Source organism: Nipponia nippon, unplaced genomic scaffold, assembly GCF_047370975.1.
Source record: "Nipponia nippon isolate SJK-2023a ecotype South Korea unplaced genomic scaffold, ASM4737097v1 scaffold_3, whole genome shotgun sequence".
In the NCBI taxonomy this organism is placed as follows: Eukaryota; Metazoa; Chordata; class Aves; order Pelecaniformes; family Threskiornithidae; genus Nipponia; species Nipponia nippon.
In genome coordinates, this window is record NW_028262347.1 from 17,946,795 (window position 1) to 18,007,742 (window position 60,948).

General features: G+C 39.1%; 1 protein-coding gene across 6 annotated transcripts; it reads right to left on the reverse strand.

The window, feature by feature from the left end:
- Positions 1-8,903: 8,903 nt before the first annotated feature.
- Positions 8,904-52,471, reverse strand: CERK (ceramide kinase). 6 transcript variants are annotated; one of them, XM_087765195.1, is made up of 14 exons: positions 52,181-52,311; positions 50,706-50,843; positions 41,947-42,060; positions 40,647-40,769; positions 38,514-38,639; positions 37,912-37,975; positions 34,142-34,287; positions 25,192-25,266; positions 23,288-23,440; positions 22,224-22,329; positions 19,487-19,557; positions 15,015-15,253; positions 12,565-12,773; positions 8,904-11,647 (listed from the first exon to the last, which is right to left on the reverse strand). In XM_087765195.1, exons 2-14 carry the CDS (start codon positions 50,719-50,721, stop codon positions 11,548-11,550), a joined length of 1,542 nt encoding a protein of 513 aa, XP_087621321.1. In that variant the 5' UTR covers positions 50,722-50,843; positions 52,181-52,311; the 3' UTR covers positions 8,904-11,547. The 6 variants fall into 6 exon arrangements, with proteins under 6 accessions (XP_087621321.1, XP_087621322.1, XP_087621324.1 ...); XM_087765196.1 differs by lacking the exon at positions 52,181-52,311 and adding an exon at positions 51,425-52,110; XM_087765198.1 differs by lacking the exon at positions 52,181-52,311 and adding an exon at positions 51,421-52,110.
- Positions 52,472-60,948: the final 8,477 nt, after the last annotated feature.

Here is a 60,948-nt window from a genome sequence, read left to right on the forward strand (position 1 = left end):
ACTCACAAGTGCTGCTACAGCCATAAAAGGAGCAAATGGGGCTGAGAAGAGCCAGGAACTGGCAGGGAGAGGAAAAGCAACACCAGATCTAGTCAGGTTTGCCCAGCCTCCCATATGCCATGTGGCACTGACTGAAAATGATACGTGATATGGTCTGTCCTTGCAGGCTATCAGCTGAACAGATATGGAAGGTTTTTTTCCTTATTTATGACATTTTTCCTTAGGGCAGAGCACAGTGAAGTCTTGCTCACTGAGAACTAGAACTACCTGAGACCTGGTGGAAACAAATATTTAAGCCACCTTTACTAGTGTGCCCAACACACTTGCAGCACAGGCAAAATCTCCTGAGCTGAGAAAGTTGGTACCTGAACAAGAATCTGAGGGTCCCAAACACTAAAATTTACAATTATACTTTTCTCCTATTTGACCTATGTTTCCATCCTTTTTTAATGAAGACATTGTTCAAATCGTTCAGTTGTTTGGGACAAAAAACAACTGTGCAGCATCTATCACTGTTTGATCACAGTGAATCCTGTAAATAAAATCAAAAGTAGAAATTACCAGTGTGAAGTAACACATAACGTGAACTGAAGCATGTTACTGCAGATCTCATCAGTAGGGAACCATAGGAAATGGACTTGCCAGACTACCTTAAAAATGAATGCTGTATTCTGAAATGCAGAGTTATTTTCAAGAGAAAGAATTTTCAGTAGAGGGAGCTGCAGGACCAAGTCAGACTTAAAAGAGAGAATAGCAATTACTGCAGTAAGACAGATAAAAAAGTATTTAGATTAACATGCAGAATTATTAAACAGTGTACCAGAGAGTTTATTATCGTAAAATGATTTAAACTTTAGAACTCTCCACTGCAGCTTAGGGTGTGGAGAAAACAAGTGACACGTATATAACTGCATGTAAAAGCATTGTTTGATGTTTTATGGAAAAATAATCTTCTTTTTCCTGGATTATCGGCACTGATTTGTGATACAAAGACTCCAAAACCAAAACAAAGCTATATTTCTCTCCTTATTGAAAGTTAGTGGCAATATTTCCAATATGGTAACTGTAGACTGCAGGTTGAGAAATTCAATCAACGTGCACATCAGAGAGCAATAGGCAGAGTTATCTGTGCTGTCTCCATCCTGTTGTATTTGTATGCAAAATAATCTGCTTCTACCCAAAGGCAAATCTTGTGCGTGTGCAATTTTCTCTAGATGTGTCATTTTCAAGCATTGTGCTTTAGAGTCAACAGGCACTGAGCCTTTTTTCTCTCTGAATGCTGCCCTACCAATGTAGGCCAGTTAGCAACATTTGAAACACTGTGTCATTTACAGATGTTTAGCATGGCTCGGTGTTAGCGAGCCTTCTCTGTACTGACACCACTGTGTCGGCAGTGTCAGCCAAGACTGAAAAACAAGACCTTGACAGGTGCCTGAACAGAGGAAAATGAGGTTACAATAAAGTATCTGATGTTATTTACAGGTCTCAGACTACGTCCAAGAATGTGCCTGAGATTTTTATTTAGAGTTGAGCATCTCTTCCAGCGGACCCGCATGAAGAGGCCCTGAAAATACACCTTTGTCACAATTATTTTGCCATGTCAAATTGCTCCCAAATACTGACGGTTACAAATATGCTGTAACACTGGGGCAGCAGCAGTAGGGCTGTTCTTCACTCACTCCTGATGGCTGCTTCACAGCAGTGGGCCCCTCCATGACACATCCATGCCACCTGGCACGTGGCACAAACCCAAAGGACAAGACCCTGCTCCGCCATCCGAACTCTTCTGCACCACATAGACCCTGCTGCCCTGTATAAAAGGTCCCGATGCAGTAACCTCTCACTGTTGATATTCTTCCTGCTCATTAGCAGGTTGTAACAGGCTGGTACTCATATGAGGAGAGAAGGGCAAAAGAGCAAACAGGAGGCTGGAGAGAGCTTTAGGTAGGAGAGCCACCACACTAAGTGCCCCAGTGCATCTCAGGAGTCATGCTGCCTTAGCTGTTATTCAAACAAGGGAGCATGGCTAAGCTGCTGGAGGCGTCATGAGATCAGGCTCGCTATGTCTTAGAGATCTGGGACTTGCATCAGGACCTTTCAACCTTCCTGGCGCAACGTAACCACCTAGAAGTGGTTAATTTTTAGATCTTTGGCCAAGAGCTGCCTTAAGTGCCAGTGCACTTGTTTCCAGGCCCTCACCCTCAGTTAAGTGAGTGGGCATTGCCTTCAGTGAGCTGGCTGTGCTCAGCCCCTGCAACTGTCGCACAGTAGTTCACAGTCAGCAAGACCATTATAGACACCATTAACACGATCTCTGTCATGTCCTCTGTTTTGTATAACTTGTTTTGTCTGCTCCCTCTTGGTTGTTGCTCCCAGTGCCACTTCTGCATTCTGCAGGCAGGGCGTGACTTGTGTCAGAGCCATCAACAAGATGCACATCCTAACCTAAGGTCCCTTGTGAGGCATACTCCACATCAGTGCCTCTGATGACTACAGGCCACTCCTGCTCAACGGTATTGGCCATACAGCCATGGAGGATACCCACAGCTTTCTCCTGGTGCATAGCAGGGTTTCCCAGCACACATTTCGACATGTATGAGAGACAACAACTGCACGGTCATCAACAACATCTCCTCTTCTGCTAAAATGTGTGTGGCCTTAGCTCAAAGATAATGGCAACCTCATTTCCTGATGGATGTCTTCTGATCGCACCTTCGCATGGCCCACAGCCTGTTGGTACTGTCTAAGGCATCAGTCAATGTCAGCAGAAAGGGCACTGCAGGTGTTGTTGTGACCTGATGTGTGTTTCCCAGTCTTTGTGAAGACAGCAGAGATGCATTCCCACCCCAGTGGCTTCAGGAGAAACATTAAAACCACAGTAACTGTAGTTCCTTTCACCACTGACTTGCACTAAGAGCGTAGGGAGGCATTTTCCACTCCACAGGAAGCTGTGGCTGTCACCACTGAGGGAGGTATGTTGTGTCCTGGGACTGAAGGGAATCCAAATACAGCTATTTGTGCTTTTGAATGCATCTAGCATTCATTTCCTTAGCCCCCACCCATGCCAAGTGGAGAAAGAAGTTGTGGTATCTCAGTAGCCTTTGTTGGAAGGTAGAAATCAGAAACCCTAGTAGAAATCAATACAAGCAGCAGTAGCCTCCCACTCCCCTTGCACGTGTAATATAAGATGGACTGAGTTAGGTTCCTTCAGTAAGGGACAGGGTGAATCAAAAACCCTTTCATCACCTCCTTTTTCTTCTCTTTTAGCTCCAGTGAAAAAACTGAACACAGTCTACTTTGCTAATAAATTCCTGCTGTGCTTTTTCACAGCAGTGTTACAGGACAGATTTATCCCAGACCAGTGAAATTACCTCCAACAAATGAAGGCAGGGCAGACAGCAATGGCCTTCAGTCCCAAAACCCCAGCAATTTACACAGGTGCAGTGCAACATTTTCTTGACTGGGAGGGTGAGTTTGGACCGCTGAGTCTGTACAGCCACAAATCTTTTGATATTCCTGCTCACCTCATCCCTCTTCTGCACTAGTCCATCCAGAAGAAGCATTACTGCCTGCTGTTCCCACCATAACAGCCTCAGGATGGAATCCTCTGAGCACAGATGGCGGCAGGCCTGTGCTTCCTCCCCGCCTCACCTTCCTCCACTGAGTCTGTACACTCTTTTATGCAGGAAAAAAAATACAAATTCTTCCATTAGCTCAAAGCTTTGCTTACACACAGAAGAGAACAAACAACACAATATGCTGTTCTGGTGAGAGAATACCCTACGTTTACTCGTTCCTGATCCTGCTACCAATGTGTTGCGGATTTTCTGAAAGGCTTTACTAGGAAATTGCAACCACAGCAATACTCGGGTGTTCAGGTTTTGCCTGTTTTCCCTAGAAAATTCCAGCATTATGAGACAAAATGGAAATGGGAGGGTCCAACCACCTGAGAGCTACTTATTTTATTGCGTTGATTCTTCTTGGGCTAGGGGCAGGGCAGCATCTACCAGCAGTGTAACCCTCAGAGTACTTCTTTATCTGATAGGTATTGCTGAGGGGAGATATCTACTCTAAATGCATTCGTCAGAGCTTCAGACAGCATTCTGTGAAAACATGGTATCTAGGAACTAACAGTTTCTAATTTGATTGAAGACTTTATGCAGATACTCATTCCTTTTTCAGAGCAACCCTGTCAATACCAGCTCTTTTTTTGTAGAGTACCTTCTTTGGTGGTAAACAGAAATCAGCTTCAAGCAGTTTTTCTTGATATCGATATGTGCTTGAATATTGTGGGTTTTTCCTTCTCTGTCTGAATATTAATACTGTTCAGGCAAAGAACAGAAGACTGAGAGGGAACACAATAGCATAGGTAGGGAATTTCCCCAAAGGCAACGAGCTGTTCTCTGTGCCCACCAAGGACAGAGCAAGCATGCTTAAATACAGCAAGGGAGATTCAGTTAATTGAGTAATCAGATTTCTCTAACTATAAAAATCTTTAAGCAATCCGTTCTGACGGCTAAACTCTTCTGCAGAATATACATCACTGAAAGCTCAGAAGAATCAGTTACACAAACACCTACCAGGAACAGCATAGGTATTTCTATATGCAATCATTTTCTGCGGGAACTTTCCCTGATGTTACAAGGTCCATGGGGCAGACCCACAGCTGCTGTGAGTTGCTATCCCACCATCTTAACCTCAGCAGCATTGAAGTACTAACCTAGCATTTCTTCTTGCTGCCCAAGCTCCTCTTTCCTAAAATACAACTGCTAAATATTAACATGAAGAATAAATATTTGGCAGGTTAAAATGAACAGTCATTTCAGAATGCGGCACATTGCTACAGCAAGCTGCTTTTACAATTCTCCTTTAACACCTCTTCTAGCGATGCTGTTATTTTGGTAAAATTTGTGAGTGGAGATACAGAGCATGACCCAACATTTTTTTAGAAATATGTCTTCACAACAGTGATAAAGCTTTTATTCTATATACCGGTTGTAAACAGTCAAACTTCTAAAAATCTGCTCAAACATTTAGTGCTAGCTTTACTGTGCAGTTAAAGTACACACACCTGGGCAATGCTTTCCAGCAAAATAGATTTAAAAAGAAAAATCTGTATTTTGTTTTCCTATTTCTTCTTTTATTTTTCTTCTTTTTAAAATTTGTTTTGCAGTTGCTCTCATTCATGCTTTCCAGAATTTGGTCTCCATGGATTTTTTAATTTGAGTCACTTCTGTTATTCTTTCAGTATTTTTCCTTTATGAATAATTATTTTCCCCCTTCTATTTTTTTCTTTTCTACACTACTGAAGTCTTCTCTGCATGCAAAAAAGAGGAAAAAACCCTATTCATTTTATTTATGGCTGGAGGATTGCTATGAAATAAGGCACAAAACTGCACTTCAGGTGAAATAGCTACCAACAAGAGCAAGTCACCCTTTCAGACATGTAAGAGTCTTAAAGGAGCAAACATCTTTTGAAGGCAACCTCTTGTTGTCAGTTTTGGTAGGTACATATTAAGAATCATTTCTAAACAGTGGGAAGTGGAATAAAAAAAAATGCTAATCCTCTGATTGCAGAGGATTTGAAGGGCATGACTGATTGCAGAATGGATGCCCCACCCCCTTCTAATCAATGGGACTAGTGACACATTAATTAAGAACACGCATAAGCCTTTGCAAGATGTACATCATGTGCATGTCAGTGCGGGAGACTGTTGCTTCATTGCGGACAGAATTCATTTACTGCAACTTAAACACCAGTTAGAATCTATTAAATGTACTTAACTATCCTGTTGAAAATTTGAAATAAGAGCAATGTGACTAATGAGAATAAAAATTATGAATTCCTATTACTCATTTACTTCATAGGAAGGAGTTCTAGGGAAATAATATTTGAATTGCAAGGCAGAGGTGTTCAGAAAAACTTCCGATTTACATACCATCTTCCCGTTCATGCCGTAAGACATGCCTGCAAACATTGCCTTGTTGCATAACAGCTTGTGGTGGGTTGACCTTGGCTGCCAGCCGGGTGCCCACCCAGCCGCTCTGTCCCTCTCCCTCCTCAGCAGGACACACAGAGAAAACATGATGAAAAGCTCATGGGTCAAGATAAGGACAGGGAGATCACTCAGCAATTGCAGTCAGGGGCAAAACAGACTTGACTTGGGGAAGATTAACTTAATTTATTGCCAATTAATAACAGAGTAAGATAGTCAGAAATAGAAACAAAACCAAAACCACCTTCTCCCCTCCTCCCTCCCCGCCTTCTTCCCAGGCCCAACTTCACTCCTGACTCTTCTACCTCCTCCCTCCACCTTGAGCAGTGCAGGGGGGTGGGAAATGGGGGTTGTGGTCAGTTTGTAACACTTCATCTCTCCCACTCCTTCCTCCTTCATGAACTTCTCCCACTTGGGTCCCCCATGGGCCACAGTTCCTGCCAGAAAACCCTGGTGTGGGGTCCTCCACAGTCTACAGGTGGATATCTGCTCCACTGTGGACCCCCATAGGCTGCAGGGGGACAGCCTGCCTCACCATGGTCTCCACAGGCTGCAGGAGAACCTCTGCTCTGGTGCCTGGAGCACCTTCTCCCCCTCCCTCTTCACTGCCCTAGGTGTCTGCAGGGATGTTTATTTTCCCCTCACTCCTTTCTCAGCTGCTCTGCAGCATTTTTTACCCTTTCTTAAATATGCTGTCACAGAAGTGCTACCAACATTGCTAATCAGCTCAGCTTTGGCCAGTGGCAGGTCCATCTTGGAGACAGCTGGAACTGACTCTGTCCAACATGGGGGCAGCTTCTGGTGTCTTTTCACAGAAGCCACCCATGCAGCCCCCCCAGCTACCAAAACCCACACAAACCCTACACACTTCAAAAGCAAAAGTCTCTACAGTGCTGAAAAGCACATTCTTCTCCTGTGCCCACTGTTCATCTACAACGAACATGTTTTACTTCTTAAAATATGTACTGCATCTGTAATAATTATTGCAATGAAATTCTAAAAAACCCCATCTATTTACTATATACTATTTATAGCGTAATACATATTTCATGCTTCTTAGAACGGTAGTTTTCCTTCACTTTCTGTAGTTTAGATTTTTCCATAATAAATAAATACTTGCATTATAACCAAGTTTCTTCTCCCCCCTTCAATCTTTAGTTTACCTTGGTAGAGTTGCTTAGTTTTAGTGTAAGTCCAGATTCACTGGTTGCTTTCATAGAATCATAGAATTGTTAAGATTGGAAAAGACCCTTAAGGTCATCGAGTCCAACCGTTAACCCAGCACTGCCAAGTCCACTACTAAACCATGTCCTCAAGCACCACGTCTACCCTTCTTTTAAATACCTCCAGGGATGGAGACTCAACCACTTCCCTGGGCAGCCTGTTCCAGTGCCTGACTATCCTTTCGGTGAAGAAGTTTTTCCTAATATCCAACCTAAACTTCCCCTGGCGCAGCTCGAGGCCGTTTCCTCTTGTCCTGTTGCTTGCTACCTGGGAGAAGAGACCGACCTCCACCTCGCTACAACCTCCTTGCAGGTAGTTGTAGAGAGCAATAAGGTCTCCCCTCAGCCTCCTCTTCTCTAGACTAAACAACCCCAGTTCCCTCAGCTGCTCCTCATAAGACTTGTGCTCTAGACCCTTCACCAGCTTCATTGCCCTTCTCTGGACATGCTCCAGCATCTCGATGTCCTTCTTGTAGTGAGGAGCCCAAAACTGAACACAGTACTCGAGGTATGGCCTCACCAGTGCTGAGTACAGGGGCACTATCACCTCCCTAGTCCTGCTGCCCACACTATTCCTGATACAAGCCAGGATGCCATTGGCCCTCTTGGCCACCTGAGCACACTGCTGGCTCATGTTCAGGTGGCTGTCAACCAACACCCCCAGGTCCTTTTCAGCCAGGCAGCTCTCCAGCTGCTCCACCCCAAGCCTGTAGCATTGCATGGGGTTCTTGTGACCCAAGTGCAGGACCCAGCACTGAGCCTTGTTGAATCTCATACAGTTGGCCCCAGCCCAACGATCCAGCCTGTCCAGGTCCCTCTGCAGGGCCTTCCTACCCTCCAGCAGATCGACACTTCCACCCAACTTGGTGTCATCTGCAAACTTACTGAGGGTGCACCCAATCCCCTCACCCAGATCATCAATGAAGATATTGAGCAGGACCGGCCCCAACACTGAGCCCTGGGGAACACCACTTGTGACCGGCCGCCAACTGGATTTGTCTCCATTCACCACCACTCTCTGGGCTCGGCCGTCCAGCCAGTTTTTAACCCAATGCAGCAGAGTGCACTTATCCAAGCCATGAGCAGCCAGCTTCTCCAGAAGAATGCTGGGGGAGACAGTGTCAAAGCCTTCCCCTCATCCACTAAGCAGGTCACCTTGTCACAGGAGACCAGGTCAGTGAAACAGGACCTCCCTTTCATAAACCCATGCTGGCTGAGCCTGATCCCCCAGTTGTCCCACATGTGCTGTGTAATGGCACTCAAGATGATATGCTCCATGACCTTTCCCAGCACCGAGGTCAGGCTGACAGGCCTGTAGTTCCTCGGATCCTCCTTTGACCCTTCTTGTAGAGGGGTGTGACATTTTCTATCTTCCAGTCATCTGGGACCTCCTCGGTTGACCAGGACTTCTGATAAATGATGGAGAGTGGCTTGGCAAGCTCCTCTGCCAGCTCTCTCAGTATCCTTGGGTGGATCCCATCTGGCCCCATCGACTTCACTCTTGGTGTTTATCCACACTCACACTTGCTCCGAAGCTGTGGTCAACCCAAATGGAAGCTTATGAATTACTTCTCCACCTGGTTTAATCTGCCCACATTGGTTACACTGAGCACACTACTGCCAGATTTCTGCCAAACGTAGATATTTTTTCAGATCCAGTTGTGAAAAGAAGAAAACCACTGTATTGCTGTACAACGTAGTTTTATTTTTTCAATGAAATGCCCTAGCATCATAGAACACATTTTCTAATCTTGAAGCCAGCAAGATTGGAAAAAAAAAGAAAAAAAAAATCAAACTTAGTTTCCCTACACATAATTTCCATACTGAGACATACATTCAGAGGAAAAAAAAACACCTAGAATTAAAACGTAAGCAGACATTATTTACGCAGCTCTCTTAAAAATAAACTGGACATGTCATACAACTCACATATGGTGCTTTGCTAGTATAATATGCTACAAATAGAATTATTCAAATGCAACTATGCAGCTTTTCTATTACCTAAGACCTTTTCATTTTATTAGGTTGCAACACCTTTATTATTTACTTCACACTTCATTACCATACTACAGAACAATCTTTTCTCCTTTTCTGGCGGCTTGTTTCTCAGAAGGGGGGCCTTCACTGCGGCTTTCTTTGGAAACAGTTTCAGATATTAAAAATATTCAAAGCATTTCAATATACATTCACAACTAGATTAAGCCTCCATTTTTCAAGTAAGGGTCTCATGACTTGCTAGTAAATTAATGGAAAGAGCTGGTTAGTATTTATTCCTGTTTGCATTTATGAGAATGTGACCTGGATAGCTGTAATGCCTAATAAATGCCGTCATCTGTTGGTGAGCTGAGTCTGCACCATCACATCCTGCACAAGAATTACAGTAACTTGAAGTCTGGGTTCTCTTGCAATATTCATGGATAGACCAAAATTACTGTAGAACTTTTTAAACAAATGACACTTCAAAAAAATATTTGCATTTGTATAACTGCATAATCTCATTTTCAATGAGGTTCTTAGGTCAAAAGTACTATTTCACTTATTAAACATGGCTTTAAAAATACAGTATACATAACATCTACGTTACAAATCTCTGAAAAACATTGGATCAATCAGCTTTCCAACTCATTGCATTAATGAGGAAAGTAAACAGTAGTACTTTTGGAAAAGTATTCAAGTATTTCCCTGAAATACTATATAACGAAAAACAGATCCTAAACTTTGTATGACTGTACTTTAAACAAATATCATTTGCAAGTGCTTTTTGTCATATAGAGCAGTATGAATAACACTTTGTAGCAAAGATATAGCACACCATTTTGATATTACACAAAACTGGAATGTAAATAATTTCAACAGAAAAGAAAATATCAGCCATTTATAACAATTTTCAAGTGCTTCAGTAATAAACTGACCAATCACCATGGCTTACACAGAGCAAAGACATGAGAGACATCCAACTAATACAAGCTGAATGACAGAAGTGCCAATAAATATACATGAATAGAGAATCATTAGCTGTTCAGACAAAAAAAAATTCAGATGCAATGAGTTTTAGAGAGAACTACACATTTAAGAAAAGATAGAAGAGAGCAGGGGCTAACTTCTGATCTTCAAACAGGAATAAATATGTACGAGAAAAGCAAAATTTAGCCCCAAGGCTACACACAGAACACACATGTGTCACAATACACAAATCCATACACAACTTAAATAACCACTCCATAGCTATACACGATAGTCTAATGGCTTTTTGCTATAAAAACAAATCAGCACAGTGAATTCGTGATTTATCAGATGCCAGTTTCTTCCCTTGCTTTCACAAAACAAATTATTTTGTTTCATATTTAAACAGATGTTATTTAAAAAAATGTAATCATCAAGTCATATTTTTAAACTTAACATTCCAACATCTTATTTTGAGAAGACATTTTCACATATGTAGCAGAATCTCCACAGAATTGTGTACTGAAGAGGGAAGCTTTTCATATGTTACTTTTAGATATTTTAAAAGATTTAAAACTTGCTGGTGTTTCAGAGATATTTGTATTTTCCTTTGTCTGTGCCTTCCTGGTATTATAAGTATCCCTGCGAGTTGCTTGCAAGACATTTCAGTTGCTGTGTGTGGTATCTGGTATCTTCCAAACAGTCATAAACCCCTTTATAATCCCAAAAAGCATCATGCAAGGAAGCCTTTATAAATAGAATATATAGGATAAAGTATGATCTGTATACAGATGTGCTTTTATTTTTCCAAGTATTTCTAAACTCTTATTGTTATTACTTAAAGCCAGGAATGTGTGTTTGAATTGCATTGATAAGTTGCAAGGTATAGTCAGAATTACAAAATGAAAGATTTTACTAAAAAAAAAAAGATGAGAATGACAACACTATTGTCCAGCATTTAAGCCACATGCAACTACATAACACTCCCAGCAGAAAACGTCTTCTCAGACCCTTCTTGTCTTGATATCTTGGTTTGATGACAATGGAAAGTCCAAGGTTTTATAACATTTTAATATTATTGCAACACAACTGCTAAATTAGCTCTCTAGAAAAGCACAGAGAATTTATCAGTCATCGTGAATACATATATATATGCCAATTGTCTCTTTTCTAACATAACTTAGATTACATTGCTCCAAGATATACTTCAATGACTACAATGTTTTAAAAAAAATGACACAATGCAATAAGATGTCTAAAATTATACTGAAGCCATCAAAAAAAAAATCTAAAATTTTAAAATACTTGTCAATTTGACTAAAATGCATATTTACTCAATTTCCTTGAGCTTTTATTTTTTCTTCTCCTCATTGGAGGAACAATGTCTATAGTAATTGTTCAACACCACTCTGGTTGTAGGCAGCTTCATCTTTACAGTTTTCCTCGATTCCCCTTGCAAACAGTTTCATTAACTGGCAGTGAACCCTGAAAAATATGGAAATCCATTAATAAGAAATAAATTACTACTATACATTTAATTCTAATAATCCATGAATTTCAAGCAGTTGGACAAAATTCCTTGCTCCAGACTACCGAAACTGCGCTCTCATTCTTGATACAATACTCTCCTGCAAAGAAGGCTGCTCCCCTTTTCCATGAAAAAAGTTCTATGGGGCACTTAGATGAGCTCATCTTATACAATATTTATAAAAATCACTTTGGACTGCTAAGTGATTATGTTTTAATGGAACACACTTGCATGTAAATAGTTAGTATTGTGGTTTTGGTTCCCTTTGTTCTAAAAACAACAAACAAAAGTGATCAGCCAAAAAAAAAAAAACCACCCAAACAAAAAAGAAAAAAGCCCTTCAAATTTCACAAACCTCTATTCCCTTCTAATCTGATTATTTGCACAACTGCAAACTTCTTTCTCCATATGCTAAGGCTGGAGATAAGACTCTGCTCTGTGTGTTAAAAAACTACAAAGTATGGGACATATTCAGTATTTCTGCAAGACAAAGATGCTTCTTTAAGCTTAAATTTAACAGGAAAAGCTATTGCTCTGAGTAATGAGGTACTCCGCTCATTTAAAAAAGAATCCTCCCAACACCACCTTTACTTTCAGCACTTCAAGCACGCAATATCACTACCTAAGAAGTAAGTAGGACTTCAAAGGTAGGGCCATCCATTTATCTCAGCCAGAGTGATCATTTACAATATACATGGTTGGACTATTCTCCGGAAAGGACTCAAAAATGTACCAAAAAAATTAAGTTTATTATCAGAAGACTCGAATTTGCTATGCAGAGGCACCTTTTTGGGATGTCTTCATGAGCATCTTTAAAATCAGTGAATAGACTTAATATGTTTTCTGGTACATGGAGAGAAAAATTGATGCTTACCTCACTTCAATTGCGGAACTGTCCAGAGTTTCTCCATCGCAATTCCAGGTGCTATTAGCAATATTACAGCAACAGGCTGGATGATCTCTGCAGAACTGGCCAAAACGTTTCTTTCCTATGTCCGTGACACTGCTTTCGTTGTCTTCTGAAAGCTTCGATGTAAACTGAAAACTCTTCACCCGATAAACATCTACAAATGAGAAGTCAAACTGCAAAGAAAAAAATAAATCAAAACAGGCAATTAAAATTAGTTAAATACATTTGATGTGTAAAGCAACTCTGCATGCAGCATTTTGTATTCGAGAAAGCCTGTCCACTCCAATTTTCTAGAGAAATTTACCTGAGGCATAGAGTATTTTTGTTTTTAAAAAACTGCACAAGTCAGAAACAGTAACGCAATAATGGAACCTTACTTTTCAGCGGTCCTCTTTAAGTAGCTGCAGTACTGCCACTTTATAGATAATCAGGTAACAGGTTCTGAGATTATGAGTACACGGGGTATAAAAACTATTTTAAAAACCCTATAAAAACTATTATAACGTGGAATCAAAGTCAAAAAGGTTTGGATTGGATCTTTGTACCATCCTCAGGACCTGTTCAACTACAGTCCTTAAGATACATGGGCTTTTCTGAAAGCCTTCTGCTTCTGCATTTGGAACAATGCCCTGAAGGTGAGAATTCCACGGCAGCGCAATCAAATCACAGAGCTGGGCGTATATGAAAATAAGAATAGCGGGCAATATTATTACATTCCAAGAAAATAAAAATAATTTGAACTAGTTAATTCAGCTAGAAAAAGTAGGACAATTAAGAGATTGCTCTTATAACAGAGGTTGCATATTTACACTACAATATTGTACAAAAGCTTTAAAACAAGCTTTGGAAATTAAAGGAACAATCAAATTTGAGGGTGCCCCCACCTGCCCTGAAAGCAACTTAACTGATATGGACTTAAACATTTAGCAAGCTGTAATAAATACAGACATGTCATTTAGCAAAGGCAATGGAGCATGTCTGTGTGCATCTATGGGAGGGTGGTGGCAAGGAAAGAAACAGTTTACCCATGAACTAGTCTGTATTAATGTACGGTCACCTTTTTCTTCGTTTTCTTTTCACATTTTCTTAAGTTTTCAAACAGGGTTTCCCACTATTATGGTAGACGCTAACCTGGGATGAGGACATATGTACAACCCTGCATTTAATTTACACTGCAAAATCAACATATCCCAGAGAGAAACAGTGGGGAAGCACTGGGAGGGGAATGACCACAGTGACAATCACAAAAAGCATCAGAGTAGAAGGGACCTCCTAGGTCTTAAGTTCCTTCAGCTTTTAACCATAAACAAACTGTGAAGCTGTCAAACTCCATAGTTGAAGCAGTGGCTCATGGATACAACGAGGCTCACTAAGCAGTGCGCTAGTTCAAACAGCTTAGCTGCAAAAACTGGTATCCAGGGCTGCGCAGAGCCACCCATGAATGCTCTCATGTCTTCAGTCTAAGCAGAATGTAGCCTCTTGATAAATGTCAAAGCCAATTTGAAAGGCAGCCAGGGAAGGCTTCAAATAATCAAAAATATCAGGGGAACAGTGAGAGTGAGTGGGAAGGAGTGAAGGGAAGAGGAGACTGAGAATAGCAGGAAGGAGGAATACAGACAGAAACACAATGTCCCAGGGGATGGTAATGAGGAAACACAGGAGAGAGAATCTATACTAATTCTTCTACAGAGGAAGAATAGCATCATAAACAAGTGAGATTTATTATTGCTTTTATAACTAGATATGACATTAGTCCATTGTTCAGATAATTTCCAGAACAGGTTAATAATACCAGGTTATGACAAATATTAAATGTGTGTATTCACAGCCATAGCTCTGGTTTCAACAGATACTACAATCCAAAGCAGTGATGAATCTTCCCGTGGTTATCCTGACAGCTACAACATATGCAAGGAATAATTCTGAAGCTGAATGCATAAAGCTCATATCCTGGTCACATATACACATTAAAATTCTGCTAAAAGCCTGCAGTTTACAATCAAACTGCAGCTCTAGTAACTTTCTTCTAAACCACATTTTTATACAGTTTACAAAAAGTGATTTATTATTCTTCACTACATCTTCTACCTCACCTACATTATACTGCTGTGAGAAGTTTTTCATGATGAATACAGGGGGGCACAGTTGTGATAAAATCACTTTAAATATTGTCCAAACAGCAAATATATGGAAAATGTTACGAAACAAGTTTTCAATTAGCAAAAGTGGAATTTTGCTAGAATGCTGTGGCCAAAGACTTGACTTAGGTAAAATGATTTTTTTTTAATGGTACATATGCTGAGATTGTCACCCAAAATATAAAAACTTTTTAAAAAACAAAACAAAAAACAAAACTGCTTTGTAGATATTGGTTTTGTCATATAAGAATATCGATATTTACAACTTAGACTGACCCTGGAGAATTCACTGTCAAAGGGAATACACACCTGATCCTCTTGGTTTGTATGTCTGACAAGATACCGTAGAAAATCAAATCTGGAGCATTTACGAACTAGAATGAGGTCAGCTGAACCATCTGCCAAATGGGCTGCTGGTGAAAGACCTTTTGGACTTCGTGGACAGGCACAGCTCATATTTACTGCATTGATGGCTAAAAATTTCCCTTTAATAACCTTCCATTCTTCTTCATCTTCTGAAACACATCAATAAAGGCATAGAGATACGTTATTATTTGATCTACTCACAAGAACACTAAAAAGCAATCATTCTTGGCAACTTAAAAGTTTTTACTGGGTATATTCATGCACTATCAATACACATCTAAAATAAACAGCATTTAAAAAAAAATAATCTATTTTTCATATACTAACAGAGAAAGTTGCTTTCTCCCTTCACAGGCTGTGATTATGTCCTAAAACTGCTCACCATTTCTGACATACACATGTCAAATTCAGGATCAATGCTATTTGGGTAAATCCACAAAGCTTTAGGCAGGGACAAGACAGAGGCAAGTTCCAACCTTTGTAGTGTGAAAATTCAGGGGGATTTTTAACTTTTTAAAAATTTTATTCTTGCTCGTCAACATGTTAACCTTAAATAAACAATAACCCAAAGACAGTGGTTTAGTATTTGGCTTCTAAATCAATATCCCTCTCCTGCCTCAATGCCACAAATTATATTTAAAAAAAAAAAAAAAAAAAAGACAACCAGGGAAGAGATGGCTCAGGGTTCAGCAAGGACCAGCAGGCAGCAGATCAGGAGTCTGTTTCTACCCCACCCCTAAATGTCTGAAGATGAATACTATTAACAAAGTTGAACTCTCCTGTGCATAAATCTTCAGAGATTTCTGGAAAACAGTACAAAAGTCTGTTTTCAAAACATGAAACCATTCTGTTAGAGATTAGACCTAGACTGAGCTTAGATGTATGACGGCATCAATACTACCAAGAGCAGAGGAATTTTCTGGAACAAAGAAACACTGGCAGGCACTGCACAAAGCTGTCATCTAAACTGTATTTTCTTGAATATGGATAAAAATAGATTAAAAATGCCTTTGTATTTTTAATTACACATAATCACCTTCCTCACTACAATAAGAGAAAGCCATAAAGCAGCCATAACACTCCTTTTCTCCTCCCAGTAGAAGTGGACTCATATTTCAAATGAACAACTCCACAGAAGTAATGATTGTAGAATAGTCTATGGAGATACTCATGGTTCTAAGAATGGAGTTCAGGAGTGAAGTGCCACTGTTGATGATGGGGGTAAAATTAAAAAATGAACAAAATACAATAAAGTTTGTTTATATAAGCTTGTTAAAGTTTGATCATCAAATCACAGCAAGGTAGAGCTTTTGAGGCATATTAACTGGTACAGACTTAGAAATCTAACATTCAGTTCCCCACATTTGGGTTAACTTACAGTTATTTTCAAGGTGCTTCTTTGATGGGACTATAGATGACACTTATGCTATAGATTTCATGTCCTGAAATTCTGATATTCTTTACTGTCTTAGTTTTAGGAACCTCACACATACTCTAGATAATCATTATTACAATCGTAATGTTTGGAAAGTATTCTGTAGTTGTTTTTTGCTCTTTGAAATTTTCTTGCTTCCTTGAATTCTTATTCATTGGAACTTCTTACTATCCACTCTTTCGTAACAGAACCAAGAAAAACAGAATTCAAGGAAAAAGAGTAGGATTATAATGTGAGAAAAGACTTAAAGGAAACTAAAAACTTTATTCTTTTTCCATCTAGACTATCCTCTCTATCTCCTGAAAAACAAATCAGTAATAACAAGAAAAAATTCAGCTCTTAAATTCAACATTTTTGCATCATTTGCCAGAGTGGCTTTAGTATTGCTTGCTTTACTGCTCATCTTTTTATATTGCTTTCAAACAGGACATTACAGAAAAAAATAATTTAAATCAGATTCAAAATGCGTATCTTAAGAGAGATGAGAAAGACTTAAATGTCAAACTATACAGAATGACTTTGTTCAGGCTGCAGGCAAATGACGAGGCCCTGCTCTGAGATGAAGGTAACAGAACAGAACATAAGAAACTACTGGAACTAGAAACATCTGTGTCCAGAACTATACAAGTGCTTATTTACAAGAAAACCAGGCATTTTCTGATATACAAACAACAAAATGAAAACAACACCCTTTACTGATAAATGCTTCTGTTGTTTATCTGAGAAGCATTAATAATTTAGTCTATAGTGTGTCTAGATATGCGTTAACTTTTGAACTATGCTCACTGTAATAAATAAGTCTCAAATTACTTAAGGTAGAATGCTTATATATGTAACCGTAATTTTTTCACATGGTGGAAAAGTACCATTCAGTATAAATTTCAGCGTGTTACTCAAAAAAAAGTTTCACTGTTCAAGTAAGAACAAAGTCAGGGTATTTATCACATTTTAAATGACCAACTGTTTTCATAACCATTCTGCAGGGTGCATCACTGTAATAGCACAAATTATTCACCCAAAATATCTTTCACACAGTAGAGCAATCATAAGCAGGGAGAGCATAAATGGCACTCTCTTCAACTGTCTATTGCGTATATATATTCTGTAAGTTGCTGAAATCAGCATAAAGTACCAACACTCAAAGTTTACTCAGCACACACACAGATTTCTGCACAATACAAAGAAATATGTTCAGTGACAGTCAATGCAAGCATCCCTCTAAACTTATCTAACTGTACACAAACCAAGTGGGCACAATGAAGGAGTCAGCCAACACACTCTGCTGAGTAAAAAGCTTATCTGAGGTGGCGATTTAAAATCAAGAGTAGCTGATTGTTATTGTTTGCTTAACAGTGCTGCATGGAGAAGAGACTGGACTGCAAAGAAAGCCAGCTACCAGAAGTAAAATGGATTTAAGTAAACAATATCCTACATCATCAGCTGCTTAATGTCTTGTGCAATGCTGGCTAAAGCAGTCCTGATTGCTCATTAACCTGTAGCTTTCTTCTGCCTTTGCTCCTTTGCTGGATCAAAACTAACAAAATGGCAGATTTAAGAAAATTACCAAACAAAAAACCCCACAAACAAAAGAAAAAAGGGTGACAATATCTAGCTACAGTTATTTCTCAAAAAGATAAATTTTTTTCTTACCAAAAAACCTACTATCAGATTTAGTTTCTACAAAAATATTTTGTAAAGCAATTTCTTTAGCTGAATCTGGGCATAAATTAAAACAACTCAAGAAATACTCCAATCTGGCCATCTGTTGACTATATCAAAGATCTGAAAGCAGTAGTGGGGATGAAAGCACTATATATAAGCACGTGTAACAGGAATTCAAGTTGGCATAGAAATTTATACACAGTCTTTATGCTACCAATGAATCTCTATAGTATGATGATACTCTTTGCTAACAAACGGCTAGAACCTGGCACAGATACTGTGCAAAATAACTGTAATTATAGGATAATCTAGGTCATAAGGACCAATGTTTGTGTCAAGAAAATGATGGTTTTGTGCACTGGGCTCTACAAGGAAAAAAAAAAAAAAAAAGAGTAGAAGCAGAAGGAAGCAGAAGCAAGCACCCACTGGAAGGCTGCCTGCTGTTTAAGAGGGGCTTAACCAAGATGACAAACTGAGACTAGAGGCAAAACTCGGCCAACTGAATCCGCATATCTTACTCCAGCAAGGCCACAAGCGTATCTGTATCAGTGCCTCCCATTAGGATGCAGTATTCAGACATAAAAGAGATACAACTAGGAGGATGACTGCGCAGAATCCAGTATATAACAGCTGTTTTAACAAAAGGAAGGAAAAGTTATGCCCATAAAAAAAATTCATGGAAGTGTGCGCAGGAGTTGGAACGGGGGAGGAATGAGAGAATAAGGATAGCATAACTTGAGAAAGAGGAGAAAAATCTCATTTATCATTTACACTGAGTATTGGTGAGGTGTTGTACAGAAAGACTTAAGTCCACTAGATTGGTTATTAGTTTTCCAAGTTCACTGCCTCGTATTTATTTAATAAACGGCTTTACATGGGTGACTTTTGTGCTAACAAACACAAATTTTTAATCCTGATCTATTCCAGAAGTTATCTTAATGAACTGCTTCCTTCTATACTACCTCACAGTTTATCAGTTAAGTCCTTCTCACAAAAAAGAACGGAGTCCTAGCTCACAGAATGTATCTTTCTTACAGAAAAGAAACCCAACACATTGAAATATACAAGTAATAAGTATAATTTTCTTGGAATTTTCTGAGGTTTGCGTGGAGGAGACACCTTACATATTTTTCACATATTTACATGTATTTTCCTTAAAGAAACAATGGATTATCTAGTAACTCACAATGTTTAAAAAACAAAACACACACACACACTTGAACTGATATATTCTGAAAAATATTTTGTATAATACTACACCATCTTACTTTTTATGACAAATTACCTTTACGTTTTAATCCACATTCCTTGTGCTGTTCTGCCAGCTGTTGCTCACTTTCCTTGCAAATGTAACATCTGAAAACAAAAATACCATTCAGTTCCTTAAAACAAAACTATTATTCAGTTTAACGTCTTTGTTTTACCCAATCATTACAGGACCTTCCCCCACCGCAAGATGCAGCACTGCACCGACAACTCTGATATGGCATGAATCATGATAGCCCTGCAGGTGGTATAGGTACTTAAATACTGTGCTGAAGATTACTGGATGTCAGAAATAACAGCGTTACAGAGCCATAAGATCACATAGGTTGGAAGGGACCTCTGATGTGGTCCAAACCTCTGCTCAAAGCAGGTCTTATAGGATCAGGATGTTCCGTGTCTTGTTCAGTCAAGTTTTGAACATCTGCAAGGGTAGAGTCCACAAGACCTCTGGGCAACCTGTTCCAATATTTAATTGCAGTAACAGTGAAAGACATTGACATACTGGAGCCAGTTCTTCATTTCACTAGCGCTGAGTACAGGGAAAGAATCACTTCTCCTGACCTGTTGGCTTCACTCTTGCTTAGAAAGCCCTACATATAGTTGGCCTCCCTTGCTGCAAGGACACACTGCTGACTCAGGTACAGCTGTTGTCCACCAGGATCCCAAAATTCTTTTTGACAGAGCTGCCTTCCAGCCAGTCAGTGCCCAGTCAGTACTGTTGCATGGGACTATTCCACCCCAGATACACGACATTGGCCTCTCCTGAACTTCAGGAGGTTCCTATCAGCCACTTCTTCAGCCCACCAAGGTCCCTCTGAATAGCAGCCCTGACTTTCAACATGTAAACCACTCCTCCCAATCTGGTATCATCTATAAAACTGCTGAGAGTGCACTCTCTGCCACCTTGCCAGTAGTTAATAAAGATGTTGCACAGTGTTAGCCCCAGTACTGATCCCCGAGGTACACCATTAGTAATTGGCTGCCTATTGGACTTGGTACTCAACCTTTCTAGGTAGTCTAGCCAGTTTTCCATCTATCCACTTATCTAGTCCACACCTCATCAGCTTGGTTTTAAGAATACTACAAGAAACAGTACCAAAGGCCTTGCTAAAGTCAAGGTATGTAACACCCACTGTTTCACCCTCATCCACAGGCTTGGGGACCTATAAGGCTTGGGGCAGACTACATCGGTGAAAACTGGGGCAAAGGATTCATTTTCCAGCCTTCTCCGTAACTTTTTATCAGCCGGTTCCCCATACCACTAAGCAGCAGGCCCACAGTTCCTTTAGCCTTTTTTTTGTGATTGGTATACTTATATAATCCCTTCCTAAGAAGTAACACCCTTCACATCCCTCACTGATTTCAACTCCACCTGAGGTTTGGTTCTTCCAAAGTAACCCATTCCACTTCCACCTTCTCTTTACTTCTCAGATCCTTGCTCATCCATGTTGGTTTTCTATCATGCTTAATCAAGTTTCTGTGTATCAGAATGTGCTTTGAGGAGGTACCAACCAACTCTCACGGGCCTCTTCGTCCTCCATGGCAGTCTCCCATGGAATCTTGCCAAGATTCACGAATAAACCAAAATCTGCTCTCCTAAAGTTCAGGGTTGTAATTCTACTTTTTGTATTGCTTATTTCTCTCAGGATTTTAAACTTTATAATCCCAAAATCACCACTGCCAAGACTGCCCTCAACTGTCACATCCCCCACTTGCTTTTTCTGTAACAAGACCAGCAGAGCATTCCTCCTAGTCAGCCTGTTAATCACCTGCATGATCACTGTCATCACCACACTCCAGGGTTCTCCTGAATTGCTTGTGCCCAGCCCTATTGGCCTTTCAGCAATTATCAGGATGTATAAAATCCGCCGTGAGGCATCAGGCAGTCTTTACTCCCTGACTGAGACCCGGATGACAGCTTTCTCCCTCTGGAGCTTCCCCTGCCCTGATGCATCAGGATAGTTGCTCCAGCTAGTACTAGAGACTGTGATCTGCAGCACTATTATTACTGCACAGTCTCAACAAGTTCCACGTAGTTTCTGGCCAAAGTTTCTGGCTCCTCTGTATCCTACTGTGTTGTTTGCTGCTGTCACAACTACTATATCTCTGGTAGCTACATTCATATATGAAGAAGAATGATAAATACTAGTGCATAACTTCAAGCAGGTGAAAGCAAAGAGAAAGGAAGGAACACTGGGAGATTAAGGTAGGCCCCCTGATTGAAGAAACAAGCGAAGAATATCACACAGAACTTACACAGCATAGTAGTAGTCTATAAAAAAAGGCTAAATAAGCTGCTTCCTGAGAGGAGCTATCCTCAGGACAAGGCATGCCAGCTGTTGTCATGGCACTACAATAATCGCTAAAATTGCTAGATCCAATTACAATGTGAACATCTGAGAATTTTTGAGTAATTGTTTCCATTTGTAGAAGCTATGAGGCATCCAGACTTTTCATTTATTAGCAGTAGCACAGCATAATACCCTCAGCATTTGTAACTGGGTACTGTGCTCTTATACTTTGCTTCATTTAAAATTGGGGGAGGAGGGGACCAGCTAACAAAATTTTACTATATTTTTATTTACTGACCTGATAAAATGAGGTGTTCTCTTTAATGAGTCAATAAACTTTTTTAAAAGCTTCTCTCTTTCATAGTAAATGTTTTGATGTTAAAGACAACATTTCTTCACTTCTGTTCATGTACAGGCCTTTTCAAATAGTTCATGTCAGATATCCAGAGATAAACATTAGCCTACCCTGTTCTGCAGCTATCTTTATCTCGTGGAGATCCCAGTGTGTGTTTTGCTGGTTGAAAAGAAACTGTTCCTTCATAGTAATGATGAGAAAGAAAAGTCTTGAAGCCTACATAAAAAAGGTATTAAGCAGCATTAAGTCATTATAAATCCACATTGCGAACACGTCTGCATGTATCCCTTGATTGTTCCTTCTCTAAGGACTGCAAAACAACGGTTGCTCTCCTCAAGCTCGTAGCTCTGTGTTATGATGTTTTAGACTGTAAAGGACAAGGAAATAACCCCTTCAACTTTTTAACATTTGCCAATAGTGCCATTACTTTGCTTGACATCTTTAAGAGCCAACTAAAAATTTGAGCTGTACATCACTGCTGAATCTTAAAATTAGCCTACACTAAAACTCTGCTTTTGTATCTTCTTCTTCTAACACAAAACAAATGAAAGGCAGCAAAAAATACCTTCCAGTAGCATAGGATTTGTCCAAGTACTAGCTAACTAGGCTAAACCACTCAGCTCCCTCTATAATCAGTGCTGGAAGAAGGACAAAATTAACAATTCATTCCATCAGCCAAATGTCCAAGACAGGAGAGTGCCTACCTCTCTCTAACTGAAAAGATATTACTTTTTAGGCAGCTATCACTAGGTGACATACAGCAACACATTTCTATTAACAACCCAGAACAGCACTAGCAATTTTATTAATAAAAAAAGCTTATTAAACAAATTTGAATTAGGGTTGCTTCCAACATAATTTATAACAGTTCAGTATAAACTTTTTAGTTCTTTATAGAGGTCATAAAATACTTAAACTATCAGTTAATAAATTAACCATGCTATATAGTCAAATTCAACACAACTTTAATGAGCACACTGTTAGTGTTATCCCCCGAGTTAGGGAGCTTTACATAATGTGATCCAATGTACTTGGTACCACAAAGAGTTTAAAATCAGGTTCAGTATGCCTCTTATGTTTAAAAGCTTCCGAGAAGCTTGGTTTGGAGAGAGCACACCAACTGCTCCAATATGTTTACATGCTGACAAAAGAATGTAATAATTACACAAGTTACCTGAGTAGTCGTATCTCATCGGACCCATCCACCGCTTCTTTTCACTATCTTTTAATATATCTCCATAAAAACCATAACCCAGCAATGATACAGAGTACTTCAAAAACGTGTTGTTATGATGTATAGAAGAGACATCCAAAGGCTGACAGTCACCTATGAAGATCAGAAATGCAAGGTTCTATTAAGTGTTATTTTGTTTGCAGCTGCAAACATAATAGTAACTTTAATGTTACAGATTTTTTTAAAATAAAAAATATATGTTGTATTTATGTCATTATATTTATATGTCATATATCCATAAATATTTCTTATACATGCAGAAAGGGAAAATTAATTTTTTAATACTCACTTCATTTAATATTTAAAAAGCATTAAGCACGAAGTGAGAAGAAAGGTCGGTATGCTAAAAATACAATGAATTTACACTCATTTACCAGGTAGCAGTAGGAGGAGATGTTATAGAAGAGATCAATGCAGTATCTGTACATCTACCAGATACTACCTAATTGTTTATGTCATACTATCAGAGGATAATTCAACCTGGAAGGGGCCTTAGGAGGTTTCTCATCAAACCTCCCAAAGTAGGTTCAGCTATGAGGTCAGATCAGGTTACTCAGGATTTACCCAGTCAAGTCCTGAAAATCCCTAAGAACAGAGAGTATACACCCTCTCTCATGTCCTCATAATGTAAGCTTTGGAGTGGTGGTGGGTTGAGGGGGGGAGTTGTTTCTTTGCTTGCTTGGTTGGTTTGGGTTCTTTTTTTCTTTTTTTCTTTTTAATTCTGTTTCATTTTATGCCTGTTGTCTCTTATCGTCCACCATGGACTACTGTGAAGAACCCTTTACATAAGTGAGAGATGCTCTTAAAAATCTAAATACATGTGTATATATGCACATTTAATAATCCAGCTAAAATACTATGATATACTAAGTCCATATCTCTCTCTAATCCTAGTCCAATCGCTCGAACTCTACATATGCTGAACAGATTTAACCGTAGGTTAGTAACAGAGAACCACATGTGTAAACCTTTGCAACACGAGCTCCTAAAACTGCAACTGTTAAGCACTCAATAACAAATGATAATGAAATAATCATCACTTGGAAATTCTATCCTTTATGCTTAGGCAACATCGTTATAACTAAAGACTATCTTGCACAACTTTTCAAATTCAGTATTAAGAACTGGGCGACTATGATTCTTCAGTATGTGGCAAGATAGGATGGACATCACAAATCACAACGCACTGAATATGTGAAGCTGTCTCCTTCAGCCCCCGTGCAGTTCACGGACTCCATTACTAGAGGACTTTGAGAAGTGGCGATGCCAGCATCCCTACTGATGACAACATATCAAAAAGCATTGACTGAAGAGTAGTTGTTTTCCTCCCTAGTTCCTCCTCAAATATATGACTTACAGATGGTAAAAATGGGGAATTATCAGCTAATTCCCCATTCTGTCAAGCAGAAGCCATACTTCTAACTTGGCATGGAAGCATTGAATTGCACACGACAACTGGGCAACTAGTACAAAATACTACTATTCAAGAGTACATGCACTTGTCACAGCTTTCTCTAAGAGAGAGGGAGATATACAGTCCAACAACTTACACTGCTTATTGTATTTTACTGCTATTTTCAAAAGCATGCCAGAACACATGAAAACTTAAGCAACAGACATAACATTTCAAAACTTTATGATCCTTTGAAAACAATGAATTACAGTAGAAAAAGCAATTCTGTATTTCAAATCAGAGACTTAAATCCCAGACAAAAACTTTGTATTTCAACTCAGCCATTATGTTCAAATTATATTTCACAAACATACAGGAAGAACTAAATTAATTACTTTTTTTGGCTATTTTAATAATTTTCATAACAAAACAGTGAACTGTGACCACCCACCTACAATAATATGAAGAGCTGATGTTACTGGATCAGAAATGCCAACAGTTGAATAGCATATGCAATCTGTTGATCCTGAAAAATAAAAAAATGAGAGATTAATTCATATCTTTTCAAAACAAATATTATTGGCATGGTCCTCCAAATGAAAGCATTATGTTCCTTTGGCCTGCCCCTTTCTATTTCATGGAACAAAGTAAATACAAGGATACAAATATTATGCTTTAAATTGTAACATTCCCCACCCCCACAATAAGTAGAATTTATTTCTCTCCAAAGATTTTCACTGTATAAGCAACAAATATATAGCAGTTAGTAAAGGGAAATAAGCTAATTCATATGAAAAATTTCAGGATTACATTACAGCTTTCATATCAATTCAGGATGCAGGGGAAGGCAGGCATATGCTGATTCTCCTTTGCTTAAGATTTCTTACTCATTGAGATCCAACGACAAGAAGTTGACCGGTCTCCTGTTTCTGGGGGGAGTGATCTAAATTCCAGACTGTCAACATCCCCTCCTCCTCCAGCTGCATCTTAAACCAGAAACTCCTGCTTAGTTTTATTATTTGAAAATTAGTAAATACTTGCTTTCAAGAATCAGTTTATAGATAAGGGAGCAAAGTGAATAGAGATGTTCCTTTACAGTCTTGAGCAAAATACCTACAAGAAGAAAGGGGGGAAGCTTTAGGTTTCACCAATATTCTGTCTTTGTTACTAACTACCTTCAGGCCACTCATCACTCAGTATGTCCACTCAGTATTTTAGGTGCTGTTTAGAGACCGGTAATTCTCCTTTATCCCTATAAAAAAAAAAAAACAATCTAAGAGCCTAATGTAGGGTTCTGAATCCTATTCTGCAGCAGGGACTTGAAAGTCAGGGCCAGACATACCAAAGCATTTTTGTTGCAGCATCTAAATCTGAATTTATCTTGTAGTTTCTCCCATCCCTTCCCTGAAATTGAATTCCTTTAAAGTCAAGGCTGGATATCTGAAAACAAAAACTTACTTTGTCCACATATACATTCTCAGATTTGCTACTAATACACTAGATGTAGAGCAGCTCAGATACAGAGTACTTCATTTCTGAGGCCTAATCAAATTGAAATAGAAAAATAAAAATGGACGAACGAGCAGTCACTACTTAAAATCCCCTTTGTTTTTCTTCTCACTTTGAAAACAGTCAGGGCATATACAGTTATCAATAGGAGCAAAGAAAATCCTTTCCCCTCCAACTCCCTTCTCAGGAAATGGACACCACGTCCCCTACAAGTGAAGGGCATAAGAGAAGCTTCTATGAAGTAAATGCTGTGCAGAAGCCTGCCACAGCGAACAAGAAGCAGCTCCAGGAGCCAATTAAAGATAATATAAATATAACAGAACTGCAGAACAAAAGAAACTGTGACTAAAGAGATCTCTCTCTACAAGGTCGAGGTTCAAGGTGGTGAAAGTGTACCACAAGTATATGCTGTTGCACAGGAACTGGGACTCCAATTTCTCTCAGTACCATAACAGACAAGGTACACCGATGATGTTATCATGCCACGTTTGGAGTTTTATAGGAGAAAATATTAAGTAGAATTCAGATACTGAAGCTATGCTTTACTGGCAATTTTTTCAGTTTCATTTTGCCTCCTACACTCATGAATTTCAGTCAGGCAGAAAAGAAAATTCTCACTACTTTTAAAAAGAAAAACAAACAAAATAGCCACTAAAAGACTGGACCTGAACTTTTACTGCTGAACATACAAGCCCAACATTTCATCCAACCTTTTTCATTTCTTCAAGATCTGTTTGCATTCTGCTGCTAGAATTACCTTAGTCACATTTGTCTTGATGTAAACAGAGCTTCCAAGTAGTCTTACACTATACGTGGGAGGAGAAGAGAAGAATTCATGCAAGCTACATTTTCACATGGGAGGCTTATGTCAATTAAAAGCTGATATATCTGTAGGGCAATTTTGTAAAACTTATTTTCATTTCTATTTGTTAACTAGCAAGGGAGGGATAAAATCACATCTGAAGTCTGAAATTAATTCTGAGATTCTAAAATGGGAGACTGGGAAGACACCAGCAGTGTTTACCAACTGTCAAATCATCCCTCTTTCTCAGACATGCCAGTGGAGTACCAACTACAAACAGTAAAATACCATTTTTTTCTCTCTCAGAGCCAGTAGTGTGGAGCAACAAAACTGGTATCATTCCTTACATACATTCCAAGAGAACGGAACTGGTCATAACACCACACCAAGCACTAACCTAAGAGTACTAGTTTAAAGGTCACAAAAACGTTCATGATGACTAAGGATTTGAATCTCTCTAAATACTTCACAACAAACAGGAATTCTAGACCATTAGGTGTGTCTTGAACAGATTTGAAATCTACTGCTGCTGAAACAGCACTCTGAGTAGATGCACATGCAAACTCCACCAAAATCTGGCTTACTTGATCAGTATAAATCTGATATGGAAAGCAGGATTAGAATGTAAATACAGCTTGACTAATATCCCTTGATTAATAGCTTAGGATTGCCAGAGCACTCAATTTGTGCAAGAAGCTTTCATAGAGCACGACTGTTGACTAATGTCAGGTGGTGGATGTTGTTTGTTCTGGTTAAACCAACAGAAAACTTATATACATACTCTGCCAGATTTTCTTTGGGTATTTTTAAGGGCAACAGCCTGAGTAAAGGAAAATAAAAGATGTTTTTATGGGTTGCACAGAATACATACAAATGTGAAGAAAGTAGTTGAACTGCTTGTTAACTGAGCCCTAATTCATTAAAAAAAGGGAAGATCTTTGGTGTGGAAACTAATTTTTGCATTGGTGTGCTAGAAGAGAAGGAAATCAGCATGCAAGGAAATGATTAAGTTTCAGGTTAAGACCTAGGTACATGTAACACTGCAGACTATGTCAAAGCTTCCATTCTGGTCAAGATCTTGTTGGGAATGTTAACAGCAGCTTGAGCTTCATTCAAGGTACTCACACACAGGCCCCATTTGAAGGGCCATAGGAAACAAGACATCTGCACAAGACAGGCAGATGCAACACAAGATCTACAGGCTCTCTGGACTGTATCGATCAGATGCCCCTGGCTATAACATGAGCTTAGACGCCCATCTCACCTGCAGACACCTAAATGTAAGCACGAAAATCTGAGTATCGATTTCAAATTGAAATTCACCCTAAGGAGAGTAACTCCGTTACCTAAAATGACACCAACCACCAGTGTTCAAGTGCTGCAGATTACTCTGCTTGACTTCCAACTGCTACTCTAGTATAACAGTTGTCTTGCCTAGGGCTAGTACATTTCAACAACAGTGGCACCATACCACCATATGTAGGTAGCTGAATCCTAAACTCAATGTCTGAAATCTCCCAGCTAAAGCTCTCATCCCAGACACCTCGACAGTAAGAGCCTACTGAAAATATGAAATATGTAGAGGGTACATCAACTAGTCTTTGTTAAAATAACTATAATTACTTTGAATCTTTACCATACATTATGTGCACTAGAGTCCTGTTTCATTACCCATTCTCCCCAAAATCTGTTTGTTATCAGGAGGTATCATACAACGGCATAGTTGTTATATAGGCAAGTTGTTCTATGTTCTTTCCCTCCGCAAATTTAAACGCTGTAATTTTTTAATAAATACATTTAATGATTTTAAAATTAGCAAGGAAATCCTTCCTTTTAATTAATCACAAGGAGAGATAACCGAGATATGTACCTAAAATATTAAAAAGTATATACTCCCCATAAAACATTTTTGCCAAAGTGATGGACTGCACTACATAGAATACAGTACAGCTAAATCACCAGATTTCCCCTTTGCATGCAAATATTGCTGGATCACCAAAAAAAAAAAACCAACACGAAGCGCTAAAATTAATAATCTGAAAAATTATTAGACTACCAACTTAAGTTTTCTTAAACCAAAACACATGAATGCTGTGCGCTGTAAGTATTCACTTTTGTGCTTTTATTGATGGCAAACTAAAATTCCAAAGAGCTGGAAGTACTAAACTAAGCAGATGACAGAAGCAACAGTCAGGTAGACATTGATACTATTAAAAAAGTGAATTTAATGAAGAAATAGGAATATTTTTAGTGCTCATAAGCATTGCTCCATGTGAGATACCCTTGACAGGGGCAGGTGCTCCCACAGCACATGCAGAATCCTCAGAGACAAAATAGTATAGCAACAGGATTCTGTACTGCAAACAGGTAGAATAACCACTTCAGTGGGGGTCCCATATATTTATAGTATTTTTGTGAAATCACAATCCATGCAGTCACCTCATAGACGAAATATCAGATGAGACATGCTAATGACACAGTAACTGCATACTCTTAGTCAAGCAGTGTTTAGTATTTTGAAAAATCTAGGTGGGAAGTGTTTTTCAAATGACAAGGATCTGATACATTCAAAAGTAAGGGGAGAAGCTACTGTTACAGGGAGAGATGAAATGCCTGGGCATACAGTCATGTTGCTTCCCAAAGTTTTATACATCTTTTCTGCATCCAGAAACCAAGTTTAACATCTGCAGAATGACAGACTGGCTTAAAAAGGAACAGTCCAGAAGGACTTTGATCTGGGGTTTTTTTGGTAGATAATCACTTCAGAAGTTCAGTACCACAGTACAACAAAAATGGATTAATAGAATAATGGCAAATTTAAGAGATGAAATTAATATCACAGGGAAAAGTAATCTTGACTTAGTTGCCTTGATAGCAGCCACACCATTTTAAATGCAGTATTTAGCTCTAAGACTGTCATTTCCAGAAGCATAATGGATTTAAAATGTTGAAGGAGGAGCACAAAACATTGCACTTCAGATTTCAAACTGGACATACTGAACCTTGAAATGATATGCTAACTAAACTGCAAAGATCATTAAATATTACAAACATTGTAAAAGAGAAGGGCTGTGGACACATCACTTGGAGTCATTTTAAAAAAGAATTACATAGCTTTTTATACTATGCTTTAACACATTTTTGAAGAGAAATTTTACAGCCTAGATGACAGCAGTATGAGTCCAGTCACGCTTCATGATTTTACTTGCATCTGGTTAAGTTTGTGATTAAATCGTCCACCATTTTTCTATACTACCTTCACATAAGAAGCCTGTGCTGTCTTTAGCACCCTTAACTTCTACAGCTACACATCAACATGCTGATTATAATCATACCGCATGCTTCAATCCTAGCATTACAGAGCTCATACCTTGAGCACAGCAAAAGTGAGAGGGATCTGGATGCACTAGAAGCCTAAATCACTTAGCAATTAACACTTTGTACCTACATTTTACTCAATCTTCCCTAGTACTTTGAAGATTTTTCCCTATCCCCAGGGTAGGCTGACAGACTTGGTTTCTGGAAGAATGGATGCATTAATATTATGCCACAGCACTGAGTGAAGTAGGATTTTTTTTTCTACCTGCTGAGATCATAAGAGTATTTAATCTAATCTGTTCTCTTTTACTAAAGAGTCCTCCGACAGCAGTTGACAGCTTTGTCCTCCTGTTCTATACCAGGTTTAGTAAGAAGAACGAATTACTTTGGCTTACTCCAGAGGGTATAATTTTAATACTAAAACACGTGCATGAAACAGTGCCACGTGTTGTAAGAGAAATGATTCTCTGTTTTTAAGTTCTGTGGAGGCATACTACCACTCTGAATGCAGAGAGAAACCATGGCTGAATGTGCTTTTAAGGCTAGATGGCACTGGGAGGAAGTAATAACTACACAGAAGTCTTCACAGGTGTGCTGACTTGTAGCTATCACATCACGGTACAAAACTGTCAGGTTGCTACAACCTCTAAGTACTCTTAACATCAAAACTGTTTACAACAGCAATCAATCAATTTACACTCTCGGATTTGAAGAATGGCTGTAACTAAGAGAAATTCAGAAGTTAAAACTGCCATTTGAGTAGAAGCCTTTATTCGTGTTTATAAAAACACAAGTTATTTCATAAAAATGTACCATAAAGAATAAGAATAAATGATATTTTTAACCAAAAGAGACACTAAGGAAAGAGACTGTCTGAAAACAGACACATCTGTTAAAAAAAAAAAAGGGGGGGGTGGTGGGGTGGGGAAAGCAGGGCCTTGCTCCAGAAAGTTAGAATCATGATTTACAAGTAACAACAACAATAAAAAAAGAGCCTGCCTATTAAATAAAGCTAATTACTCAAAAACAGTCATATAGATCAGAGTGTTTAGCATTAAATCTCTTTCATTTGTAATTTCAAACCTTTGTACAATTAAATTGACAGTTTCTGAGCAAAGGTTAAGTCTGCTGAATTGAGTGTTAGTTTGAATACAGACACTGTTTAATCACAACCACAAACTACAACCTGCCATGTTTCTGTTAACACAGCTTGACATTAGGAACTAAATGATAAAAAAGGCGAAAACACTGATTCAGTGTCACCTTACCCCAGGCTCCTGTCCTGAGTAAACTGTCTCCATGTGCCACAAGACACACAGAGCTTTAGAACTTAATCTCTAAACTATGGGTATTGTTTGTTTTCAGTATCTATTAATGAGTTCTTAGGATTTTAAGAAAAAGGTTGGTTACGAAAAACTAAAAAGAGCATCATGGATGAAGTTTTTCTAGATGCATGATTTATATTTCGTTATTCCTTTTGACTTGCTGTATTTAAAGTCTTTTTAAGGATCTCACTTGCTTTGGAACAGACTTCTTGCACTAGTCTGAGAACTAGGGGATCTGTTCGGGTCAGTACATGGTCAGAGCTCCACTACATCAAGCAAAGATGAACAGAGAACAGCTTCACCAAGGGCTGGAAAAACAAACTCTTGCTGCCTTCCTGACCACCCTGCAATGCATGGGTTTGGCTGTTTCATACACAATTTAAGGTCCCTGTGATGGCTAGATGTGTTGTGAAAGGGTTAAGATTTGTTCAGTGATTTGACTACCTTTTTCAGTAAATAAGCACTTTCCCATATTTTCAATAATGAATCATTTTAAATATGGTACAATATACAAACAGATCAAGATATATATTATCCCCTGTACTTCCAAAAACTTAATTAATAGAACTTCAAGGCCAGCTTTCTTACATACCATTATAAATAATTTTTGAGGGATCTGAATAATGACTTAGAGAAAATATTTGAATCATAGCACTGATTACAAGGCTGTACCTCATGTTAGTTCAAGGAATAGAGCATGCAGTATACATTCAAAAAGCAAACAGCTACAATGGACAAAACACGACAAATGAAACACTAAAGTATGTAATAGAAGAAAGTGACTTGATATATGTTAACAATATTAAAATATCAGTGAAGATCATACTTTTTGGTTACAATTGGAAAAAACACATTAAGAAATTGTTGAAAAAGCAAGGTTAATCTTTCAGTTTTAACATTCTTATAGTTAGCTTCCTAAGGACAAAGGAGTAGTTCTTTATATTGAGGTTCTTTTTTTAAATTATATCTTCTTATGGCCACTAAGATCACCAATAGGCAAAATCTTCTGAAACCCACCATGTAAGCAAAAAACCTTTAGTCCAAGAAATTTGCCCAAATAAAGGAAACGAAGGGTAGAACACTTCAAATTCTATTCTTGTTAAGTTTGTTATACAAAGTGATTTTAACACAAAGCTTTAACAAATAAAATCAGAATATACTTACATGTACTAATTCTGTTATACAGAACCCTTAATGTGCTAGCTAACAAGGAGAATGAAAAACAGTAAGGGGATATTCACATTGCAACTTTTAGATATCTAACCCTTATTGTACTGCAAGCAGAAAGGGTTAAGCTTCTTCCAAGCAACAATTCAGACCATTTGGGTTTGCATACATTCTTCACAAAGATATAATGAGTAAAAAATTAGTCACCTAAAGCCTGAGGGTACAAATATACTATTTCACTTGGTGTATTTTTATAATCTGTGCCTAATTTTCTCATAAAGTCTGTGGTTTAGTTCTAGTCAGAAGCTTGTAATACTTATTTCATATCCCAGTTCTTTAATTCAAATCTCAAGCATCTGACAAGAAAAAGAGAACAGCATAGAAAATACACTGAACTGTCCATTTGTCTTTCCAGAGAGTCCTCAAAATTGCAGATGCTATTAAAGAGTTGCAACACTGAATCCAGTCCTGAAAGAGACAATCATCTTGCAAGTCAACTTCTGAACGAATCTTGGGGACCAACTGGGCAGGGTAACACCTGGGAGACTAGATTTAACAGCAAGATTGATCCAAAGAGTGTCTATGGTCAATAAAAAAGTAAGTTTTTCACCAAAGACCTGAATTCCAAGAATGAGTTCTCTTAAATGCCTCTCAATGACAGCAGTCAGGATTGCCTGCAAAAGTGGCTGACATTGAGAACTGTGAAGGTATAGCACCTCTAAAAAGCAGCGGAAACTGCAGCTTGGTCTGGAACCTGAGGACTGTTCCTCAGCTGTAGTTGCCTTATGCTTTCTGTGATGACAACTGGAGGAAAAAAAAAAAGAAAAACAGGGAAAGAAGAAATTTTAGCATTTGTCTGGAGTTTGCCAGACCAGTGGCAAGTTCTCATTACAATTCTACCTACATTTGTGGATCATTTGGAACTGGAAAAATATTTATCAGGTAAATCTCTGTTCAGTAAATTTCACTCAATGTGTTCAGATGGGCAAAGGTATTACTGTCAACATCTTATCTTGTATTAACACACAATAAGTCACAGAAAAAAGTAATTACATTCTAAACTTGCACATTAAGATTTGATTTCCTTTACAAAGTACCCTTCCCAAATAAAATTGCATGTGATCAATATTTACACCAGGATACAAACAGCTTTAGCTAGGTGTCTTTACAGAATATCATTGCTCATATCTTACACTTAGGCCTAAATTCAAGATGTTATGAGTAAGAAGAAATTTCAAGAATAAATGAATAAAGTAAACTGGAAGTTAACCCTTTCTTACCAGCAGGAATTATGCCAATCCTTATATTGCACTGGACTAATGGTGCTTTGGGATTATTTTGGTCTATGCCAGAGTCCTTCTGCATTCTTCCAATGAGACCATGCATCACTTCACTGAACATGCCGTCCCCACCAACACAAACAACACTGCCAGGAAACACAAATTAGAATGCACACTAACAGTCAATAAACAACACAGCAAATGTTCTACTTAGGGCATGCACTGGGCACATCAAAAATAGTTGTTCTGTTCTCCTCCTCCATTTTTACAGAATATAGTAGCCCACAGTCAACTTTGCAATTAACAAAAAGCGGAAAAAAAATTCAAGCTACACAACTGCAAATGCACCTAGACATGTCCGTAATGTTAGAAAAAAAATGTTGGAATGCAACCTAAAAAAAAAATCTTTATCCTCTATTGCTGTGTGCAGACAGACAAATGTCAGTGGAAATTCACTATACAAGGAAAACACTGAACAGAACTGTACATACAGCTTTCTAAGTAAGCAAAATGGAAATAGGGTACCTTTACTAAAAAGGGAAAGGTAAGTTAATATTTGTGGCTTCAGGCAGAAGTATTTTTTACACTATTAATTTAATAGGGATATACATTATATGAAAGTCAAAAAAACAGAAAAGTGCATGCTTGCATGCTCTTTTGAACATGCTGAGAGCTCATCAAACAGACAGAAGTCATGTATATCTACATAACCATTCATAATGAAACACAGAGTTCTAAATGTTACCAGATGCAAAACTTTGTTTTGCAAACTTAATTCAGGTCAGAGCTGGTGCAGCAGCTACACAGATCCTCAATATGTTAAAGCTCAGCAGAGAGTCCACAGCCAAGCAAATACTAGGAAGTAAAAGACTATTTTACAGCAGTATACATTTCATGCACAATAATCAAATGCACACCCTGAACTCTAAAAGCATAAACATTCTTTAACTGAAAACTAATTCAAATACACTTCAAAGGAACACATGACAAATCCAAAGTTATGCATGTAGTCCCCAGCATACAGGTTTAGGAATGTTTACTGTTATCTATAGCAATCATTTCCAATGCATAAACTAATACTTACTCTTCCACATAGTCAGCAACAGATATTGCAGAATGAGCACTTATTTCATAGGATAAGTTACTTTATTTAAATTTTAAGTATTGGTGGTTTAAATTTACTTATTATTGTATTTTCAGCAGAAGGAAAGCTTGACAAAACCTAGTCATTTTTTCATGAATGGAGAGGACAGTCTTAAAAATACACTGTCCAACTCTAAGTCAAGACCTGAGAGACTGGGAAAGAAGGGAGAAAAGGATGTTTGTCTTTCCTTTTTTATAATTAATTTCTCTTCTCATAGCTTAACTACATAATTCCTCAACTTTAGCCATCTCATCTTTCTCTGCAGACTCTAAGAAAGAGGTTAAGTGGACAAAAATTTCCACATCAGTTCAAGGTCAATGTTGTCTCAGTAGTGTTCTATTTATAACAAATACTATATCCAGGCTCAGAGATGACAATGATATGAATGCCTATACCTATCAAGGGTAAATACTGACAGATAAAGAAGTTCATATACACAATACCAGTATGACCAAATTTGTTGGCCATTTGTTGGTCAACCATTGTGTGAACTAATTCAATAACTAGGGAAAAAAATCAATCTGAAACAGTTTTACAAAGGCTTGTGCAACAGGCATATAGATAAGGAAGCACAACAATTCATACATGTCAGACTTACTCTAAGCATGGTTGTTACCTGCAGAATATTACAGCACACTAGTTCTGCACAACGATGTACAAAAACCTGCCATATCTTAACTGAATGAATATTTTAAGTAATTGTTTTCAAAGAGAAGCTGTTCTATCACTGAGCTATTAGATTAGTACACTCACCATAAGAAATTCTTGTAAGGGGAAATGGGAAGAACAAACAGGAAACGCACAAGAGGTTTAAATAAGCTGTCTCAAGTAAACACACTTGGAAGGCAGTGAAGCCGTTTTCATTAAGAATCCTGTACCTAATTCCAAAATTACAGGCATGGCTTTGCCAAATAGGGAATCTGGAGGTTAAATGAAGAATGAAGGGGAAAAAAACTCAATCACTGAATGAAGAGAAAGTCACTTATCAGAACCAATTTAAAAGGACAGGTAAACAACGACTAAGTGTAGGAATCTAAAGCTTTTCCTGTATGTGAGAAGAGTCAACCAAACTTGAAGAAATACATGCATTTATGCGGTTCAACCATTTTTAAAATCTTCCATGTAACCATGTGATCTGTTATTTAAAAAGTAGTATTAATAGAAGAACCCCTTCCTAACATTACTGTTCACCACAGAAACAGACTTGTACATAACAGACAAAAATCAGGCTTAGAAAGACATGTTGCAGTTCGCAAGCTAACTGCCATTAAGGCCCAGCCTGGGAACAGAAGAATCAAGAGATTCTAGAAAGATCCAGTTCTCTGGCCAACTGTTTATCTCAGTCATGTTAGAGAGAGTAAACCAAAAAACCCCACCAAAGCACAAAAAAGAAAAAATTCTACAGTAAGAGACTGATTATGCGAAAAACACTTCAGGTACCACCACAATTGGTCACGGCCACTTGTTGTAAAAAACAATTTCCTAGGAGTGGACAAGGGCTCACTTGCATCCCTTTTCTGCCCTGTATTGGAATTTCACCAACTGTCAGTATTACCTATTTCAAATCACTTAGGTCCAATGAAAAGGAAAAATCTTAAACAACTAGGTTTTTCTAGGATCCCAGTTTCCCTTCCTTGCACTTCTGCAAAATTAAGAAAAATCCCAGTATAGTCAAAACTGCTTATTTAAAGTCAACTGATTTTAAAGCGGGTGAAGTCTAGGAATTCAACCTGTGAATGTAGTTTCTTGCTACCACAATCTGTCAACATCATGCCCTCACTCAATGTATACAATGCATATAGGCCTGCTCCCCTAGCAAAAGTACTCTGAAAAGATAGAAAATGTTTTATTTTTGCAACTTACCATTTTAAATGTACCTGTCTACAAGCACAAGAAGATACTATTTTAAAATACTGTAGTTATGAGAGTTTACCTGCATAGATTCTGCATACATTTTCATGATTTTCCAGCTGTTGAACTTGTTTCATGTCATGAAACAGAAACTGGAATGACTAGCTTATTTATTAAAATATTCTGCTTCTACAGCAAATTTAATAATGGAACGCAATTTCACCATTCGGTTAGGTCTTCTTTTAAAACAGTAATTCCACAACAGAACAAACACAAATAAAGCCCAGTGATGTAGCCATTATTTGAACAGTCCTACATAGTAAGAGGAGCTATCTGAAATGTTTCTAAACAGCTCATGGTTTTTACACACAAGCTGAATGCTACTGATGCAGTGTTCTGGACTCATGTATATGCCAAGATCACCTATACCACAAAACATTTCAGGGCAGCTTCTGAGCTATCACAGAATGGTCAACTTCTAGACAAGCAGAAGTAATCTTACATTTAGCTTTTGAAGACAAATCTCATGCAAACATTGTTATACTATGCTTGAATATATTGTCTGTTGAACAGGTTTACTGAAACAGGTTAGTTTTCCTTTGATACTCCTAAAAGTCGATTTCCTATGGAAAGGAATATGCCCCAGAACTTTCAGCTGTTGTAATAAACATATCAGCAATGAAGGCTACTATTTTAAATTAGAGACAAGAACAGACAGATTACAGAACACATCAGCTAGAAAAGGAAAAAAAAAAAGGCAAGTGAAGTTACTTACCCATCATATTTATTAATATTAACTTCATATAAGTTGTCCTTAGCATGGTTAGCATGTTCAGTTACTATGAAGAAATAAACACATTAAAAATTACTGTTATAAATATGCTATTATAAAATGGTATATAACATACAATTATTAAAATGTTATTATTAATTCATTAATAACCATGATTCTATTACCAATGTCATCATAAAACAGCCTGCCCACAAAATGTGTTTCAAAAGATTTTATGCCAAGGAAAGAACTGAGAGACACATGCACTGCAGTATATATGGAAAAATATTTCACTAAAAAATTGTGCAAGTGAACAATTGGTTTTAACAGTAAAACTGAAAAAGAGGAGAAAGACAGTATCTTACAAATGAAGAACTCAAATAGCTCGGAAGTACCAGAAATTTTAATTTAGTAAGCAGAAATTTTATACAAGGTCGTCATTTATCTGGCTACCTGTGCTTTAATTAGAAAACATTCCCTCTCTACCACTTAGTTTCATTTACTTAGTACGAAAAGGTAGGTAACAGAAAGAACTTAAGCTACTCAGAGATGTTTTAAAGAGTTCATATTATGTTTATTAAAAAATTAAAATATTCATTACTCACTAACAACATCAGTGGCGATAGAAGCCAGACTGAAGAGTGGAGCAACTTTCTGTTCGTAAATCCTCTTCCCTTGTCGTTTTCCTCCATATGGATTAATATACACAAGCAACTGCTTTGGTCTAGACTCTGCAGTATGGAAAAATATTATAGTACACTGCTTTTGTACACAAAACAAAAATTCAACAAGCTAAACAAAACCAAACCTGTAAACAAAGTGAACACAGCATACAAGCCTTTTATAACTCTTATTAACTCTTATAACCCTATAACTCTTTATAAAAGAATTCTAAACACCTGCTTCATCTATTCTTTCTTATGCTGAGTATACTGACAGTATGGAACAAATTGGTAATAGGAGAGCAGGTGAAATTCAGAATCATTTCACCTGACTCCATGTCTCACATTCTTATGCATATTATTCTTGCAGTACTTTCCCACTAAATAACGTTAGTATCACAGGCATAAAAGACAAAAGACGAACCAATGGCAGCAATAGAAAAGGCACTTGTCAGTGAAGCATACATAGAAATACTTTAACATGAATTCATTTAAACAACATTCTTGCTTTGATAACATAGTTAAAATGCATTTCCTTTCAACGATAAAGACACAGTAAGAATACCTCACAAAACTACATGCTGCACAGCAAGTGCTTGCCCTATAGTGTAACTCCTTCCCCCCAGAAAACACATTTGATACTACTATCTCAAGTTTCTTTGAATCATTATGGATTTACATTGGTGGTGGCATGAAAACAACGATTACATCTCTGTACTAACAGATACACAAGACATTAATGCTTGCTGCACCTAGAGAGCCTTCCTTGTTTATATAGAACACAAAGCCCTGTTATAGCATTTACACTTCCTCAGATGGCATTCTAAATTATTATTTTAAAAGAAAAGAATAAACAAAATTATTAGATCAGCACACTTGCATAATAAATCCACTCAATCTAGACTGTTTGAATGGTTTAAAGCTGCCACACACTCAAAGCGCCATTGACTCTCTCTGAGAACCTGTTACCTTTTCTGAAATAGTTTGTTACCAATAGAAGGAACACCTGCACTCAAATGGAGGTGAATGCCCAGGCCACATCTCTCACAGATGTAGGGAATGGGTGCACAAACCCCATTTTTGAAAAGATGTTATTGGAAGCCAGATACCTCACGTGTAACATATACAAAACAAAACCATTAGTAAGATGCATGCTTCCAATGCCTGTTAAGAAGAACTTTTTTTGTTAAGCATCCATTTTTATTCTGTGAGCCTTAAGTACTTGCTTGAGTCACACTGTAGGTGTATTTGTTTCCAGTCCCTTCTCCAGCTCTGTCTCTCAGACAGACCTCAGATCTACACCGTAGGTACCTTATCTGCAGCCCTGCCTCCAGCCCCATCTCCTGCTGCTCTTGTCTGGCCTCCCTGGATGGACCCGACTACTTTACTTCATCTGGGCTGTAAATGGGACCTGCTATCCCCATCCCTGCTCTGCCCACCCTGCTCAGATACAGGGGGACCGCACTCTGCTCCGCAAGGGCACTGCCTGTGCTATGGTCGTCTTTGACTTCCCCTCTGTCATGGAGTTGCTCTGCTCCTGCTGCTCCCTGACATCTATCAAGGTATCTCTTTCAGGAATAGCTCCTGAAAAACTACTTTTAGCCTTCCAAGAAGTATATGTCCAATGATTAATGGGAAAGGATTACTGGGAACTCTTACTACATAAGGCACATTGTTGATGACAGACTGGAAAGGTGAGAGAGACACACAAAAAGCCATCCATAAATCTTAAAATTGCTACAATCCTTGTCCTCAGGATTTACTTTCTCCAAAGCTACAGTCATTTAAAGCCTCTGCTAAGCTTCTAATGTGTCCCTATTTTGTGAAAATAATTTACATCTGGGCAAAATTATAAGACATCAACAGTCCTGACTGATTAGAGTAAAACACTCAATACAACTTAGTCAATATGTGAGATGCAAAAGTAGTGATAAGAAGAATGAGACACTTCAACTCTCATTTCCCTCAACTTTTGAGCATTAGGAGTTCAAAAAAGCAGATATATCAAAATAATATTAATTGACATACATGCCTGTAAAATGATGCTGCAAATGTTAGTAGTTTAGTCCAACTTACTCTGCATTTCAAGTAATTCTTTCAGCGCCTGTACCCACTGATTACACAAGTGCTCATCAACACACCAAAACGTTACATCACTGCACCGCCAGCGGTGATTTCGGGCTTTCTTCACATAGTACACTATTTAAATTTTTAAGAGAGAGAGAGAGAGAAGAAGAAAGAGCACAGTGAGACAGTTCTATGAAATGACAAATGTATTTCAGACAGATGACAAAAATATCCATCTTTGGAAAAAAGTGGTAATCAACCCCAACTACACATTTCTGCAAACGACAGAAGCATTCAGAGTGTGAACGGGACATTTGTAAAAAGTCAAAATGATACAGAAATGAAAACACTCACTCTAGGTCATTATCTTATAGCAGATGCCCAAACATAAACTTCTTTTTGAACTGAATACAATCCATCTTCCATAAGCTGACTATAGACATACAAAAGTTCACTGAGTTTATATATTATTTTATCTGTATTAAAATCTGCAATGCCTACATAATATAAAATGCCATAAGCTTAACAGAGTAAGCCAAACCCTCACATCAGCTCCCATGGAACCAACAGGGTGAATTTAATTTCATAAAGCTGAAATTTCAGAAAAAAAGATTTAGAGTTTTCTTGTGCATTAAGAACTAGGCTGGTGAGACAAGAAGTACCCTTACCTTTCCATCTACAGTATCATCAGTCTGTATTACTGAAGGACTAAATGTGAGGAAAGTACTCCACAACATAAAGTTTTTGCATGGGAGCAATCCCATTTGCCATAGCTTTGCAGCACAGAAGTTACCACTCTCTCCCCAAAACAAACAGAAATTTATTTCTGGTACTTTGTTTTAAGAATGAAGTCAATTAATACAAAGAACCTTTACATGCACACATTCTGATGGTTAGGGATAATTTTTAAAAAAACCCAAACATTTAGGACTCATTTTTTCAGCCTCTCTCTTGATTTTTTAGTCAAGCAGTAGAAAGCAAGTGTCCTGCTGCAGTCATTCAGGAGCAGAAAGTAAGACATTAGTTAGGACTTCATTAAATAACCCAACACCACACGTGTTCTTAAAGGAAGGGTTTTATTTTCCAAAATAAGGATCTTTAAATGTAAACTGGCAGATTTTTGGTGGAGGTTTTATTTGTTTGATTTTGTGGGTTTTTTGTTTGTTTTTTTGGGGGTGTGTGTTTGTTTTGGCTTTTTTAAATGTATCATTTCTGTTTAAAAAAATTCTGAAGATTCATTTTGAGTCTGCCCTAAAGTACCTCCAACAAAGTAATTTGCACAAGCATCCTGAGACTGCATTTGCCTTACCTGTGAAAGCATGTGGCTTTGCCATTTTTTGCCATTTGCCAACATTACGCTGTTTCTTGTTAGGTTCGGTTTCTTCTACAGCAATGATCTCAGAGGTCGGTACAAAACAGTTTTCTGTATGAACACAAGATCTTACACATTAACATCTTCAAATAGCACCAGAATGATTATTTCTACACACAATATGTTACAGACATACAATTAGAGTAGCTGCTCAATAAGCACAACCAAGACCATATGTAGAAATTTGCTGAATATTTTCAATTTCCTTTTGCCTTTAGTCAAAGCACATAAACCACAAGCACCTATGAACTACCCCAAATAATTTTAAATTTCTATGATTTCTCAGAAAATTAGGTATTCTAAGTATAAAAACTTTTTTGCATGAAGCCAAAATCCAGCAACACTGGTTTCAGAGTAATGAAATTGCCCCTTCAATGACGCCTAGTCCAGATATTTGACAGTGAATAGCACAAGCTATTTCAAAGAATGTGCAACTAAATCTAGTGCAGAGACTACAGAGGCTATTTGTTATTCTCAAGTAAGTGGTTGGCTTATGAAAGAAGGGCATTCATATGAACGCTTAAGACTTTAAATCCCACTAAGCTTTTAAACTTCAGGATCACCTAAGAAGCAAATTCTAGATGTTATGTTTATGTACTGTTAAATATATTTCCCTTGTATCAACTTCAAAAATATTGTTTTTCAGAATTAAAGGCCTCTTGCTCTTACGCTATGAAAGAATTTCCTCCACCCTCACTCTTTTTTCTTTTATAGTCCCTCAACACCTTCTCAGTCTTCTAACTCCTGTGAAATTGAGGATATTCTCATTTTCATTACGGGTTTCAAAATTTCTCTTTTACCTTATCTCAAAAAAAAAAAAAAAGCAGAACTGAAAATTCATGCTTCGTACTTACGTACAAGCAAGCACTCTGTGTATATATACACACACAAAACACTTTATTACATGAGATTATAATAATATAATCTCTCATATAATAACAAGTATAATATGCTTGTTTCTCTCATATAGAGATAGATATATAGAAAGATATAAAAAGATATTAAACACAAAATACAAACACTAATACTGTTGTTACTGGGTTTTATCCTACATTTCATCTTCCTCACTATTTTGCAGAAGTACCATGGTGGTGGTGAGGAATGTAAAATAAGCAAAAAATTTGCCTGAGCTCTTCACAGCGGTGACTACAATTCATTTGCCACTAGTTCAATTTTATTGTTTTTCCCTGTCCTATTTATTTGTTTTAGTCAACAGAGTGGTTACCTATTGTCATGTCTATTGACATGTTGTGGACCACACACACACAAGGGTTTTTTTTCCTTTACAGGTGTTTTAGTATTTGACTTGATTTATATTCCTTTAGGGATTTTATCTTCCCAGAGGTTTTTAGCTTGACTCCAAAGAAATGTAGCTTCCAAATTTTACACTGAGGTCTTCTAGGAATCTGGCTGTGTTTGAACGTTTTAACTACTTACAGAACAAATTTCGGCTTATAATAATTTCATTTACTATATTTAAGGCATGATGGGGAAATGCAGCAGTCACAGAATGTCTTTTTAAAGATCCAACAGCAGAGATGAACTTACTAAAAACACTTTACTTGTATACAGATATAGATATTGCACATATACCCATGTAAGACTATATCAAGTATTTAATATTGGATAGTAACAGTTAATTGGTCTTCCTAACATTCAGAGAAAAGATATGCTATGTGATCTCAATATGATTATCCACCTATCCATTTATACAAGGAAAAAATACAGAACAGAGATGGAACAATAAATTAAGGGAAGGGAGCACGTTCTTTAAACTTTCTTCCCTAGAACTGTTCCTAGTTCTCATTTTTCTACTGGCTATGCCACCTATCCATATGTCAGAATATGAAAGAAAGCTTGTTGCATTTATAAAGATTGCACTTGAGTGTTAATTCATTTTGTTGTTGCTCACAGATATGCTACAAAACTGACAAACTACATCTAGATCAAAATTTAAATGACAAAGCCTAATGAACATTTTGGGAAACAGTTCTACATACTGGATACTTATTAGCCAGTACACTAGGAGGAGCAACAGAAGTCATTGTTTTATTAGGCATAATAAAGCTGTCCAACTGTACAGATAGCAAATAAGATTAAAAAGCAGTTCCAAATCTGTAACACTGAAAGCATTTCTTTGGAGTATATATTTCAGCACATATTACACAGCTTGTATTAACAATCCTAGACTTTGTAACCACTTCTGCTAAGCTCTCCTAATTCTTCAGATGTGTTCTCCCTCTGACAGTCGCATGACTGGAAGTTCTGCTTTTCCAGCAAATCTCTTCATAGATGCAGCAAAAAAGCAAAGAGTAAATGTTTTAGTTATATATGTGCATTTTTTTTCTTCAGCCACAAGAGTTACGTATCCGAAAACAACAGATTCCTGAAAAAAACAAAAACAAACCAACAAAACCAACCAAAGAAACCCAAAAGGAAAGAACAGAGTGATCCCACCTTCCCTCTGTAAATCTTTGGGTTCGGTAAAAGTTTCTGTTCTATGAATATCAGCTATGCTGACTGTGGCCCTCAGTACTACTTGGCACTGTACAAGCAAGAAACCACTCCACTGCCCTGATAGTATACTCCAATCTTAAGGTAGTCAAAACCACATGCTACCTAATACAGTAATTGCAGAGGGCCAGAAAGATGCAAAGATGTCTCAAATATAAACATGTTATTCAGAACATTCCCTAGAGCTTATAAAAACAAATCTGAGTGCAGTGGCACTTGTGTTTCAATAGAGCTCAAGAATTTCTATCAGTCCAAATATGACTCTATCACTATTCGACTTAGTGTTATACAGTATATTGTTTAATCAGAAAGTAAATCAACTACTTAGTCCCACCCTCCCCCCTTTTCCCTGGAAGGAGTTTCTATTGCAAAGAAATCAAATAGAGACCTTCAATACAAGCAGAACAATCCTGCTCCTATAAACACAATGCCCTCATCTGACATTTAATCACCAAAACCCACCTCACAAAAACAAGTAGAAGGACTATCCTGCCCTCTTTTGAAAGGTCAACAAGGTTCACATATGTACTAATTATACTCCTTTCCCACATCTACTTTTGTAGCATTTACCCCATTATCAAGGAGCATGAACCATTTCTTTCACTGGTTTATCATAAAGGTGTTCACTCATAAAGGCCTTCACCTTTATGAGTTTCTCTCAAAACATGGAAAATCTTACTGCCACATTAACAAAAAAAGAAAAGGTACCTACACCAGCACTACTAGGTCAACGTTAATGAAAAAAGTTGAACTATGGAGTCAGGCCATACCAAACACTTTCACTTGGCTCAGTACAATATACTCAACCAAGTAGCACACAACAGTTCCTAGACAAAATTCCAGGCAAAATACTGTGACTTTTTCAACATACACATCTAGATTCAAGAGACTGAATTTCGCATTCAGAAATACTGAAGTACATATCAATTTTCTTAAGCTTAATCTCAAAGATCTTCACACATTTATGTTTTCATGTCACACCTTGTTCAACGTCTAGCATACACGACACACTAAAGACAATGAGGTGTCCACCCAGAGCAGCTGGATGAAGGGGCATGGCAAAAAAAACCAAACAAACAAACAAACAGAAAACCAAAGAAAACACACAATGGACAGGTGACAGTCTTCCCAGCACACTGGCTGTGCCACTCATCACTCATTCTGGGCCATGGTGCTCTTACAGTCTTAACAGACATGCCTCCTGAAGTGCAAACTGACAAATCAGCAAAATACTGTGTTAGATATATACTACTTTTCCCCACACTAAGCAAGGGGGCAGAGAAAAAAAACAAAACAAAACACACCAAGGTAAGCACACTAACAGCGGGCTTTCTTTGTGAAAAATGTAGCCAGCAGTTGTGAAGTGTGTTCTTCTGTGTTAAGAAAGGCTTTGTGGTGCGTCATTGCTGTCTGCCACTCCCACAGAACACTTCCCGAGTTTATAAGCAAACTTACTCAGAACCCCAGTCAAGATTTGTTCATTCATCACTGCCAGCTACATATCCTACAGGCCAAATTCCTCCCTCAGAAATGTGTTAGCTCAAAGCAACACAGACATGTGCAAAAGCACAAAAACATCACTGATCACAGCATTTGGTTTATTCTTAAAATTCAGCTCAGGCCCATGGATGCAGTAGCATTCAGAATGAATTTAAATTATTAGTATACTCTTGTGACTTAAAAATATTAACAATTAAAAAGCTAGAGTGCTGATTTAAAGAAAAAGTATTTTTTCAGTCACTTTGGAAACTAGTTTAGTGTTACAGACCACATGAACAGTAAGTTATCTTGTCCTAAGTTTAAGCTTTGCCTTCACCTAAAAGCAAGAAAACAAGAATGTTTTCTATCAGAAGGTACATTGCATTATACTCATCGTGCACTACAGAAAGCTACATCTAATAAAGACCAGAATAAGAGAAAATGGTGGATAGGGACACAGAGCAGAATTACAGAGAATTCACGTCCTGAGGGAGGGGGAAGAAAAAAGGCATCATGACTAAATGATTTAATTCAAAACTGCGGAAGAGTCACAGAAACATCTGAAGGCCATGATCTCACACTATACAGCCAAGCATAAGGAAACTGGCTTTTTTTTTTTTTAAGTAAATCTTCAAGTATTTCGTAAACCAATAGACAATAGATCAATTCCTAATATGATCAGACACACAGTTGCTACTTCACATCACATATCTGAATTTGAATCAAATCACAGCAATTTGAACTTGGATCAATTTGCATATTTAAATCATGAATGTTTTCCCATTGATTTTTTTTTTATTTCCAGATTAAATCTTTTCAACTCAACTATGAATATTTCAATGGTAAAGCAAGAAATAAGATGCACTTCTTCACCGTAAGGGCGGGGGGGGAACACCAAAAAGGTATATGCTGAAAAACATGTATAGTTTAATGTAGTGTATATCCATATTTGAATAATGTATCTTCCAGAAGATGACATATTCCAAAGAAAAATGCCTTCTAGAGCTATTATTCCGCACATCCTACCAGTTCAATGTAGTCAGTGGAACTGCCTAGAGAAAAGCAGGGTTCAGATTTCTACATGTGCCTAGTGCCAATTGGGAATGACTGATGAAAAATGACCTTGACTAAGGATGTGCCAACACACTGCAGGTGCTGGACAGACCTTGTTTCCAAGCAGACCCACCTCTGCTCTCTCGGTACTGTGTTTATCAAACTGAGTATTCTTTAGAATGCACATCATCAGAATGGCATCAGCCTTGTGAACACTAGTACTGAGGCTTCCTCAAGTGGTTGTTTTGGGGGGAGAGCTGGAAAAGACACACCAAGGGAGAATTCTGAAGGACGAAATAGAAGGGCTAAAAGAAAGTGCACACAATAAGTGAAGAAATACAGTCCAGTGTCCAGCTTGATCACCCCCTTCATACTTGTACTTTACAATTAAAAAAAACAGAAAAACATCAAGAAAATCTCATTCTGTGTTTGCAATCCCTTAGTACTAGTACATGATACAATCTTAGCCAATACTTCTAAAATACCTGTAAGTACATATGTACAACATATAATCTGCTATGAAATCTGGTACACAAAGTTTTATCATGTGTTGCTTGAGAAAAACCTGACTGTGCCATCAACATCAGGAAATAATAAAACAATTCATCTGCCCAGCTTTGCAGATCAACTAAATCTCATGGTGAAGTGTTACAAGGTTGAAAAATAATGTTCTTCAGAATATTTGAAGATGAAGGGATGCCTAAGCAAAAAAAAGTGCACAGCTAAAAGTAAAAAAGACATGAAAAATTTCAGATAAAACTTTTCTAAGTTCAAACAAGTCTAACCAACCAAAGAATGGGAAATGGGAGCCTCCTTACACTGAAGACAGAACTTGAAAATATGATGCTGTTAAACAAGGTCTAACAGTAGGAAGGAACGTAAACAGTATTTAGGATTTAAGGTTTTAAAACCATACCATGGCTTGAACAAACATTTTATGTTTTTGTTATTGTTCGTATCTTCTCAATGATAGCATTAAAAATAATTCTCCTGAATTAATATTTCTTTATTCACAAAATGCATTTTCATAGAATCCTAGAATCATTAAGGTTGGAAAACACCTCTAAGATCATCAAGTCCAACCTGTTAACTGCCAGGTTCACCTCTAAACCATGTCCCTAAGCAACACATCCACATGTTTTTTGAACACTTCCAGGGACTGTGATTGCACCACTTCCCTGGGCAGCCTGTTCCAATGCCTAACCACTCTCTCCATGAAGAAATTTTTCCTAATATCTAATCTAAACCTCCCCTGGCACAACTTGAGCCCATTTCTTCTCATCCTGTTGCCTGCTACTTGGGAGAAGAGACCAACCCCCACCTCGCTACAACCTCCTTTCAGGTAGTTGTAGAGAGCAAGAAGGTCTCCCTTCAGCCTCCTCTTCTCCAGACTAAACAACCCCAGATCCCTCAGCTGCTCCCCAACAGAATTTGTTCTCTAGACCCTTCACCAGCTTCGTTGCCCTTCTCTGGACACACTCCAGCACCTCGATGTCCTTCTTGTAGTGAGGGGCCCAAAACTGAACACAGGATTCAAGGTGCAGCCTCACCAGTGCCAAGTACAGGGGCACTATCACCTCCCTGGTCCTGCTGGCCACACTATTCCTGATACAAGCCAGGATGCCACTGGCCTTCTTGGCCACCTGGGCACACTGCTGGCTCACGTTCAGGCAACTGTCAACCAACACCCCCAGGTCCTTTTCAGCCAGGCAGCTCTCCAGCCACTCCTCCCCAAGCCTGTAGCGTTGCATGGGGTTGTTGTGACCCAAGTGCAGGACCTGGCACTGAGCCGTGTTGAACCTTTTTTGACAGAATGTGTTTTAAAAAATATGTATATATATTTTAATAACCTTTTACAAAGATGAGAAAACATAAGAATCTCCCCATATTCTGTAAAGCTATATTTTCGTGGACAATAGGAGAAAGTCTCTGTTGTTTCCTGTATGTTCATGAATTTGGATGAAATAAGAAGAGGTAGATATTTCAACACTTCTACAATATACCTAACGATAGCTCTAGTTCCTTACCTGTCAAAATCTGAAAACCTTGACAAAATATATACCAAACTATTTTTAGTTATGTAGCTAAATCCAAGACAGTAATAAATACTCAGAGAATAAGCAGCCCTCATTGAGTTTTTTCAGTTTAAAGACAACTGTGTCACTGTAATAACGACCTATTAAACAAAAACATATAGCACTTTATACTGCATAATTAAGTCTGAATTTAGGCATAATGCACAGTAGTCACACAGTCAAAGACTAAATGGTAGAAAGACAGCAATCTTGGTCAAGCAACTCCTCTGAAATTATATGCTTCTAACTAACCATCTTCCATATTATGAAGTTTATTTATATACTGTCACGTATACTGCTCGTATTTCCAAAATAATTGTAGCAAACATGATGAGCCATCCCAGGTCTTAAAGGAGCTTAAAGACAATAGGGCAGCAATAACATAAAACTGTGATGGTATTAAGGCACAAATGCAGGAAACACATGAATTAACCAGGATGTTAGGAAGAGGAGGTGTGTCATCTATTGTATTGCTCTCTATATAAATTATACCTGTGCCTCCAGAGCACTGAGGCATTTCTTTTTCTTCTCCCACCTTCCCTTTTCTCTTTTGATGTCATATCATATTTTCCAAAATCTTGTAGATAGCTATGTTACAGGACAGCAGCCACACTCAGCAAACAGTCTTGCCTCCTAAGGAATCTCCAACTGGGTACTACTTCAGAAACTGCCACAAATGGAGTCTAGTTTACTATGTCCCACTCTCCTTCCACCATTGCAGCATCCTGACATCCACTTTGGAACAGGCTTCGGGACAGGTTCATACTTGGTCTAGCCCACCAGGAGTAAGTCAAGAAAACTTACAACTTAAAAAGTTGTAAAATCTTACAACTGTAAGCAGTTGTAAACTTTAGAGCGCCAATAAAAGAGCTAGCGTGGTTTTGTGGCACTCTTGCATGGTCTAAAGGAAGTCGTCACACAGTAGAACGAAGCTCCCATTGAAACTGCTCTAGCCTACACATCAGTCGCAACTGGTAACTCTGCAAAGGCATTTTTAGAATGATTTTACACAATTCAACAAAATTCTCTCCAGAGCAGGGGGCTACTTTACCTAGGCGGAGCAACTGTCCCAAAAGGCTTTGAAACTTTATATTTTAAATTTAAGATCTGTAGACTGATTTTATTTCATTTTGAAAAGTATACAGCTTATTTTTCACACCAATATATTAAGCTTGGCAGAATTAAAGAACTAATCTGTTTTCTAAGCCTTAAGTTCATTTATCTGCACATCTGAAGTAAGTTCAGAAATTTTCAAATACTTTTTTCAGCAGTACTGCTAATAAAAACCAGATTATGGCAAATTGTATTCACACAATAGCAGGGAAAGGATAACAATCTCTGTTTTTGTGTTATGAAGAATAAAAAAAGAGGTACTTAAAACTTGACCAATTCTCCGTTATGTAAACTACAATATCAAATTCTTAGAATTCTTTTTGAGTCCTCCTCCCTTTTCCCTCACCTTTTTTCAAAGAGCCTCAGGCCAATAAGATACCATGATAAAATCAGGAAAATATTTAAGAAAGGTACATGGTAAGAAGGGAAGAACACTTTAACTATTTAAGTTTGCGAACTTGCCTGGGACTGGAGACATCTATATTCAAACCTTTCTCAGATAAACTTGTAGTCAACCTTCCTATTATTAGTTTCTCTCTGCCTCAGTTCCTCCAACCTCTAAAATGAGGATGACAGCAGTTTTCCACTCTACAGCAGCTGCTGTGAAAAGAAGGACATTACACATTTTCAGATGTTCATATACCATGCTAATAGAGCTATATTAATAATGGGAATAATTACTATATAAAAACCCCAAGGTCAAAGCATCTGATAAAATACCACCTAAAGTGTAGTAAAAAGCTTGATATAGTGGATGTACAGACATTTTAGAAGTTATCCTGAAATTTTGCCAGGTACTTTCAGCAGTAACCTCTCACACTTGCAGTTTTGTAACTCAGCACTATTCTAATTGCACAAAAGGGGAACTATAAACAACTTTATTACCCCATTACAAACTATTAGCCTACATTAAATATTTCCAAAACACTAACTCGCAGAAGTTAAACTTTCTTTGGAAATTTCCATGCAGCTTTTTAGAAAGCAAAGAGCTTTAAAAGCAACTCATTTGAAAAAAAAATAATTGCCTCAAACACTGCCTCAGTATGAAAGTGTTTTTTAACCACAACTAAGTCATGTAACTGAAAATAAAAAAGTTACTTTTAAAGTTCTATAAGTCTATTATGTCCTGCTACGATTAATTTGAATACAACATTACAAACGACATGCTGCTACCTACTCACAGCGCCAAGAAACAACGCGGTTCAGCTAAACACATCTGTGCTTTCCTCATGCAACTGCAGGGACAAGTTTCTTGCCTCTGCTGCCAGAGGCACACTCTCAGAACAGATGCCTAAATCGCCTTCTCTTCTCCGCCAAACGCGGACCTCGCTGCTCTCGCACGCAGTGGCTGCGGCTCCTCGCGAGTGGCTGTCAGCTTTGTTTCGCAGCGCGCCAGCCGGCTGACAGGTTCGGCACCGCCGGCTGCCTGCCGCCGCTGCGTCCGCGGCTTCACCCCCGCTGCCCGGTACCCCGGCGAGGCCGCAGCGCTCCCGCACCGCCGGCCCGGGCCCGCCTGGGGTTAGGCCGCTCTCCGCCTTCCGCCCTCGGACTCTGAACCCCAGAGGCGACGGCTGCTGCGGGGCAGCGGGCGACGCCGGCTGCCGGCCGCCCTTCGTAGGGCCAAAAGGCGCCCGAGCACAGGAAGCGCTCAGCGCCGACGGAGCACTCGAACGCTCAACGCGCTCCGAGCCGACAACCGCACGCCGCCGCCGTGAGAGCCGGCTCCAGCAGCGCCCCGGCGGGGGCAGGGCCGGCCGCAGGCCGACCCCGCCGGCACCCGCGCCCGAAGCCGCCCTGCCCCACGCCGCCAGGGTCGCTGCGAGCGCCCTTCCCCCGCCGCCGAGGAAAGGCGGGCCCGGCCCGCCGCGAGGCCGCGGCAGCCGCGCTAACGGCCGCCCGCCACAGCCCGGCCCGGCCCGCCCCGCCGCTCCACTCACCGCCGCCGCGGCGCGGCGGGCGGGGGTCGCGCCAGGCCAGCAGCCCCCGCTCCTCGTCTAAGGTGACCTCCCAGGAGCGCTGCCCCAGCCTCAGCGAGGAAACCAGCCGGGGCCGCCGGCCGCCCAGCAGCTGCTCCATGGCCGCCGACAGCCCGGAGCGCGCCACAGCCGGCTACCGCATGGCCCAGCTGAGCGGGCTGCCGCCGCGGGGCGAGCCCGGCAGCTAACGGCGCCCCTCGCCCGCCGCTAGCCGGCCTGGCCCCGGGCGGGGCGGGGCGCGCCGTCAGCGCCTACGCCAGCGCCGCCGGGGCGGGGCCTGCGCGGGCCGCGACTCCCCGGCACGGCGCCCGGCTCCCAGGGGCGGGGCGCGGCCGGGGCGGCGAGGGCGGGCGGCGGCTGCTGCCCTTGCCGGCCCCCGCGGGCAGGCTGCCCGGGGCCCGGAGGAGGCGGAGGGCCCGCCGCCCCCCCCCGGCCCGCCTTGTCTCCTCACCCCGCTGGCCAGAGCCACGCGCTCCGCACCGCGGCGGGGGCTCCCCCAGGCTGATCCCGGGGACGGCGGCGCGGGGGAGGTACCGGAGTCCCCGAACCTGAGCACTACAACCGTCAGCATCCTGCCCAAAGTACAGGCCAGAGAGACCGGCGGTTGCTCCGCCTCTGACCTTACTCCAAAGCTACCGGTTCTGAGTATTTCCTGCAGAGGTTAGAGGAAAAGGCCGCTGGTCTGCTCGTACCGGGGTCCAGCCCCGGGCCAGTCCTCTGCTTCACAAGGGTGATACAGAGGCTCCAGCTGGCTTTGCTCAGAGCCAGCGCGGGGCTAAAAAGCTACTGCACTTGAGGTCTGCTCTGAACCTTGTAATGTACCCGCAGTTCATTTTCTGAAAACAAACGAGCTAGGCACTGTCATCCCAGTTATGTGTTCAAGATGATAGCCTTCCTGTGCCACGAATACTTGTCATCTTCTACCTTGATTATTGCACCATCCTTTCCTCGGGCCTTGAAAGACATGATGTTGCCAACTTTACTGTTGAAAATACCTAGGTATGCCACACTTTCACAATTTCAAGGAATGCTTTGTTTCTGTCAGTTGTATTGCCCTTTACATTTTCAAGTCCTTCGCTCCACAAACACCTGTAAAGCTCTTTATATTGAGGCTTCAAGTAAAGTTTGTTTGTTGCAAAAGTCTGTTGTACACACTAGTGTGCCAAATCCACTGCTGAGCAGTCATTAGCGTCTCACTGATTCTTTGCATTTTGCCAGCTACATCATCTGTTATCATCCCTCCTACACTTTGATCGTAAAATCCCTGGGCCACAAATGTCCTTTTTGTTTCGGGTTGTACCATATCTAGCCCATTTCATTTCCATTATTTGTAACCACCTCTGCAAACCAGAACAGCTGTGTGGAAACCAGAGCCTAATGCTGATGCTCACAATGCAACAGAGACCCTCTTGGTGCTGACGCCCTCAGACATGCTCCAGGAGCTAATGGATCACTAATATAAAACTGTATTCGTAAAAATATTATTTATCATTTCTCCACTAGGGAAATTAGATCTAATCTTTTATAGTCTACAGTCACGTGAATCAATATTCTTACGCTGTGATCCATGCTAGCTGAAGAAGTAAAAAGTTCATTCTTTTTACCACTCTTGCCTATGACTACTTCCTTTTATTCTTATTAATTTGACAACTGTTTTTGGCTTAGCTAAGGCTAAAGCCTTCAGCTGTAAAACACAGAATTGATAAAATATTCTCTGGTCTATTAGAAGCCTACAAAGGTGTACTAGCACCACTAGCAGGAATGGCATTCCCCATCCACATTTCTTATTTGTTTAGATAAGGAGAAGCCACTTATTTCTTACTTGCACATCATTTTAGTATAACAGTGTTTTGGTCCATGATTTGGGATCCTCCGTGCTACTACAGGAATGTCTTGCAGGAATTCGGTTGGTCCATCTCTTCTCCCTAGTGTTGGTCTCTTCTCCCTAGTAACAAGCGATAGGATGAAAGGAAACGGCCTCGAGCTGCGCCAGGGGAAGTTTAGGTTGGATATTAGGAAAAACTTCACCGAAAGGGTAGTCAGGCACTGGAACAGGCTGCCCAGGGAAGTGGTTGACTCCCCATCCCTGGAGGTATTTAAAAGAAGGGTAAACATGGTGCTCAAGGACATGGTTTAGTGGTGGACTTGGCAGTGCTAGGTTAACGGTTGGACTTGATGATCTTAAGGGTCTTTTCCAACCTTAAAGATTCTATGATTCTAATTCATACCAGTGCTGTGTTTGGGCTGCTCCGGCATTCTCCAGTAGTCCCTTGAACACCAACACGTGCTTCTGTCCCTAGAAAGTAAAGGTCAAATTTGAGCCAACACAATATTTTTTTCGATCAGTTTTAGTACTTTGTGATTTTCTTCCCTGACTCTAACAGAGAAAGAATTTCTAAAGGATGGCTGACTTGGTAGGCTAAAACACACACATGTCAATTATTGTTTTACTGCTTATTACATAAGCCTTTAATTACCACTGAGGGGACAGAACTGCAGATGCAGCGATGCCAGTAAACTGCAGGATTTATAGCCTAAAATCTTGGTGCTAAAGATGGCTGATCGCAGGGCTCCACCCTGAGAAATGGCATGGTTGTAAAAGCGCCTCACTTTGTTCACAGGTCCACAGAGGCCACAAGAAGGCTTGCAATTTTAGTTATCTTGGGAACAAGTACAATTCACCATGTCAAATGGGAAGAATGCAGGAAGGTAACACAGCTTACAAGGTTTATCTCTATGACCCATTTATTATCTATCTAGCAAACAGCATAACTTTTAAAGCCAACTTTCTCTCCCCAGTGTCTGATTTTATAATAGGTCATTGAACTTGAATAACACCAAGTCAAGTGGTGCGGCTGACACGCTTGAGGGAAGGGATGCCATCTGGAGGGAGCTTGATAGGCTTGAGGAGTGGGCCCAGGCAAACCTCATGGTGTTCAACAAGGCCAAGTGCCAGGTCCTGCACATGGGTCAGGGCAATCTCCAATATCAGTGCAGGCTGGGGGATGAATGGATTGAGAGCAGCCCTGCTGAGAACGACTTGGGGATACTGCTAGATGAGCAATTGGGCATGAGCCGGCAATATGTGTTTGCAGCCCAGAAAGCCAATCGTATCCTGAGCTGCATCAAAAGAAGTGTGGCCAGCAGGTCAAGGGAGGTGATTCTGCCCCTCTACTCTGCTCTGGTGAGATCCCACCTGCAGTACTGCGTCCAGCTCTGGGGACCCCAGCACAAGAAAGACATGGACCTTTTGGAGCAGGTCCAGAGGAGGGCCATAGAGATGATCAGAGGAGTGGAACACCTCTGCTGTGAAGAAAGGCTGAGAGAGTTGGGGTTCTTCAGCCTGGATAAGAGAAGAATCCAGGGAGACCTTACGGCATCCTTTCCGTACTTAAAGGGGTCTTATACGGAAGGTGGAAAGAGATTTTTTACTAGGGCCTGTAGTGACAGGACAATGGGCAATGGTTTTAAATATTAAGAGGGTAGGTTTAGATTGGACATACGGAAGAAATTTTTTATGATGAGGGTGCTGAGACACTGGAACAGGTTGCTCAGAGTTGTGGATGCCCCATCCCTGGACGTGTTCAAGGTCAGGTTGGACGGGGTTCTGAAGCAACCTGATCTACTTGAAGGTGTCCCTGCCCACGGCAGGGGCGTTGGACTAGATGATCTTTAAAGGTCCCTTCCAACCCAAACCATACTATGAGTCTATGATCTCTATAAAATATACTTACTCCTAGCAACAACTCCTAGCTGTACTGAATGGGATCGTTACACGATAATGTAGGCAATCAGTTAAGGAACACTTCTAAGCAGGCACCTCTTTTTAATCAACAGGAGCAGGAGCAGACAGGTATTCTTCAGCATGACCTGCATTACCAAAATACTGATTTAAACCATCACAAACTTGACCTGTCACTCTTCCAAATCTTTTGGAGGTGTACTTCTTCATTAGGACCCCATAACTAATTTTTTTCCACAGTGAAGATCAAGCATACCCTTGTAGTACCTTGACAGGAGTAGAAAGTACTGCGTATCCAACCTTATCTGAGAGAGCGAAAGGTCTAAAGTGAAAAAATGTAAAATATCTTAACCAAAGTGAAAGCTTGGTAATACCCACGTAGTGCACTGGAAATCAAAGAAGAATCATATTCCACCATATTTTTGCCACTCAGTTCTGTGTTACAATTAAGAGGGAACCACAGATTTTTACCAAGAACTCTGGAAAACACAGCTTGTCAAAGACATGTGATGGAGCTCTTCAGCTGCTATGCCCTGGCTTCAGGCTCAAGGACTCCTCCGTGTCCCAAGGAACACCTGCAATGGTGCTCAGTCCCACTGAGGGAAGAGAAGGAGGTTCCAGATCAGTGAAGATGTTCCTAATACTGTCCCTCGAACACGTAGGTGGGAGCCAGCTGTGGTCTTGTCCAAATGACATCTGGTATGGAATGGAAACTTTAATCTCATTGCTCAGGAATTTAAAACTGGAATGAAAATCGATAAAAAGATTTTGCTTTGCATATTTTTTGCTGCCCATTGATAATTACAAAATATTTATTTTCTTCCACAGAGAAAATGCCCCAAGAAAGTTTTTAAACAGCTTCTTAGGAATTATAAAAAATTTGTATCTCAGTGCATTGCAGGCAAATTGAAGTACTTAGACATGAATCAAACTCTGTTCTCAAGTACATACACGCAAGTCCCATTAGAACAGTGTAAATACACACAAAGGCCAAATTTGGCAATTGAAATACTTTTTGAAAATGGAAACTAACGAACAAAGGTAATAGAACAGAGGAAAATAATTCATTTTAAATATCAAAATACTGACTAATGTTCTAATTCCTTTTCTACTTATGAACAAACAAAGACTGAAGCATGAGTGGAATATTCTTGCTGCTGATGGAAAGAATGACATCACCATCTCCAGAAAAATACCTGAACTATTTTAAAGCACTTCTATGCTTTTATCATAAAAGTTTAAATTACAGTTATTATTGGAAATGATCTGGAAGAAAGCAGCTTTAAAGGCTTGTCAAAAAGGATGATTGCAGCCCTTTATTCACTTGAGCCAAAAGGTAATTGAGAGAAAGTTGCTGGTATACTGGAGGGTATGGGAATGGATCCAGAAGATACTTTGTTTTCTCGTGAAGGCCAATGTTGCATACTGGTCCTGAACCATGGAAGTTTACAGAATCCTTCCTTTCTTCCAAAGCTCCAACCTACCTCCATATTCTCTGCATAAACTACCTATTACTGTGAAAAAAACTAAATACGATTTGTTTCAAGCTGTTAGAGCTGTGACTCCCACCTACAGGTATACACAGATATAAATAAATTTATATTTCTTTGTTTAGATCCTTATTCCTATTTTAATTATTAGCCTCAACGGGAGTCCCCGAGGAGCTGTGAGACCCCCCTCTCATCCAACTGCATCTTTTTAAGAAACAATGAAATTAAAAGTTTCCTGTCTGACGGAATGACAATGCTCTCTGGCAGTGCGCAACTTTGGTCTTACGTTGACAAACTGTTGCAATTAGTTGAAAAGGCCAGGAACCACTGTTCTTTCTTCTGTTTTAAGAAACCAATACAGGAATCTGAGATCTGTTATCTTCTTGATAGCCTTGAGTGGTATAGGGTGTGTAGGGGGCTGTATAAGAAATACTTGCTCTGCTCTGGTAAGAATGCTTGAACAGGTCTTTCCCCGCAGTGCTTGTAGGCAGAACTGCTGGTAACATCCAGAAGCTTCTCTCTTCTGTCCATCCTTCAACTACATCAGTTGTTCTAATAAAAGACTATATCTCTCTCTGCAAGATATGCTTTGCTGATCTTTCCAGTCCCTCAAAGCTCAAATTGCTCTTTACCAGGTGCATGCAGACCTTGCCTGGAGCACGCCCACATGCTTTTTTGCAAAACCATGCATATGGACCAGTTCTCAAGAAGAGCTCCACGAGACGGTAACTCTGGGTAGGCAGACAATTCTTTATAGTTCAGGTACCAAACTATTATCAAACTATGTATCATGTTCAATAGTAACCTCCATCATATATACTAACTCCTATACTTACTGGACGTATCTGTAGCCTCCCAATGTTAATAACTTGAAAAAACATAACAGCACAGAAATCAGAATGTATATGTGAAGAATCTACATTCATTAAAAAAGTTTTTGACTCTGTATAGCTGCCAGGATTAAAACTCTAGGTGATACACACTGGATCAGATGAAACATAAACCTAATTTATATTATTATTTTAAATAATTTTCCATTTTTTTTTCTTATCTCTGAGGAAATGACACTGATGTGTCATTTCTGACTAAAAGGGTAGGTAATCATGCCTGTGATCACAGGTAGATTGAGCTCACTCAGAAGCTAGTGAAATGCCAAATCGCCAGTTACCAAAAAGGCCTCCTGCTCCCTTCTCGACATTCGGAAGGTTCTTCAACACTTAAATCAATTTTTGTCCTTGGGAATTTATCAGCTATCAAATGTACCCTGAAACACAAACATTCACATCAGTCTTCTTGGAAGACATCTACTTTTGACCTGATATTCACAAGCTCATGCTTTTTTCAGTACCTCTACAAGACTACAAATAATTGCAGTTAAAGATGTATCTTGAGGTCCCTCTTCTTACAAGAGCAAGAGATGTTCTAAGACCTAGCCAGTATTTACATGATAGCAGAGTTACTATATGAGGAAGAAGAATGCTCAGAAGGGCAAAGACATTTGGCTAAACTAAAAAAAAAATCTGGTGCATTAAACTCTCTCTTGTGAATACTGTCATTTTGAAGTCAAGTAGCATGAGATCACCAACTCGACTTTCCTGAAAGTCCATGTTGAAAAATTCATGATTTATACTCAAGATGTATAGTTTCATATTTTCATTCAAACTATCCCACCATTTCAGTTTCACCAGAAAAAAGCAATCCTACACAATACCTTTATCAGAACAAAATTAATTCAGAAAAGATAAGAGTATATGAAAAAAAAATAGGTTTTCTCAATCTTAGCAGTCTTTGGACACAGTCTCATTGGTCTTGTTATTGATTCATTGTATAATTGGAAAGTTCATAGATGCATAAATTCATATTTTGATAACATCTACCTTTGCAAAGACAAAGATCCTGGCTATAGGTTCTTTTAAAGTTGTGTTTGTGGATTTAAGGTAGAAGAAGGAAGGGGTTTTTTGTCTTTAAATGCCAGTGAATTGTCTCCTTGAAACTGGTTTAATTAATTCATGTGATTTAATTAACAACGTTACTTTCTGTGGTTAGTACTGTATTTTAAAAGTACAATATAAACCTAAAGTAAATGCTCAGAAATGCAGGTGAAATTCTCTTTCAAAGACTGATAATCTGAATGATCAGATCAAAGATGGGTTGAAGCAGTTTGTCTGAATAGAGCAATTTTCACTTTGATTGTTTTTCAGCTGACTACTGTAGTAGAGATGATGACAGCTGGTATGAAGTTGTCTGAATCAGTGATACTAGAATGCAACTACATGCCAATACTTTGCATAAAATCTGCAAAGCAGAGCTATTTCTACACTATGCCTTTTGACATCTCAGCACGCATGTTGACGTGAATTCGCGTCCTCTCTTTTTGATTTTCTGGTATCAAAATAAAATGGAAAGCTAAGAACAGAATATAAAATCAGACACTGCTACCCAAAAAAGAGGGCAATGGTGAACAAAGAGGATCTTTTCATAACTGAAGTTAAATATTTAATTCTAGGAAACAAATATATTTAAGGATCTTTGCTGTACCTGACGTCATAGTTGTTCAAAGGGATGCCAGTCATCCTGGGGATAGTTCTGAATATACTGAAATGAAAATTCAAAGACTGAGGAGTAACCTGATAAACATTTGTAATGTGTTTGTCTTGCCAGGTGGCAATGGTTGACTAATTTGGAGCACACCATTTTGTCAGATACATGTTTAGAGCTGACTAGTCTATGTGTCATTCTAAATACAATTTGTAGAAATTGTAGATTTTGATGAAAGTGATATATTTTCAAAAGATTGCACAGGGTTTTAGTCAACCAGCTCATTTAGTCAGAACTATGAATCAAACTTCATGGCAGTGCTTTGAAAAATCAGCCAGCTCCAAACTATCTCCAGACAGTTTAATGCAAATAGTTTTGTGAAAATCATGACTCTGAAAGACACAATTCTAAATCACTGTGGCTAAGAAATGATGATTAGGAGTAATCAATGTTTTGAAAAAGAACCTGAGTGCAAAGGAACCATTCAAACCAACTGCTTTTATGGTTGTATCTATAAGAGCAAGTCATCAGGAAAAGAGATTACATTGTTAACGGCAGATTCTTTGCCTTGATTAGAAAAGGAAATGCAATAATGAGACTTGGACTGATAATACATTCATACTAGATTTAGCTGTGAGAAACTTCCTCCTCTGTCACAGCAGGATGGGTGTAAAATAAACCTATGAAGGGCTGGGACAGCAGTTATAATAGAAACCAGAGAAGAACTATTGAGTTGAAATAAATATTCAGTCTAAAATGGACTTGTACCACATTTCATTCCTCTTGCTTTTTTTAGCAAATTTTGAGACTGTGACTCGAATTCTTAGGACAGAAGCTAATGTAATGCTATGTGTGTCTTTCACAGCCAGCAACTACTGGCTACTGAGAAAACATGTGACTGACTTACTCACTATACCATATGGTTGATAATCTCAACATCACACATTGTTCTGGTTTTG

Excerpts from the sequence above, each read along its gene's own strand:
- CERK (XM_087765193.1), bottom strand. The coding sequence starts at position 52,319 with ATGGAGCAGCTGCTGGGCGGCCGGCGGCCCCGGCTGGTTTCCTCGCTG. Across the intron at positions 38,640-40,646 it reads AGAATTACTTGAAATGCAGA|AGTCTAGACCAAAGCAGTTG; the intron begins GTAAGTTGGACT and ends TCCATACTGCAG. Across the intron at positions 15,254-19,486 it reads ATGTGGATTAAAACGTAAAG|AAGATGAAGAAGAATGGAAG; the intron begins GTAATTTGTCAT and ends GATGTGTTTCAG.